At 34.3% G+C, this 60,948-nt stretch overlaps 9 protein-coding genes, 1 long non-coding RNA gene and 1 pseudogene across 17 annotated transcripts; 2 read left to right on the top strand and 9 right to left on the bottom strand.

Annotated features, from left to right (window-relative positions):
• The first annotated feature begins 3,716 nt into the window (after positions 1 to 3,716).
• Positions 3,717 to 6,927, top strand: LOC104779750 (ABC transporter G family member 21-like). The gene is made up of 5 exons (XM_010504137.3): positions 3,717 to 4,004; positions 4,094 to 4,895; positions 5,369 to 5,569; positions 5,663 to 5,832; positions 6,200 to 6,927. The coding sequence occupies exons 1-5, from the start codon at positions 3,801 to 3,803 to the stop codon at positions 6,839 to 6,841; spliced, it is 2,019 nt and encodes a 672-aa protein (XP_010502439.1). The 5' UTR covers positions 3,717 to 3,800; the 3' UTR covers positions 6,842 to 6,927.
• A 3,727-nt stretch (positions 6,928 to 10,654) lies between these two features.
• Positions 10,655 to 15,574, top strand: LOC104779748 (phospholipid-transporting ATPase 10-like). Its single transcript, XM_010504135.3, has 10 exons — positions 10,655 to 11,378; positions 11,526 to 11,975; positions 12,054 to 12,949; positions 13,031 to 13,141; positions 13,227 to 13,503; positions 13,585 to 13,673; positions 13,765 to 14,083; positions 14,167 to 14,391; positions 14,470 to 14,661; positions 14,739 to 15,574. The coding sequence occupies exons 1-10, from the start codon at positions 10,962 to 10,964 to the stop codon at positions 15,387 to 15,389; spliced, it is 3,627 nt and encodes a 1,208-aa protein (XP_010502437.1). The 5' UTR covers positions 10,655 to 10,961; the 3' UTR covers positions 15,390 to 15,574.
• Positions 15,575 to 17,218: 1,644 nt separating this feature from the next.
• On the bottom strand, positions 17,219 to 18,533 carry LOC147945310 (putative calcium-binding protein CML16 pseudogene; annotated as a pseudogene). The gene has a single exon (XR_015596504.1). The product of XR_015596504.1 is annotated as a putative calcium-binding protein CML16 pseudogene (transcript).
• Positions 18,534 to 18,659: 126 nt separating this feature from the next.
• LOC104779747 (uncharacterized) lies at positions 18,660 to 19,180 on the bottom strand. Its single transcript, XM_010504133.3, has one exon. It carries the CDS (start codon positions 19,178 to 19,180, stop codon positions 18,677 to 18,679), a length of 504 nt encoding a protein of 167 aa, XP_010502435.1. The 3' UTR covers positions 18,660 to 18,676.
• Positions 19,181 to 21,151: 1,971 nt separating this feature from the next.
• Positions 21,152 to 21,763, bottom strand: LOC147945309 (uncharacterized). The gene has a single exon (XM_087509192.1). The coding sequence runs from the start codon at positions 21,761 to 21,763 to the stop codon at positions 21,152 to 21,154; it is 612 nt and encodes a 203-aa protein (XP_087365318.1).
• A 606-nt stretch (positions 21,764 to 22,369) lies between these two features.
• On the bottom strand, positions 22,370 to 24,197 carry LOC104779746 (uncharacterized). Its single transcript, XM_010504132.3, has one exon. The coding sequence runs from the start codon at positions 23,821 to 23,823 to the stop codon at positions 22,549 to 22,551; it is 1,275 nt and encodes a 424-aa protein (XP_010502434.1). The 5' UTR covers positions 23,824 to 24,197; the 3' UTR covers positions 22,370 to 22,548.
• Positions 24,198 to 28,084: 3,887 nt separating this feature from the next.
• Positions 28,085 to 30,700, bottom strand: LOC104779744 (agamous-like MADS-box protein AGL97). 3 transcript variants are annotated; one of them, XR_015596502.1, is made up of 3 exons: positions 28,873 to 29,013; positions 28,606 to 28,777; positions 28,085 to 28,534 (listed from the first exon to the last, which is right to left on the bottom strand). XR_015596502.1 is itself a non-coding variant. In XM_087509847.1 (3 exons), exons 1-2 carry the CDS (start codon positions 30,526 to 30,528, stop codon positions 29,525 to 29,527), a joined length of 552 nt encoding a protein of 183 aa, XP_087365973.1. In that variant the 5' UTR covers positions 30,529 to 30,700; the 3' UTR covers positions 28,085 to 28,777; positions 28,873 to 29,524. The 3 variants fall into 3 exon arrangements, 2 of the variants coding, with proteins under 2 accessions (XP_087365973.1, XP_087365974.1); XM_087509847.1 differs by adding an exon at positions 30,024 to 30,700 and having other exon boundaries at positions 28,085 to 28,777; positions 28,873 to 29,571; XM_087509848.1 differs by lacking the exons at positions 28,085 to 28,534; positions 28,606 to 28,777; positions 28,873 to 29,013 and adding exons at positions 29,113 to 29,311; positions 29,413 to 29,571; positions 30,024 to 30,700.
• On the bottom strand, positions 30,694 to 32,738 carry LOC104779743 (large ribosomal subunit protein uL2my, C-terminal part-like). The gene is made up of 3 exons (XM_019244507.2): positions 32,644 to 32,738; positions 32,333 to 32,485; positions 30,694 to 31,381 (listed from the first exon to the last, which is right to left on the bottom strand). Exons 2-3 carry the CDS (start codon positions 32,421 to 32,423, stop codon positions 30,834 to 30,836), a joined length of 639 nt encoding a protein of 212 aa, XP_019100052.1. The 5' UTR covers positions 32,424 to 32,485; positions 32,644 to 32,738; the 3' UTR covers positions 30,694 to 30,833.
• A 3,252-nt stretch (positions 32,739 to 35,990) lies between these two features.
• LOC147945308 (uncharacterized) lies at positions 35,991 to 36,884 on the bottom strand. The gene is made up of 3 exons (XR_015596503.1): positions 36,713 to 36,884; positions 36,374 to 36,499; positions 35,991 to 36,243 (listed from the first exon to the last, which is right to left on the bottom strand). It is a non-coding gene; the product is annotated as an uncharacterized LOC147945308 (long non-coding RNA).
• A 1,931-nt stretch (positions 36,885 to 38,815) lies between these two features.
• LOC104779740 (choline/ethanolaminephosphotransferase 2-like) lies at positions 38,816 to 42,255 on the bottom strand. Its single transcript, XM_087509853.1, has 17 exons — positions 42,038 to 42,255; positions 41,517 to 41,713; positions 41,396 to 41,405; positions 41,265 to 41,315; positions 41,101 to 41,178; positions 40,796 to 40,995; positions 40,616 to 40,710; positions 40,469 to 40,537; positions 40,298 to 40,367; positions 40,127 to 40,190; positions 39,976 to 40,016; positions 39,813 to 39,897; positions 39,672 to 39,734; positions 39,525 to 39,583; positions 39,307 to 39,432; positions 39,148 to 39,215; positions 38,816 to 39,037 (listed from the first exon to the last, which is right to left on the bottom strand). The coding sequence occupies exons 2-16, from the start codon at positions 41,651 to 41,653 to the stop codon at positions 39,194 to 39,196; spliced, it is 1,170 nt and encodes a 389-aa protein (XP_087365979.1). The 5' UTR covers positions 41,654 to 41,713; positions 42,038 to 42,255; the 3' UTR covers positions 38,816 to 39,037; positions 39,148 to 39,193.
• A 2,321-nt stretch (positions 42,256 to 44,576) lies between these two features.
• On the bottom strand, positions 44,577 to 48,124 carry LOC104779742 (thioredoxin domain-containing protein 9 homolog). 5 transcript variants are annotated; one of them, XM_087509852.1, is made up of 7 exons: positions 47,972 to 48,124; positions 47,449 to 47,649; positions 47,196 to 47,246; positions 47,031 to 47,108; positions 45,933 to 46,930; positions 45,082 to 45,240; positions 44,577 to 45,000 (listed from the first exon to the last, which is right to left on the bottom strand). In XM_087509852.1, exons 6-7 carry the CDS (start codon positions 45,235 to 45,237, stop codon positions 44,824 to 44,826), a joined length of 333 nt encoding a protein of 110 aa, XP_087365978.1. In that variant the 5' UTR covers positions 45,238 to 45,240; positions 45,933 to 46,930; positions 47,031 to 47,108; positions 47,196 to 47,246; positions 47,449 to 47,649; positions 47,972 to 48,124; the 3' UTR covers positions 44,577 to 44,823. The 5 variants fall into 5 exon arrangements, with proteins under 5 accessions (XP_087365978.1, XP_087365975.1, XP_087365977.1 ...); XM_087509849.1 differs by having other exon boundaries at positions 46,442 to 46,930; XM_087509851.1 differs by having other exon boundaries at positions 46,447 to 46,930.
• Between the last annotated feature and the right edge of the window lie 12,824 nt (positions 48,125 to 60,948).

Below are 60,948 nucleotides of genomic sequence, written 5' to 3'. Positions count from 1 at the left end.
ATACGAACTTTAATTATGATTTATGACAATTGACCGTGTTTATATATCGTGTAATATTATTCTATATAGACTATAGTTTTGCATATGATCCCTTTTACTCCATTTTGGATGAATAATATTACCTCATGCAGTGAGTCGTAAGTTTTTTCTCCATAAAAACAATAATACTTCATTGAATCAGATTCTTTTAAAGCTTTTGGGGTAACATCTCTCTCCCATCCAAAATAAGGACTAGGTAACTTTTTTTTGTTTTTTTTCGTTTTTCCTCATTTTTTTTGTGTGTGGAAAAGAATAGGATAAAAGGATAACACTTTCATTTTCCTTTCTTTTTCTCATTGACAAGAATAATTTCAATCTATATTGTTTTGGAAAAGCATACGATTCAACCTATATATGGTCAAATGATTTTCATTGTTTTGAGTAAATTCATACTAAACCCCTATTAGTCTGCTTCATACAAAAAGAGTATTACAATTTTGCTCATAGAAGTGTAAATTTTCAATAGCTTATATATTCATGAGTTTTTGCACAAATATATATATATATATATATTCATGAGTTTTGTTCCTTGAATGCAATTTTCAATAGCTTTTAAATATTTCTTATGTGTTCGTGTCGTAGTAGTCTTTTTCCACATGATATCTATTTTTTTTTTATCAAACATGATTTATTACTCAAAAGAGATAAGGTTCCTACAAACATTATTTTAGCTACAAGATAAAAAGGTATTCCCCAATGCCAAAACAGCAATAAGATAAAGCAGAGATAAAATTAATCGACAAGAGATTTTTGAGAGCTTTGAACCAAATTTTTGAAAGAACTTGGTACATGTGAGGTCAAGATTGCCGACATGCTCTTCCATGAACAAATCAGTGGATGAGGAAATAGCCACAGTCATAAGACAATTTGGCGTTTTAGAGGGTGTCAAAGCTTGGCTTCTTACCGGTTGGAGTACACGGGGAAGGAACTTGACGATAGGTCGAGAGTGGTTGGGAGTTCTCTGGAGCTTGCTGGTAGATGCAAAAATCGCCACAGGATGAAGACTGGCCTTGGACGAAACAAAGCCGTAACCAAAGAGGCCACTAATTAGGATCCATATGTCAGCCAGCATCCAGCAAGAGGGTTCAACAAACAAAGCCAAACGAGATACAAATGCCATGATTCTTAGAGAATTAAATCGAAGCCAAAGCAACAATGATGAATAAGTCCCCAAACGGATTCCATAGAGAGTGTAATCTTTATCACACAATTGGCTAAAATATGGCTTCAACACATGGGACAAAGGATTATAAATGGACTTACATGGATTTAGATATTGAGCAGCAATTGAGTGGAGGGTATTCCCGAGATTAATAGATTGGGCATGACAAGGCTCGGTGATCGCAGGGCATGGAGAAAGGGAATTGTTGAAGTGTCGGTAACCACCGTTTTCTTTGGTGTGGCTAGAGACTAGAACCGGAGGTCCCGAAAGGTTTGAGCTTTGATGAACAGAATTCTTCGAGGACTTAATCCGGACCAGGATTTGCAGTTGATAATAGTTGACCCAAGACAGGGGTATCGATAGAAGATGTAATTTATGTTGAACATTCTTACATCCATCAAATCTAACGAAACTTGAAATCGGGTTTAGTTGAAGTTCAGAGTTTTTGCACATGGGTTTATAGGTTGAGGGCTTTGCGTTTGAATAGCTTAACGGGCCAATAGATGAGATCACAAACAGAGACCAGTGAGAGAGATGAGTGTGGTGGCTGACCGTACACGGCAGAGAGCTTTGCGGGGCAGAGAGCTCCTCCGTTGAGTGACATATCGAAAGGAATAGCCGGTGGTCATGGTTTGATTCAAGGGTGGAATCTAGGTCCACTGGGGAGAACCCTAGATTTATAACCGCTTGCCAAAATGAGGACTGAAAGAGATGTCTGCCCGAGCCTGTCAGAGAGATTTGCGATGCAAGAATCTTCTCATGTGCTTGAGGGATCAGCGGAACTAGATAGTGGCCATGAATTGAATCAATTTGGAAAACTAGATCCACTAGGAAAAACCCTAGTTTCTCAATCAAACGCCAAAGTGAGGAAGGGTTGAAGTGGAGTTTCTCCGGTGAAAGACAGATCAGCGGAAGCGTACACTGGTTGAGTTTTGGGTAGGAGGCAGAGGCAAAAAGAATCAAAAAAAGGTTAAGCAAAAATAAAAATTGAGGAAAAAATTTGTAAAAGAGAAAGCTAGGATAAATAGATCCAAGACGATAAAGAGATGAGCCGGTGAAATCCCGACACCGGCGAACAGCAACTCCACCGGCGTCGGAAAGCTTAGTTAAATGGAGCTTCTTATAAATCATATTTGGGAGAGTTTTTATTGTTTTCCACAAGATTTCAGACTTTGAAACTTTTGAAGTCTCTAAAACTCTTTTTTGTTTATTCGTATTTAAACTAAAGACATTAAAAAATAATAAGATAAAGAATGTAAGCAAATATACGTGTTATAAAATAATTATAACGTGTAAGAAAATAGCGTTTAGGGGTATTCAGTAAATTGTAACTAAAGGTGGGAAAGAAAATTGTGGTATATATATACAGCTGTATTGGTTAGGCTGATCTTTGAATAGAATCTCTAGAAGAAATGTGTCGCAATGAAGCATAACTTTGTTCTGTAATATTCTTAGCTTTCTGTTTTGGTGTCAAATCCAACTACTTTATTTCACAATAATGCTCATTTCTTCTTCTTTTTTCGAGCTACGTTTCCTCATTTAATTCAGCGAATCGCACGAATAAATATCTGATGTTAATTAAAAAAAATAAAGTAGAAATGCTACTAACTCCTATAGGTGCATTTGAGTCATATGATCAAGTAGGATTATCATGTATGGTTTATATAGATTATGGACCAGAAACAAAGTAAAAATGCTTTGCTTTTGTCACTCTCAAAAAAGACTTTTATGTTTTCTCCATACTATGACGTCACAAACATGCTACGTGTTCAAGAAAAATTAAGCTTTTTGTTCATTAATTGTAGTTTTTCTTGCTCGGGCTTCATGCCTTAAAATGCAAATTAATTTTTTGTCCAAAAAAAAATGCAAATTAATTTTCGAATATGCCAGAATTTCATAATTTCATGCCGACTAACATTATTTTAATACAATATCTAATACTACTACTACCTCTTTTCGTTGTAAAATCTTTTTATTTTATTATAAAATATCGTTTTATACTTTCAGACGTTATATATGCGTACATACTTAGAGACTAAATCACTACGTATAAAACTATATTAATGAATACTTTTTACTTATATGTGAAAATAAAATAGTAAAAGAACATCTGTAACGAAACGAATGCAAGAATAAGAGACCATAATATGTAACCTACTAGTTTGTTCGTTCTAGTGAGCTATTACTACACAAAGTTAGATTAACACGAGAAAATGAAACGAGAATAATATAGATTGATATACAAGACAAATATAGTTGGCTACACAACCTTTCCATTGAAAATAGTTATAATCATATATCATTTTTTTTTCTTTTTCTTAATTCTTAGATAGGACATAGAACTATAGAAGTTTAGTGATGTATGTATTGTATTGAAGAATACTTATCAGTTTACAGATAATTAAGTTGACATTATATGTATTTTAAAAGTAGAAAATGAATTAATTGCGCTATGAATAAAGTATATACTCTCTCCTACTTAATTTTCCCTCCATAGTAAGAGAGAGTCCCCACTTCTTTCCTTTATATACACATCACATTACATGTGAACTTCTCAACTCAACACAACCAAATCTTTCTCTTCTTCATCCCTCTCTAGATGATGCCTCCTAATGAGAAAGAATCTAGGTTTTCGAAAACACCGGGTGCAAACCGACATGAAACTAGTCCGGTTCAAGAAAACCGGTTTAGCTCTCCAAGTCATGTTATCCCATGCCTTGACGACGAAGACCACGACGGTCCGAGTAACCAATCAAGACAATCTTCAGTTCTGCGTCAATCTTTACGTCCTATAACCCTCAAGGTCGTTAAGTTAATAATTCATACATAGATCTTAAGTCATGTATTGTCTTTTTCTCAGTTTTGTTTTTCATTTGTGTTTATATAATGCAGTTTGAAGAGTTGACGTACAGTATTAAATCACAAACCGAGAAAGGAAGCTATTGGTTCGGTTCACAAGAACCAAAACCGAACCGATTAATCCTTAACGGTGTAAGCGGTATAGTCAAACCAGGGGAGTTACTAGCAATGCTTGGTCCATCAGGGAGTGGCAAAACTACGCTTGTAACGGCGTTAGCCGGACGTTTACAAGGGAAGCTATCCGGAACCGTTAGCTATAACGGAACCCCGTTTACAAGCTACGTTAAACGGAAGACAGGGTTCGTTACACAAGACGACGTTCTCTACCCACACTTAACGGTCATGGAGACGCTAACGTACACGGCTTTGCTTCGTTTACCAAAAGAACTGACCCGGAAAGAGAAACTAGAGCAGGCCGAGAAGGTGGTTTCGGATCTTGGGTTGACCCGGTGTTGTCACAGCGTAGTAGGAGGCGGGTTAATCCGAGGAATTTCGGGTGGGGAAAGAAAACGGGTAAGTATCGGCCAAGAAATGCTTGTGAACCCGAGTTTGTTGCTTCTTGATGAGCCAACGTCGGGTCTTGATTCGACCACGGCAGCACGTATAGTGGCCACCTTGAGATCGCTGGCACGTGGCGGCCGGACTGTGGTAACGACGATTCATCAGCCTTCGAGTCGGCTTTATCGAATGTTCGATAAAGTGTTGGTTTTATCGGAAGGATGTCCGATTTATAGTGGAGATTCGGGTCGGGTCATGGAGTATTTTGGTTCTATTGGGTATCAACCCGGTTCGAGTTTCGTTAATCCGGCTGATTTTGTGCTTGATCTTGCTAACGGTAGGTACTAAATTATATTATTGTTTCTAATTATCGTCTATATATACTCATACACGCATGACGATTGACGCATACTACTTGATTTGAATCTGAAGTATATAACACGGCTACACCACTAATATACAAACCGTTACATGTCCCAATCAATTGGTAGGTACAAAATCTATTCGAAATACATTTATGTTTTAAGTTTGAAAAGGGAAAAAAATTTTAAACAGCTAAGTTCGGGTGTAAAGTTAAACACTTTCTTTTTATTTGCTCGTGCATCATGAGATATGTGACAACGACAATTCTATCCTATTCTTTGGATATTTATTACAAAAGGTTTTTGCTTTCTTAATTTAAATCAATCTTGAAAGAGAAAGAAAAGGTTTGTTAATAGTGGGATAAATCATGTGGTTTTGACTATATAGTATATACAGTTCTTGTTATTTAACAATGATTGGAAATATATACATTTTTTTTTTTGGCAGGAATTACTTCGGATACAAGACAATATTGTGATCAAGTCGAAATAAATGGAAGATTAGATCGGCTCGAAGAACAAAACTCAGTGAAACAATCGTTAATTTCGTCTTACAAAAAGAACTTATATCCACCTTTGAAAGAAGAGGTTTCAAGAACATTTCCCCAAGATCAAACGATCACTAGATCGGGGACAAAGTCATTAACAAGTAAGTCTGGTCAAGTCGTTATGTAATAACACTTGATTTTTTTGTTTGTTGATTTCATTTATCATAACGACATTGTTTTTGGATTTTCTGAAGATCGATGGCCAACGAGTTGGTGGATGCAATTCTCAGTTCTACTGAAACGAGGTTTAAAGGAGAGAAGTCATGAATCATTTTCAGGACTTAGAATATTTATGGTCATGTCAGTTTCTTTACTTTCTGGTCTCTTGTGGTGGCATTCCCGCGTTTTCCATATACAAGATCAGGTAAGAAAAAAAAGTAAACCATGGCATTAGAATTTCGATTTCTTTAACATAAATATTTTAAAGTTGGCATTAAATAAGAACATACTTTTATTTTTTTGGCAGCAAATACAATATATTTTACTAAATTTCTTTTAAAATTGAAAGTATACATGTAGAAACATGATCACACAATATTGATTGTTGGGTTATAGATAGAGAATAGTATAAAATAATACTATTACATTTCTTTAGAATAAAGTGCATTTAACAAAAAAGAACACACTATTCATTGTGACACGAACATGAGGAAAACTAAAATAAAATAATTTAACGTATAATAAAACGCATATATTACCTCATTAATATTCTTCTTCACTATTAATTACAGGTGGGTTTACTGTTCTTTTTCTCGATCTTCTGGGGATTCTTCCCTCTCTTCAACGCCATTTTCACTTTCCCTCAAGAAAGACCAATGCTTATAAAAGAGCGATCCTCCGGAATCTACAGACTCTCCTCTTACTACATAGCAAGAACAGTTGGCGATTTACCAATGGAACTAATTCTTCCAACGATCTTTGTCACAATCACATATTGGATGGGAGGTCTTAAGCCATCTTTAACCACATTCCTCATGACTCTTATGATCGTTCTCTACAATGTTCTAGTGGCTCAAGGCGTAGGGTTAGCTCTTGGAGCAATCTTGATGGACGCAAAGAAAGCAGCGACATTGTCTTCGGTGTTAATGCTAGTTTTCTTACTAGCCGGAGGATACTATATTCAACATATACCAGGATTCATCGCGTGGTTGAAGTATGTTTCGTTTAGTCATTATTGCTACAAGCTTCTTGTTGGGGTTCAATACACATGGGATGAGGTTTATGAATGTGGATCGGGGTTGCATTGTAGTGTTATGAATTATGAAGGGATTAAGAATTTGATGATTGGGAATATGATGTGGGATGTTTTGGCCCTTGCCATTATGTTGCTTCTTTATAGGGTTCTTGCTTACTTAGCTCTAAGGAACTTGTGACACCTTTTAATCTATGTGTTTATTTAACTATGTATAACGCAAGTGTAAGATATATATACAAGCTACGTTATTGTCAATTTTCATCATTCATTTGTCTTATTTTATATTGAAGAAAGTATAGTTGGTAATTGGTATAATATCTTGTGTCCACTCCACTATAGTTGCAATTTCTAAAAATCAAAAACACAAACCCTACTACGAAAAATCAAAATGGAAGTAAGTTATCATTAATTTAACCCATGACATCTTAAAGATGATTACGGTAACCAACTTTATGCGCTTAGTGATGATTTAAACCTTAAACGTATCAACACTCACAAAACTAGATAAGACCTTAGTTCATTCATATGTGACACACTCCTCGGTTTCCATCGTTATAAAACGAGTAAGCGTTACTTCACAAGTTTTTGATTGTTTCAAAATATAATGTTTGTATTTGAATCTTGTGCCTGTTATATTATTAGGTTGGATGACTAGACCAGTTAATGTACAACCTAATGAATCGTGTTCTTAAAATTCTAATGATTTTGGATTTTTCATTGGGCTTCCGTCTGTCAATCAGTGAAGCGGCAATCCCATTTTACTCTTATTGGTGTTGATCTTGTAGGTTTAGCCGATTTAGAACAAATGTTAAAAGCTTAAACCCCTTTTTTTTGGATAAGGCTATACAACTTACATCCATCACATATATATACTACTCATTTAACCTATGGTTTATAAGACACAAAATATCTACTAATGTTGATGGGATTATTAAGCACAGAGGCCCAATATCATTTTTCCACCACTACGACAACGACTTCCTTCTTCTTCCTTTATCGTCTTTTCTTCTTTCTTTCCGTTCCGGATTTCTTCTTCACCTCTCTTACTAATTTAGCTATTAATCGATGATTTGATTCCAACAATTGGGTCTAACGTGTATATTCACCTTTGTTGTATATGATCCGAAAGGGCTTTTCCAATAGAATAGGCAAGTTTTTATTTAAAGCTTTTGCTACAATGATAAAAGGGAATCTCAATGTTTTGCCAAGGTAAACGTTATGGACATATAAAATCAATTATATTACAGTATCAAGTATCAACTAAAGTTTAAAATTATTTCAACTATCCTTAGGTATTCCCTGTTTTGTCTCTGACATCATTTTGTTACATCTATATCCAAACCACAACAACATAAATATCCTTATACTATCGGTAGAAATATAAAATGTATGTCACCGTTGATTTTTATTTTTTTGTTCATTAATGGCTGTCACAGGTCATATGAACTTTCTTCATTTATGATATCTAGAAGCTTTTTTTATTCCAATCTTTTTTTTTAAATCCCAAAACGTAAATCCATGACGTCATGGATGATTACAAAGTCACGTGTTAAGGAAGTCAAGAATACTTCGAAAGTCAACTATTCACCCTATTGTATTGCAAAAGATTATTATTTCTAGAATTTAATGACGACGGAACATTATCTTTTTTAAATTCATACTATATAAAAAACTTAAGTAGTGACATGGTCGACATCGTCTGATTATATTGAATTAGTTTGGTTCTAGATATTGAAGAAAGGTACGTCAAGATTAACAACCACGTTGGTGTGTACTACTCTGTAAGAGTATTTCTAAGTTAATTTGAAACGCTTATATCACCATTGTCTAAACAAGTGGTTACTTCCGAAATCGGTTAATTTCACTAACCTCTTAATGGGTTAGTGAAATTTACATTATCCAAGAAACCTAATTTCAACAAAGCTAATAGTATTAAATGATTAAATTTCAAAAAAGTTCTAACCACTATTTTAAAATTATAATGCGGCACATTTTATAGTCAAAGCAATAATGTGTTGATATATTAGTATATTATAGTACTCATTTATAGAGATAGACAATGATGTTAGAAGTTGGAATGGTCGCGAAGCCAGAGATGATGATAATAATACAAGTAGATGAATGGTATGCATGTGTGATTGATAAAATATCACATGAACAACGTTTAATGAACTGGTTTCATACTTAATGATATTGGATTAACATTCTAATATTGACTCACGGGTCTAAACATTGGTCCAACGAAATATAATATTTTATATTTATTTCGTCTTTTAAAAATTAAATTTAGTAGTAAATTTTGAGTAGTTTTTTAATTTATCCTTTTCATAAAAGTGATGTATTATTCTGTCTCTAAAATCTATCAATAATTTTTTTATAGAGTTTTATTTTATTTTTCTAATAAACAAAGATTTAACTTATTGGAGAAAAAGGAAAATACAAAAAAACGAATAGTTTTCTAATAAACAAATAACTATATCTACTGATTACAAAACTTTTTATCATAGAGAAATGGTTAGTTGAATTTTTTTTATTGATAGTAAACTTCTTATAGATGACTTAAATGGTACAATAGTTAGATTCTCATAAACCTCGATGAGTAGGATTGATTTTCAGTTATTTCCGGGATATGAAAAGTAATAGAATAATTCCAAGAAGCTTCCATGTCATGACTCATGAGAAATGGAAGAGAAATCGAATAGAGAAAAATAAATAAATAGATCAGCAATCAACCGATTGCTACGCCTCTTCCAGCTCTTAATAATTGTCATTTCTCTATTTTTTATTGTTGTCTCAAAATACTAGAACAAACAAAAACTAATGAGTACTGTATTTTATTCTAGAGACCTGACATAATGATTTTATAAAGGGATGTTATTGGATTCTAATTTATAAAGACTTTAACAAAATCATAAAATGTGAATAAGTGAAAGATTTTTAAGGATTATTAGAGAGTGTTCTATAATTTTGTTGATTAGTTTTCTAAAATCTTGTAAAATATTTTAAACAATCTCAGTATTTTTGTGATATTTTCCATGACTTTATTTTGTGAAAAGTGTATAAAATCATGAACTAATAACACAATAATTGAATTCATTAATAATCCTAGATTCTTTTGTTTTAATTGAATAACACAAAAATTTAAATGACTTTATAAAAATATGAATCCAATAACCCACAAATTTTAAATAACTTTTTACAAATCACAAACTAATAACTCTAAATTTTAATAAAGTTTAACAAAATTTCGATCTAATAATAACAGAATCTACATAACATTTAAAGTCTTCAAAACTCTATTCAAATCTCAAACCAATAACCCCACTACGATCGGTGCAGTGAATGCTCTGATGATTCGATGAACTGGATTGCAACTTACTTCCGTTGCGCATTAAAACACTTGCGGTTTGATTGATAATTTTTGTATCGCTACAAATATGTGATACATATCGTTTAATTATTAGTAATTATCAAAATATTACTATTAAAAATGATACTATTAAATTGTATTTGTAAGTTCCTTTTTTTCCTTTATTCCCTAATCCCTATGGTTAGTTTAAATTAAAATTAATTATTTGTGTACTTATTTACCATATTTTCTGTCTATTAACAGTTTGTCATTTTGTGTTAGCAATTAGACCTCTAATATTCGAACAAAACTATAAGCTAAAACATAAATGTTACGATCAGTTTAACCTTAATAGTACTCAATCAAGCTAGTTGGTTTTACTATCAAGAGAGTCTAATTACACCATTGTATTTTGTACGGACTGACGACATATTGTAGACTTGTAGTCGTTATATTTATCCAATTTAACCATGCATTTAGGAAATGATCAAACAAGAGTAATAAGGTAAAAAATATACAACTGAATTACGCTATTCTAGAACTAGAAGCAAAAAATACCCGCGTACATATTTTTGATACTTTTCGAAACAAACAATACTCATGACAATTATATCTTTTCTATTTAAAAAAAAAAAAAGAAATAAGAGAAACCTCCGTCAAAAAAGTCAAGAAAACGAGCCAAAAGTGTTACTACGATTCAAAGTCGTCGTTCAAAGTTTGGTTCTCTTTTATAAAAAAAAAATCTTCTTAGCTTCACACATTTTTTAAAAGACTCCATCTTCCCAATTTTTTTCATATCTTAACGATTTCAACATTTCTTCTAACATTCTTTAATTCGTTAACCCAAGTGTGTTCTCCAAGTATTTTCTAAATTAAAACTCCAAAACCACTTCTGTGTTTTTTCTCAAAATTTTCAGACAAGAAGAGAGATTTGTAACTATAAGCAGCTATGGCTGGTGGTACTCCTAGTCCTGGTCCTGGTCGGAGAAGAAGAAGATTACATCTAAGCAAGATCTATTCCTACACTTGTGGCAAATCAAGTTTCAAAGAGGATCACTCCAACATAGGAGGACCCGGTTTCTCTCGTGTTGTCTATTGTAACGAACCGGGTTCTCCGGCAGCTGAACGCCGGAACTACGCCGGAAATTACGTCCGGTCAACGAAATACACCGTCGCTTCTTTCTTCCCTAAATCTCTCTTCGAGCAGTTCCGCCGCGTAGCTAACTTCTACTTTCTAGTCACCGGAGTCTTGTCGTTGACTGATCTCTCTCCTTATGGAGCCGTTAGTGCTCTCTTGCCTCTTGCTCTCGTCATCTCCGCCACAATGGTTAAAGAAGGTATCGAAGATTGGCGCCGTAAACAACAGGTCCGCCCGATCTTAAAAACTCAATCTTTACTCTAGAAAAGTCAAACTTTGCTATTCAAGTTTTAGGTACAAAAATAAAGTTTCGATTTTTATTAAAACTTCCATAAAGTATGGATCTTTATGAATCAAAATTTAATTTTTTTTTAGGATATTGAGGTGAATAACAGAAAGGTCAAAGTACACGACGGGAATGGAATATTCCGGCAAGAAGAGTGGAGCAATCTAAGAGTAGGTGACATAGTGAGAGTTGAAAAAGACGAGTTTTTTCCGGCGGATCTTTTGTTACTGTCGTCGAGCTACGAGGACTCGATCTGTTATGTAGAGACGATGAATCTCGACGGAGAGACGAATCTGAAAGTGAAACAAGGACTTGAAGCGACTTCTTCGTTGTTGAATCAAGATTCAGATTTCAAAGATTTCAAAGCACTTGTTAGATGTGAAGATCCAAATGTGAATCTTTATGTGTTTGTTGGGACTTTGGCTCTTGAAGAAGAGAGGTTTCCATTGTCGATTCAACAGATTCTTCTACGTGATTCCAAGCTTAGAAACACAGAGTATGTCTACGGAGCTGTTGTTTTCACCGGACATGACACAAAGGTACGACCTTTTTTAAAATCTGCTCTGTTCTCTCACTCTGTTTTGGACTCTTGAGTTAAACCCAAATTTGAATAACAGGTGATTCAGAATTCAACTGATCCACCGTCAAAGAGAAGTAGGATTGAGAGGAAGATGGACAAGATTATATACCTAATGTTTGGTTTGGTGTTTCTAATGTCATTCGTTGGATCAATCATCTTTGGAGTTGAGACTAGAGAGGATAAAGTCAAGAACGGAAGAACAGAGAGATGGTATTTGAAACCAGATGATGCAGATATCTTCTTTGATCCGGAGAGAGCTCCAATGGCTGCAATTTACCACTTCTTCACAGCCGTGATGCTTTACAGTTACTTCATTCCCATTTCGCTTTACGTTTCCATTGAGATTGTTAAAGTGCTTCAGAGCATTTTCATCAATAGGGACATTCATATGTATTATGAAGAAACTGATAAACCAGCGCAGGCACGGACTTCGAATTTGAATGAAGAGCTTGGTATGGTTGATACAATTCTATCTGACAAAACCGGGACTTTGACTTGCAACTCAATGGAGTTTATCAAGTGTTCTATCGCTGGTACTGCTTATGGACGTGGTATAACTGAGGTTGAGAGAGCTATGGCTGTGAGAAGCGGTGGTTCGCCTTTGGTTAATGAAGATTTGGATGTTGTTGTTGACAGTTCTGCTCCTAAGATTAAAGGGTTTAACTTTGTGGATGAAAGGGTTATGAATGGGAATTGGGTTAGGCAGCCTCAAGCTTCCGTGTTGCAGAAGTTTTTTAGATTGCTTGCTGTGTGTCACACGGCTATACCTGAGACTGATGAAGAGACTGGGAATGTCTCTTATGAAGCTGAGTCTCCTGATGAAGCTGCCTTTGTAGTTGCAGCTCGAGAGTTTGGTTTTGAGTTCTTTAACCGGACACAAAATGGAATCTCGTTTCGTGAATTGGATCTTGCATCAGGGGAAAAAATAGAAAGGTTCGTTTTTTCAGACTCACTTGTTTTTGATGTAAGGTTGCGATTTCTCTTAACTCATGTTTTCCTCTGTTCGTGCTGCAGGGTTTATAGGTTACTAAACGTTCTTGAGTTCAATAGTACGAGGAAGAGGATGTCTGTTATTGTAAGAGACGATGACGGGAAGCTTTTGCTGTTGTCTAAAGGAGCTGACAAGTAAGACTGAAACATAGTTTGAAACCTTGTTCGAAAGACTTTAACTAACGCTGATTTTGTTGTGTGTTGTGTGTTCTGTTTCTAGTGTAATGTTCGAAAGACTTGCAAAGCACGGTCGTCAATTCGAGGCGAAAACACAAGAACATGTAAACCAATATGCAGATGCAGGTCTAAGGACTCTGATACTTGCGTACCGTGAGGTTGATGAGAATGAGTACATAGAGTTCAACAAGAATTTCAATGAAGCTAAAGCTTCGGTGAGTGAAGATCGTGAGACTTTGATCGACGAAATCACGGATAGGATGGAGCGCGACCTTATTCTCCTTGGTGCTACTGCTGTTGAGGACAAACTTCAGAATGGGGTATGACTTTAATGAAATACTATATAAAGCTACGAGGTTAAGGTTTTTGGAATTAATGGTTTTCATTGATGTGTGTTTCAGGTCCCGGAATGTATTGACAAACTTGCTCAAGCTGGAATCAAGATTTGGGTTCTAACTGGAGACAAGATGGAAACAGCTATCAATATTGGGTATTGAATCTTGAATCTGTCTGAAAACATTAATGTTCTTATTCTTGTGTGTGTGTTTTTTGGTTACTGACTTCAAAATCTTCTATTGCAGATTTGCTTCTAGTTTACTAAGACAAGAGATGAAACAGATCATCATAAATCTTGAGACACCTCAAATCAAATCTCTAGAGAAATCTGGAGGCAAAGACGAAATCGAATTGGCATCAAGAGAAAGCGTTGTGATGCAACTACAAGCAGGAAAGGCTTTACTCGCTGAATCAGGAGCGAGCTCTGAAGCATTTGCTTTGATCATTGATGGCAAATCTCTAACCTATGCACTCGAGGATGAAATCAAGAAAACGTTTCTTGATCTTGCCACTGGTTGTGCCTCTGTGATTTGCTGTAGATCATCACCTAAACAAAAAGCATTGGTACAATCTCTAAATCTTGATGACATTTCTCATGTTTTTTATCCTCCAGTTTCAATTCTAACAATTATATTCGGGTATTCTAGGTTACACGGTTGGTTAAATCCGGAACTGGAAAGACAACCTTAGCAATTGGCGATGGAGCAAACGATGTAGGAATGCTTCAAGAAGCAGACATTGGTGTTGGTATTAGCGGTGTTGAAGGAATGCAAGCAGTGATGTCTAGTGATATCGCCATTGCGCAATTCCGATATCTAGAACGTTTATTGTTAGTCCATGGTCATTGGTGTTACAGCAGAATCGCATCCATGGTAAAATAGACTGAAACTTCTCTCTGATTACCCCATTCGTCTCCATCATTCTCTTACCCTGCGTTTTCGCCTTTGCAGATTTGTTACTTCTTTTACAAGAACATCACATTCGGAGTCACAGTGTTCTTATATGAAGCTTACACTTCCTTCTCGGGACAACCTGCATACAACGACTGGTTCCTTTCTCTTTTCAACGTCTTTTTCTCTTCCCTCCCTGTCATTGCCCTTGGAGTCTTTGATCAGGACGTCTCAGCTCGCTTCTGTTACAAGGTAGGCTTAAAGAATAAGAATTACCCTTTTTTAACCCCTGCTACAGTCACTTACCCTTTTTTCTTTGTTAATGGCAGTTTCCATTGCTATACCAAGAAGGTGTGCAGAACATTCTCTTCAGCTGGAAAAGGATTATAGGATGGATGTTAAATGGATTCGTAAGCGCTCTGGCCATTTTCTTCCTCTGCAAGGAATCTCTAAAACACCAACTATTTGACTCCAATGGCAAGACCGCAGGCCGAGAAATTCTCGGTGGAACAATGTACACTTGCGTCGTATGGGTCGTCAATCTCCAGATGGCTTTAGCAATAAGTTACTTCACTTGGGTCCAACACATTGTGATTTGGGGATCGATAGCCTTCTGGTACATCTTCCTCATGATCTATGGAGCTATGACCCCAAGTTTCTCATCCGATGCATACAAGGTCTTCCTCGAAGCCCTAGCTCCTGCTCCTTCCTACTGGCTCACCACTTTATTCGTCATGATCTTCGCTTTGATCCCATACTTCGTCTACAAGTCAGTGCAAATGAGGTTTTTCCCTAAATACCATCAAATGATTCAGTGGATACGGTACGAGGGTCACTCTAATGATCCAGAGTTCGTTGAGATGGTGAGGCAGAGGTCGATTAGACCCACCACCGTCGGATACACCGCGAGAAGAGCCGCAAGTGTACGGCGCTCCGCTAGGTTTCACGATCAGATCTATAAGGATCTTGTTGGTATCTGAAGAGTATAGATTTGTTTCTCTGTAAATATATGCTATAGCGTATATCTCTAACTTGGAGACTAGGGTTTTCTTTTCTTGAGATTCCTTGCCAGAAAAGGCTTCTGTAATTTTATTTCACACACACACGCAAATGTTTTGTACATACAGTAATTTTTTTAGATTAAATTCATGTATTTTTTATTTTATTGTTGTCTTTAGAATTTGATCGATTATTAGAAATATAAATTTCCTATGATGATTAGTTTTTAGTTTTTAATTTTTAATTTTTAATTTGCCAAGTACTACAATAGTAAATCTAGAATTAATTGTTTATTCTGATTATATCTTAATTAATCTGACCCTTTTTGAGAATAATAAAAGAAAAATCCCATACGTACACTGTCAGTCCAATGTATTTAGACCACACCAAAAAGTCAAGACAACAAATTTTGGAAATTCAAAGTTCAGACAAAGACATAAAGAAAAAGATCCTATTGTGTTTTGTTCTGGGTACGAGAATTGAATACACTCGATCAAGAACATGTATGAGAGACTAGACAACCTTTACCTACGGAAATTGTGTGAATCTGAGGAACAAAACAAAGCATGTAAGCGGAGCCGCAACAACTTTCAAAGATGTTGGCCAATCGAACTTAATCAGAACCATCTCACATATTGTAGCAATCAAAGATCCAATAAAATTGAGATTTTAAAAAAAAATTAATTTTTAGATCTCAAAAACTAACCGCAATACTCTGACCACTTCGTCAAATATAACATTAAGATAATTAATTATAAGATAAAAGCAAAATTAAGTAAAATATACACAAAACATAATAAAAATAACAAAAAATAAATTCTGGTTGGAATTTAAGAATTTTTAGGAGTTAGGGCAGTGGTGACAACCGACAACAATGTTGTTCCATAACTAAAAAGGTATATGTTTCCACATAATTTGTACATCTTTGTTCCATTTACTGCCAGATCAATGTCTTCATTTGAGATATGTTGTATTTCTTACATTTTTCCTATTTGGTGAGATTTTTCTTTGATATTTTTTACAGAAAAAAAAAAATTAACCTGTCAACTGATTACAAATTGGTTACCAATCAGAGCTAAAAACTTTTATCATAAATAAATGGATAGTTGTTTTGTCCAAAAAAATGGATAGTTGATTTTTTTTATTGATAGTAAAATTATTAATTAATCTGACCCTTTTAAAAAAAAATAAAAGAAAAATCCCATACGTCCACTCACCACTGTCCTGTCCAGTCCAATGTATTTAGACCACACCAAAAAGCTAAGACAACAAATTTTGGAAATTCAAAGTTCAGACAAAGACATAGAGAGAAGGATCCTGTGAGGTTCGATAAATTCCTACTTAATTTTTGTTTCGTCAACGATTTCAATTATTTAACTGTTTTGACCATTACAATGCTACACCATTGCAAGTTTGCAACAACTGGCTATGTTAATCCAAATGCACCCATTAGCCATTACTCATATGCTTTTATCTTTTAAACCCAAATGCACTCAACAGTATATACCATTCGAAGTCCAAAAAACTCTAAATTTAATTTAAATGCAACTAAATTACTATAACTTTGCCAAATCACTTGTAATATTTTTATAACTTTGTCTCCCATCTTAAATTTTTGAAAAATCATTGATTATACTACACAATAGTATAGATTAAGTAGACTCATTAACAAAAGAAAAGATATTGGAATTTGCTTATACTTTCAATTTTTTTTTGTCAAAAAGTCAATCTTGACATGACATTTTTAATTAGTACTACCATTCTACCAAATTAAACCTTTACGTCACTCCACCAACGGATCACAAATTAATTAACAGAAGATTAACGCATTGTTAATTGCACAAGTTGCATGAAGACAAAAATAGTAAAAAAAAACAAACAGAAAATAACTAATTAGGAAGAAGCAGTTAATCCAAGAAAATCAGAAGCAGATTTAGCCATAATATGAGAAAACTCATTGAAACTAATAACACCGTCACCGTTAGAATCAGCTTCCCTCATCATCTCCGTCAACTCACGGTAAGTCAACGGATGTCCCATTTTAGCCATTGACCCGGCAAGTTCCGCCGCCGTAATCAAACCGTTACCGTCGCGATCAAACGACCGGAAAACCTCCATCAGCTGCTCCTGGTTGATCAGAACCTCTTCATTGAGATCAGGCAATATCGCCACGACAAGCTCGTCGAACTCGACGGATCCGTTGCCGTTGCGGTCGATTTGGTTTAAGAGGAGAGAGATCTGATCGCCGCGTGGTTTGATCCCTAGAGAACGGAGAAGCGCCGCGAGCTCAAGCTGTGTTAAGCTGCCGTCGTTGTTCATGTCGAAACGTGCGAAGATGTCTTTGAGTTGTTTGATTTGATCGGTTGGTTTCGTCGACGCCATTGATGAAAGGATTTGGAGTTTTTTTTCTTCTAGGGTTTCATTTTGAAAATGTTGGGGATGAATAGTTACTTAAAGTAGAAGAAACCGCGTTTTTGGAGACGAAGTTGAAAGTAACAATAACTATTATTGATATATGTAGAGTTGAATAGTAAATTAGAAATTTAATTGCATTATCTAAAAGTTTTAGATTGGTGCTATTTTCAATTATTGGATAAGATATTAATATGTGGAGACAAATTAAAGGAGGGATTGACGGTGAAATCATTAAATTGGAAATTGGGTAGGAAGCACATCACACAGCTATATTTTTGTCTTATAATTATAATTATTTTTATTTTGTGATAAATATATTCAAATGGACCGTTACCGATTCTTTAATTTTATAGTTTTGATATTTTTATCATTTCATTTACCATATAAGATTTTTTTAGAGTGTATTTTTTTAAAAAGAAATCAACAATAATTAAAGGTATTTTTTCCAAATTTCTACTTAACGTTTTGTTAGAATATTTCTAACACCTATAAAAAAAATAGGTGAAGTAGGTTTATGTTTTTATCATTTTAGTTACCATACAAGAATTCAATTACCACTTTATTCTTCACCATCCGTGTATTATTAAACATACTAACTAAATTTATGTTTAGGTATAATAAATTTTGATTTGTTGTGCTTTAAAGTTTTGGAAATTTAATCTTTCAAGACCATGTGATATTTATTTATTTGGAAGGTCAAAATTGAATTTTGTATGAGGTGGATATTAATAGAGTAAGAACTTGTCAATTATATGAATTTTTCTTAAAGCAATATCATTTGTTAAAATTTTGAGTGGTATAGTAGTATGAATTACTTAAATTTGCAACAAGCACACTAAAAGAAAATTCCAACCTAGTGGATATCTTTATTTCGATATAATTTAGGTGAAGTTGTGAATATATAATCCAAGGAGTAGAAATTTTCTTCGACGATCTCATAACGACTTACAAATCTTAGGTCAAAGTTGTCATTACCACAATTTGACATTGACGAAGAATTTTGAACCCTCTCTTGTCCCCAGAAGCTTCCAAACAAAAACTCACCATTCTTTGAAAACTCCTCTAACGCTTGTTCAACTTCTTCTATACACCTAAGACCTTCCATCTCCATACTCATGGTCATAGACTCTTTCATCCATCCCGAATCAACCTCCGTATTTTCTCGACGACATTCGCAACAAAGCCCCATTCTTTTTATCTTTCGATTTATCCCCCATTTTGTGTAACACTTTCTCGTGTTCTTGACCAGCTTTTGAGGAAGTCCAAGGAAGATGAAGATCGCGATCTGGAGAACAAGACAGTTGCAACAACACGATACAACGACGCAATCAGCTGCAAATGTGTTGAGATCTTCCATGGAATCTTGAATGAGAGAGTCGAATAAGAAATAGAAAGGCAATATAAGAAGTTAAAGAACAAACTAAATCCTAACATATTTTGGGATATTTGGTTTGAAGGAAGTCCTCTTTGTTCTTTGCTTCTATAAGGAAGGCATTGGGGAAAATTGCTAAGCAAGGATGCCAAGGAAGCATAAATAATAAATGAAGTTATATTTTAGATAATATAATGTGTGAACAGAATTTATGAGATTACGATAATCGTGGCTAATTTTTCCTTGAATAACACTCTACATTAAATAAGCCATTCGATCAAGATATCCTTTTTTGGTAGGGTATGGCTATGGCCGAAGAAAATGGTTTTTGATCAAATTATTAAAATCATTTCTTTATTTTTTTATTTTTATTTTTGATAACTCAGGACTGATCCTAAAAGCTTTCTAGGCCCAAAGACTAATCTCCTGGGACCGGAGGAAACCATGTTAAATTTCGAACCCCCGTGGCCAATGCTACTCCTGTTAAATGAAAAAATCATTTATTTATCTTAACAAAAGCATAAAGTTTGTTTCATGAATATCATATTAGAAACGTAAATTCCATTCGTCCTCGAAGCTGAAAATGAGCAAGTGATTACAAATCTTTCTGGAAATTAGCAATCGAAGTAATTAATAAAGTATTAAAAAGTTCATATAAATTGATAGAATAAGTGTGAATCCCTTGAAAGACATGACGTAATTCAAAACTCTTTGTGGAAAGCTGTCCATTGTGTACACGTTAAGTATATTTTCTTATTAACATCAAAAGCATAGGCTATGTGAATCGGTACATGAAGATACGATGACACATTGATACGTTTGGCAACAATATGCATTGACCTTTTTAAAAAGACCATGCCTAACTGTCTAAGTATGGCGAAGATTAAAAAACAATAACAACAACAACAACAACAAAAATTGATATCAATATGGAAATAGAAACATATAATTGGTAAGTAATTTGAAAAAAAAAAAAAAAAGAAGAGGACGTTTCAAAACAAACGCTTGCCTTGCCTCATGAAGTTTTGGAAATGCTTAAAAGAGTTGTGTAACTCGTTGACGCTGCCAATGTGTTTTCTTGACTATGAAGAAATTTCGATTATGATTTTTGACTCATTTGATCCTTGGGATCTCTCGGGCCAAAGTTATTGAAAATTTTCTCAAGTTTGGGAATACAATAAGCTTCTGCTTTTCTTTGGGCTTACGTGATTGGACATCTGCAGATTTGCTTATACAAATTGGGCTTAATAAATTTGATGCATGAATATTGGTGGAAAGCAAAGTTTACAGAAGTCCTTCATTTTTGCAAATCGTTTGTGTAATATGGTAGCTCATAATTTGGCTAAATTTGATTTTAGTCAAGAATTATTCTGATTTTGTAAACCCGTCGTCTTGGCTCAAACAACTTATGTGTACATTTGTCAAATTAAAAAAAAAATATATATATAATCGAAAGTTAGAATACGATCACGTTAAGGGAAAAAATAGAAGGCTTGCGAAAAAACGCCATCAACAAAACAAATGTACTCCGAGCAAGCTCTTCAAAGCGGTTTGCATTATATCACAAGTTAAAAACATCAAACAGGATCGAGTGCAAGTGCTTATAGTACCAAAAATCTTTAGTCCTCTTTTTTTTTTGAATTTAATGTTAAATTATATTCAAAAAAAAAATAAACGTTTTACAAAGTTTATGTGTGGAAACACTTTAAAAACAGTTTAAAACATAAAAAACTCATTTAGTAGAATCTTGCTGCAAACCAAATTTGGATGATTTTGTCTTGGCGTCCTGGTAGGGTGCTGAGTCTGTTTCGAACATTCTTGTCTATTAGCTTGATCAAGTGCTCTGGCGTTAGGGAACTTTCTCCATATCGTCGTCCGTTTCTTTCTTTCCAGAGCGAGTGAATGGCTGCTTGGAAAGCATAACCGAGTATGAACTTTTGTGATTTGTCCAAAGCATTACCAGTAAGTAGGGTGATGACCTCTCTCCAATGGCTTGTGTATTTTATCAGCAAGTAGCTTTTGTATTAAACCTTCCCACACCAGCTTTGAGTATGAACATTGGAAAAAGAGGTGCTCTGTTGTCTCTTGCGGATGATTGCAGAGGATACAGCTTGCGGGTGCCTGAGGGTTCCATTGCTGCAGTTTGTCACCTGTTGCAACTCTGTTTTTGACTACCAACCAGGTAAGGAAGGCGTACTTTGGAGTAGCATGTGTGAACCAGATTGCTTTGTAATCAGGTAGTTGCGGGTGTGTTGCATGTATGTGGTGCCATGTATCTTTGGTGGAGAAACTTTTGCGGTAGCAGTCGTTTTTCCCTTTCCATAATGGTATGTCATACACATCATTAGAGTGACTGAGTTGCTGCTTCTGTATTGCCTCCTCTATAGCAACGAACAAAGGGAATCGATGTCGACGTCTCCTCTGCATATTCATAACATCCGCCATAGTACTCAGTTTTGTAACACCAAAGTCTATAAAACCCCGATCACCAAGTGTATCGTGTAAATAGCCTAGTGGACTCCAGTTATCGAACCAGAATGATGTTGATGTACCATTATGCACTTCCATCTTTAAGAACTGCTTTGCAAATCTTTAGCCCTCTTAAAGGCATGAACTAAAGATTTCATGATTTCCGCAAGTGCTTATAGTACCAAAAATGTTGGAAGCACAAGAACTTAACACGTTTGAATGAGAAGAAATTTTAGATGTGAAGCTTGATCGTTCGAGCATAGCTTACGTTTGGGTTTGGACCGATTTTAAAAGCACGTTAATGTTTTTCAATGGAAGTATGATTAGAGTCATGCATTAATTGTCCTATATACATATGCTGAAGACCACCCACGTTTTATCATATTATCTTTTGAGATAAGTAATTTCATAGAAGTTCTATTAATCCACTAGTAAAATTATCTTGATACTATGATTATAAAAAGAGACTTATGAACAAAATCAAAACTGAAGATGATACATAGCTCCAAGCAAACCAAAAGACATCCGAAACAAAACTACAAAAAAAAATTATATTCGACTAAAACTTGAATTCGATCCGAAACCGAGAAATCATACCATACCATTCTCCATTGTATACTATGCTTATATTAGTTTGACTATAAAAATCATTTTTGTAACCATAAATCAAGCTTAGAAACTCTTCCCAAGCTAACCAAACCGAAATAGCAAAACTTGGAGTTGGATATATATTAGTGAAAAAAAAAAAAGACAAAACATAAATAGATGAAAAGAAAAAGATTCTCTTAAATTAAAGCTGTTTTTTTTTTGACTAAGATTGACATCGGATCACACAAAACCAGCTCCATGTTTCATTATTAGATCCCATAAAAATTGTCTCTTCATTATGAATCTGTGTGATGATGAAGTTGATGTTGTTGATGATGATGATGATGATGTCCAAATATCCATTTCCATCCTTTGAAACTCTTTCGACTCTTTCTCATCTCTCCTCCATCTTTCCGACACGATCCTCCTCCTCCGTGTACCAATACGCCGTCGTTTACATCTCCTCCACCAGAAGAATCAAACTTAAGATCAATGAACCCTGGCTCTTCTCCTCCGGTGAAGTAACTACTCTCTTTCATTGACATTACCCTCCTCGTAAAATTCATCGCCGTCGAATCACTTTTCCGATTCACCTCCGTCGTCTTCGTCGCCGCTTCGTAATTGCTCCTCCGTGGTGGAAGATTCTCCCTCCGATTATACTCTGTTTCACTAAAATTACTCCTCCGAGTTGGATACTCTGTTTCACTGAAATTACTCTTCCTCGCCTCGAAACCGCTCCTTCGCGGCGGCTCCGACTCACTGAAATTACTTTTCCGATTCTCCGTCGTCGTCTCACTGAAATTACTCTTCCTCCCTCCTTCGAAGTTACTCCTCCGATGCTCCGTCGTCTCGCTGAAGTTACTCTTCCTACCTTCGAAATTGCTCTTCCGAGGATACTCTGTTTCGCAAAAACCTAATCCGCCATTAACACTCGAGCTTCTCGCGGCGGAGAACGCACCGGAATACGAAGACCCGTCTTCCTCCGATCCGATACAGTACAAATCTTTACCACGGAAACTACAGAGCGATCTCGATCTCGAAACTCCTAGTTTCTTCACATCATTGTTATAATCCAAACCCCATGAATCATTATTACTGTTCTTCTCAAAATCTCTTTCCTTTTTCAGATTAATCTTTCTGAAAAACCTTCCGATCTTCGAGAATCTATGATTCTTCGTCCTCTTATTAATCTCAACGCAACTGCTACTACTCCTTTTGAACACCACCACTTCCTCTGTTTTTCTCTGTTTCGTCTCTTTCCTCTGTTTCGCCCTCTCTTCATCGATGAGGGAAGAGATCCGGACAACGTTTTCTTCGGGGACAGAGTCTACGGCGGCGTTAGAGGTTCGAGTGGGAGAGATATCGGAACAAGAGCAAGAAGAGAGCCGCTGCTCGCCGCATTCTGAGCAGACGAGATTGACTAATCTGTCGTTGAGACAGTACGGACAAATTCCGACGCCGGAGGAAACTGATGGATGTTTCCGGCAAGTGAACTCCGACGGAGTGCTGTAATATAACGAAACGTCTTCGTTTCTTCGTTCCATTGCTGTTCTCTTTCCTCTCTCTTTCATTGCCAAAAGCCAAAATCAAGAAACTGAACAGTTTCCCAAAAAAGAAATCAAGAAACAGAGCAACACAGAGAAAAAGTTTCCAAATTTGGGATTTGTTTTTGGGTGATTGAAGATCCAGAGAAGTGGAGATGATCGGATCTTAAATTAGAGTTTGTTTTTAAAAAACTTTTTCTTTATCTCTGATTTTGATAGATGAGGGAGAGGATTTTTGAAAGAGTGAGAAAGTGTAGTGACGCCTTAGCTATAGGCTTCGAGAGTGTTTGCTTTAGCTTTACGTTTTCATTTTTTATTTTATTTTTATTATTTTTCTTCCCCTTTTCAATTGCCCCACAAATTTTGTTCAAAATTTATTTCATTTAAAAATGACTGGTTTTATTACTTTTATTAGTATTGTTTATTATCTCAATTATTTCCATGATTATTGACATCATATCCTCAAATTTGGCCAAAGTTTACGGTTAAAAATATTTTTTTTAATGGAAAATGATAATGATATGGAGAATCAGAATTTGATTGTGAGAATCGAGAGCGGTAATTAGCATTGGGATTATGAAATAATTTAGGAAAATCATATGAGAAGATTCGTTAGAAAACGTATAGTTAATTTGTTAAAAAAAAAAAGTTAGGGAAAGAAAAGGAAAAAGAAAAAGTGTATGATCAAGAAAGCACCTTAGGCTTGTTTTTTCTTTTTGTGTGTTTTTGAATTTGGTAAAGCCGAGGACAAAATTTTAGGTATCAAACTCAAATTTATATAAGTTTTGGTAAATTATGATTACAGTCGAAGTTATTAGTCTCTTCTGTAAGAAGAATCAATAACTATGTTGCCATATTTACAAAGCAACTAGTTTGAACTGTGTGTGTGCAGTGTGTGTTTTTTTGTTGTTGTTGTGGTATCTTTTTATCACATTCATTGTGTTGGATTTAATTTACGGTATCAATCAATATATAAGACAAAAACAAAAGTCACAAAATTATTAAAGAGGCTACAAAGAATATATTTTTTAGGTTTTAATTTTAAGATAAAAATAGAGATGTTTGATTTAGACAAGATGGCATTTTCTAGAAATAAGTCGGTTCTAGTCATTTTGTATGGCTGATTCTATGCGAACATGCACGTCAATATTTTAAATTGTCCAAACATCCTACTATATTAATTGAGAAGTACAAATATGAAACTAACCTTAAAATGTGTAAGAAATTACATTTAAATGCCATTAGAAAAAAATTAATTAAATTAACTAATTTAAATAAATATAATTAATTAAAAATAAAAAACACTCACAGATCAACTATTAAAAAATCTAAAATAATCTTAAAATTTTTTTTCTCTCTCTAATAAGTTATGGACGAAATTACTAATTATTTTTTTAAAAAATATATAAACTAATCATAATTTTAAAAACTAAGATTTTATATCCAACTATACAATACAATTATTTTTAATAACTAAATTCGAAGATTTTGTTAAGATTTCAAATTATGATTTTTCTATCATCTTTAATTTATTTTATTTACAAATTGTTTGGAATTTTCATATAATACTTATAATTAATAAAATGCATAATTTTCTACATATGTTGTGATTTGAATTTTTTAAAACGAAGATATATTACTCAATGTATGAAAATTTGTGTTTTACTTTCCACATTGACGGTTTGGTAAAACTAAATTTATATAGATGATAAATTAATAATTTTTTTTGCTCACAATTATAATATTAAAATTACTATTTTATTTCACAAAATAATGATGCAAATACAACAAATAAACAATATAAAAATGTAATAATACATAACAATTAAAAATAAATATTATCTCAAACAAAATATTAAAAAAAAACAATAATTTTTATTATTATAATTTTTTTAAAAATGTTGACCCGTGCTTTAAGCACGGGATATATCCTAGTATCTATATGAATCCAAAAACATTATTGCACAAGTAGACAAAAACGTCTCAAAAAGAAGAAGAATAAAATGCAAGAGAATGAAATAACAAAAATGAATACAAGAAGACATATATATGTGGAGACGAATGAACGAACTGATCATGCGTTTGCCATTTGTTCTTTTAGAAGTCAGTATTAATCCTCTTGTCAATTTCTTTAATTAAGTCACTTCCTTGTACCCCATCAACAAATATACATCCAACCATAATGATGTGATTATATATCCTAATTTCATATCGTTTTTGTAAAACTAAAAATGGTATACTGTGTGCTGCAACGGTAACACAAATAATAGAGATTAGTTTTGTAGGATTTTTTGTTGTTGTCATGTAACAAAAATAAGTTGTATAAAGAGTTTTGAGAAATAGACAAGATATGACTAGTTTCGAAGGATCTATTTGATTTTTCTTCGCCTTCTTATTATTATAGACTCTTCTAATGATTAAAAATTTAAAATTGTGCATGCTGTGTCCTTTTTAAGTTTTACAATTTAGTGTCTTCATTATTTAACATCATTTTATTGCTAACATTATCTTAACTTTTTATGAAATGATACAACGTGAATATAGTAAATTCTGGGTATATATTTTGTGTGATAGTGAAATTTCCGATTTGAGGAAAGATATTCGTAAGTTTTAAAACACTACCGTCAAATCAAACTCATTCCTTTGGGTTTCGTGGGTACAATAAATACTAGAATCATATAAAAACCAAGAAAAAATAAGTTTGACTTTCGTAAAAATAAATTAATTACCAATCATCTCTTGAAAGCATAACATATAACCCGAGGCATGGTATGGCCCAAGATCATCATTTTTTTCTATTTTTTAAGTTGATTTCGGGTACATACTTCATACATGTGTCGTGCGGTGTGTTTATTCTACAAACAAAACACACGAAACGTAGTAAACAAATTAAAAAAAAAAAAAAATACTACTTGAAATAGATACGTGAAATTTTCGAGAATGTTTTTGTCTCTCTAGAGTTATGTATGTCGGACATGGACTCATGCCTTTAATGTTTAGCGTGACGTGGGGGACTTTGCAAATATTTACTCCATTGTTTCTCTCAACTCTTATGTTTTGGTATTTCTTACTAGCTAGCATATTACAAACTCTCTCATACACACAAAAGTCAGTTTATCGGAACATTCGTCACAACTCACAAACTTAAGGTTAAAAACAAAAAAAAACTTCATAAACATAACCATAGCGTCGGCAAAGAAAGAACATTCTTTTTCAAATTTGGCAAAATTTTGATGAAATTATTTACACATTTTGATAAAAAAAAATTTTAAAATAGAAGAGCTCAGAAATATGGGTGGGTAAAAAAGTGAGATAATGCAAAAGTCAGCACGCCCCTAGGCAGCATGCTTGAGCAATAGACATCATTTGAGACATGTCAATGTTCTAAGGTATGTTTTGTCTCTTTTTTTTATAAAAAATATTCCTTCATATTTTTTTCTTACAAAATAAATAAACTTAATTTAATAAGTATTTTTTGTTCTACGTATGTATCTCTGTGTTAAAAAATAATCATTGTGTTGTATTGTTCCGTTGCTCACTAATTATATTGTTTGTGTTTCCATGATTGGATTATTCATTTCTAAAGAGACAAGTTCTTGCTTTTCTCGTTAACTTAATTTTAATTAATCTTTTTTCCCACACAGTTTACATTTTGGCATTCCAGTGTCGGTCCGGTTTAAGGTGTTTTTAAACATGCTCCAAAACTAGCCGCATCGGCTCTTGTAATGGACCTGAACCCTTCCATGTTTTACAGTATACATTATACAGCAATAGATCACAGCAAATGGTGTGAACCACCTTCCTAACATGTTCACATGTCAAAGTTCCAATAGAAGAAGGGCTAAGGAATATTTTCCAAGCAACATTATAGAAAAACGGTTCTACATGAATAACATTAAAGAGTATACATCCAAAAGCATATCGATCAATTATTTTAGTTGCGAAGTAACGAAACATTCAGAAACATTCAGATTTGTGTTGGGATTTGCATTTATACTTCAAAGTTCAAACCATATTTATTCTTAATTGATCCAAAGCCTAAAAGATTCAATAACAACATCACAAAACCCTGAGAGAGGTTTGAAAGAAAGAAAGCGATGTGGAGAAGCATAACTACGGCTTTCACAAATTTAATGGCACGATTTTGCTTTAGGGTTTCGTCAGCTTTGGTTCGGTGATTCCTTATTCTCATCACTGATTAACCGAAATCGATCTGCCGGAGAATTGTAATTCAAATCAAACGCTGCTATAGAATTCACGAAGGATATGAAAGATGAAGAAGGAGAGATTTCACATCATCATTCACGCGTCCATGGGCGAATTCACATGGATTTGTTTAATTAGGACACAAAAACGTTTAAGAGTCACTTCACACTTACAAAACATATTTTTTTACCACTTCTAATATTTTCCAATGGATCGTCAATTTAATGGTTTGGATATGATTGATTACAAAGCTCATCATCGTACGTTACGTTAGTACTACAAGTTACTTACACGGTTGAGATCTTCTTTACTTAACATTCTCTTGTAGTCTTGTCTGCTAAACTGCTTGACAAACGAATAAGATGTCTTCACTTCACATCCTTGGCCGAGTAGGGGTGTAAGTAAGTAACGGAGCCAACATCACTAACTATCTGAGATCATTATCCCCCAATCCAGATATAAGTTCAGTAAGCTGGCTTCTGACACCTCATAAAAGCTCCATAACAGCATTGTTGTGAACACAGTCAATTGTCTACAAAAGTGAAGCAAACCCGTAAGAAACAACCCATATCTTCATAAATGAAAGAGCATATCAGAAACAACCAGCTTCTCCTTGATAATATTTCCAAGCTTTGAATCAGCAACAGCTAAGGTTTCACCATCACAGTTTGCTTTCAAAAACTTGCGTAGACCCTTGCTTGGAGTTCCCTCAAGCAATTTAGCCACAGCTTCAAGAGCTTCAGATGTGTTGTCAAAAGCTTTTAAGCTTAACCATCTGTAACAACACCAAAAATGGTATGAAAAACCTAAACCAACAATATAAGCCAGTCTCTAAATATAAGAACTATGTATAGAAACAGAAGAAATCACCTTTCGGGCTGACTCTGCAGTCATGAACTCATTACCCAAATCCTATAAAACAACCAAAATTTACAAACTTAAAATAAAGACAATCAATACATACATAGACCAGGTTAAGATAAATGAATTGAACACAGCACAAGGATGAAGATAATAAGATCAACTCAACCTCAACGTCTCAAAGTCACCATACTTACAAACTTCTTCTTTTAGGAGCTACAGAAACTAAGCTAGTAGTAAGAAACCATATTCAATAAAAAGCCTTCTTCAAGTTTACAAATCATGATCTATGGGAAAAAAAAAACAGAGTACATTACTCTGTTCAAATTCTTCAATATCCGACGGAGGACAAAACTTCACTAAGCTTTTGGGGCTATACAATATCCCCAATGGAATTTTGTTTTTCTTATTTTTTGGTTGAGTGTACAGAAAGATGACAAGTTACTCACTGTCAAAGGAAAAATCAAGAGACAAGAAGATTAAAAACAAGAAAGACTCAAAGAAACTCGCAGACAAATCATGTGGTACAGACTTAAAACAAACGAGTACCAAGTTTCTTCAAGTGCCTCTATCTCTTAATCATCCATTGCTAGAATCAATGAGTCTTATTTCAGGGTAACTGTTCTCAAACCCTGAAATAGAGGGAGCTAGGTCCACAACATTAAAGGCTTATGAGAGCTCCTCTTTGTTGAACGTGTTCCAAGCTTACTGTACGATTTAAATCAGTTATGATAAATCTGTGCAAGAGACAAGAGACTTAACCGTATTTCTTCAAAATTTATTAACACAGATACACGTCCAACCTAATAAATCTTTTTAAAACATTGTTTTTATAAAACTCTACTGATCAGAGGGAACTAAAGCATCAAGATTCTTCTGTCAACATTCATCTACATTAGATTCTAGAAAGAGAGCTGCTCATTATAGATATCCACAAATAAAATAGTCTCACAAATCCTCTGAAAAGCAGAATTAACAAGAATACAGTCGTTGGTATTTTAAGGGTTAAATGTTTTTGTTAAATTTTGGAGATTTTAAGTACATAAAAAAGAAAGATTCAATATTACAAAACAGGGGGATACGATACGATACGAGAAAAGAATTTAAGAGAGAGAGAATAAGAAGATCCTATGTAGAAGGGCTAGAGTTTAGATCAAAACCTCGATCACAATCCTCGTCAGTGATAGGGTTTTGTTCGTTGTTAGCAACAAGAGGTTGCGACTTTTCTTTCTTCTCAAGGCAAGCCAACACATGCTTCTTCACTCTCTCTATACGATCCTCGAGGATGTTTAACTCAGAGAGATCATCACAAGAATTGTATAGATCAGGGTCTTCCCACCAAAACCCTAGCTTCGTCGATTGGGCTTTAACATCAATCTTAGGAGGTGGCTTGCGATTTAGGTAACAATCAGCGATCTCTTGGGCAGGAGAGTAGCCGGAGAAGGAGTAAAAAACGTCGGAGATCTCTGAGGGAGAGGTTACGAAGACGGCGATGTTGGCTCCGGAGAGATGACAGAGATCGGCCGCTTTGGAAAACACAGTTTGACGGCGTTTAGAGCAAGCCACGGCTCGTTGCTGTTTGGTTTCTCGTTTCTTGATTTCGATTTTTCGTTTTGTTCCTTTCTTCATTGTGGACTCAGACGCGTTTGTGCTTGACGACGGCATAATGTTTCCTACCGAGACAAAGAGATAGAGAGCAAATAGAAAACTAGAGAAATCGAGAGAGTAGAAACCGTTTATATATAGATATTGTAATGATCGGGTCAAACTTTAGGTTTTTTTTTTTCTTCTTTGTCGGCCAAAATATTCATTGAAAAGGCCCTATGGGCATTTATACTTCAAACCCTATTTATTATAAATTGATCAAAGCCTAAAAGATTCAATAACGACGTTTACAAAACCCTGAGAGAGAGAGAGGTTTGAAAGAAAGAACTCAGAAGCATCTAAAGAAGAGAGAGAGATTACCCATATCACATTTTGGCAGCTGCAGCAGCCAAACGCTTCTTCTTCTTCTTGACACTAGCGGATTTGTAACCGCCTTTGCACGGTTTACCCCACGGAGTAACCGATGTCCTACCTCGGCTTCCACTACTTTTGCTTTTTCCTTCACCTCCACCATGTGGATGATCACACGGATTCTTGGCTAGTCCTCTAACTGTGGGCCTTATCCCCAACCACCTACTCTGTCCTGCTTTCCTCAGCTTCTTGGTTCCGTTAGACGGGTTCGACAATGTGCCAATCGTAGCACGGCAACTGGCGTTGATCCACTTGGTGTTCCCTGATGGAAGCTTCAGCAAGCATTTCCCTGAAGCATGCTCCTTTAGGATCTTGGCGTTGGTTCCTGCAGCTCTGACCATCTTGGCGCCTTGCCCTGGGTTCATCTCGATGTTGTAGATGATTGTTCCGATACGCATCATACCTAGTGGCATGGAACTTCCTACCATTGAGTTGATGTCCATGTGGAGCATCTCTTCTTTCATTTGCGCCACCAATGATTTGTTCTGCGCCTCAGCAAAACCTGTATAACAAAGACAGATAGATATAAAGGCGTTCAAGTTTGTCAGTCATAACCAAATAAAGCACACCCAAATCAAAGACACAAAGCTAGATTGAAACTATGGATCTCCATATATCCTGTCATTAAGTAACTTTCAAGATGTAGATACTCAACAGAGCTCAATCTTAATTAATCACAGAAAACCATATACAATATAGACTAGAGAAACCCCAGTCACATAAAGTTACTGAATTCACCATTTTAAATGCACTCATCAGCAAGCAATTCAGAGGCAGCCAAGACCCGAGTTAGGAAAATAAAATGATACATCTAGCAAGAGAATTAGGAGAAGAATCTGATGCGAATGATCAAAGCTTTTGCCTTGGTTATCTAATGACGGTGAATTCTTCCAACACAAGAGTATCTATCTTAACATGGAGTAGCATAGTTTCAGGGTACTAAAATGTTCAAGAATAACTAGGAAGAAGAGCTTCTTTATTTGATACGAGCTCTCATTCTTTCATCATCTAATTAGTTCTAACAGAGACAAGCAGCTGCGGTTTCACACACACTTGTTCATAATCTGAGTCGAGAAGTAAGTTGTACCATCCAGTTCCTAATCCATTTAGAAGAGCTTTGCACCTTGACAGAAACCAAAACATCTTGATTCCAAAAAAAACACACACTTAAAATACAAGTGGCTAACAAAATACTCTGTTGCTCAATACTGCCTAGGCAAATGAATGATACACACTCTATCTTACAACCTATATTCCAGAATTCATTGAAGAACACCTAATCCAACTTCTAGCGATAATTTAGAGTGTGTAAAAGTTAAAAAGCACCTGCATCATACATATAAGTAAAGAAGAGAAGAAACTCTTAATGAAAAGACCCATTTCTTGATGATACACACAGACAATGAGAAAAATTAGAAACAAGAATGAACCTAAGAAGAGTATACCAACCAACCTGTGGAGAAAGAGCGAAATGCTGGACGAATCATGGTGTTGAATAAAGAAGAAGAAGCTCGAGCTCTGCATAACGCCATAAGAGCCGACATTGAATGAGACTGCTTCTGGCTCTAAACAGTTAAAAAAATAGTTGGTTTTTTTTGTTTGTTTCCTACACAAGACACCGAAATTGAGATTAAACTCCCTATTACGAATTCAATTCTCAAAGGGAATACGATTTACAAACATGGGCATCTAACAAAAGAAGCAACATACAGTAGTCGCAAATTCCACACAAATAAATCCAAATTCTAAAGAAAAAGAACAAACCTTGGGGGTTCGAGGGTTTGCAAAAGACGAAGAAGCTATTTGGTTTCAGTGACTGAAACAAAACACTCTTTCTCTAGCGTCGATCGAGGGTTTGCAAGTTGAACCGGGTTTTCTACACATTTTTCATTTGGCCTTCCGTCCGGTTTAGCAGGCCGCACCTGCTCTAATGGGCCTGAGGAACTTTATATCTATATTTTTCTTCTAGGACTGGTTTTGTTTTGTCAAACGTTGCTACAAATATTATTTCTAACTAGATTTATAACCTGCACGTTGTGCGGGACTATAATTCTTTTAATTATTAATACAAACTATTGAATATAATTATAATTTTTCAATATGAAAATATAAATCTATACAGATGTCAACTTTATTTTATTAAGTGATATATAACTTATCTATTTATTTTAACATGTTTTCATAATTAATTCTTTCCTTATTTTTCGGTATACATTCGTCATCTATTGCATCTACTCTTTTTCACATTCTAGAAATATTGATTATGAAAACATATCATAACTATTTTTCTATCTTCCAATACTTTTTTTATCGGTTGAGTGATTATTATTTACTAACATAGACGTAATTTTTTAAAGATAATATACCCACTCTTTCTCGCAAAGTTTCTTGAGTGTTATATACTACTACATGTAAGCTTTGCTTCGTAGTAATAAAACTCATAATTGAACTCATTTTTATCCGTAAACATCATATTATAACATCAAATATTACATTTTACCTTAACTGTTTGACAAAATAAAAAATTATGTTCACATATATAAATTTTTTACTTTAAAGTATGTATAGTCTACGATGGTTTATACAATATTCTTTTATTTTGATTCTCCTAATCTACAAAATCATAAGATTACTCTAACTTTTAAATATGTGTATTTATCCGAATATAGAAATTTTTTTTTAATTTTTAATTAAAATTTTACAATCTACCACTACCATCTTAACTGTTTTTTTTTACAAATAACTTTTTTCAAATTTTTTCTTAGTATTTTGCACTATTTTTTCTGTGTGTGTGATGTTTAGAATAAGTTATATCTAATATGTTTTATTTCAAATAACCTTTTACATTTCTCTTAAATATATACATTATTTTAATTTTTGAGCACTTGATTAATATTTTCTCTTTTTTATATATCTTTGTTTAATCATTATTCATTATTCATATTTTACTTTGATATTTTTTGTTGTATTTTTTTAATTTTGTTTTTGGTTTATATTTAAGTTTTGAATTATTTAAAATGATTGTTTTTAATAATAATAAAAATATTACACAATATGTAATCATTATTCATATTTTACTTTGATATTTTTTTTTGTTGTATTTTTTCAATTTGTTTTTGTTTTATATTTTAGTTTTGAATTACTTAAAATGATTATTTTAAATAATAATAAAAATATTACACAAATAAGTGAATTAGTTGATGCATTAACTTTAGATTTAATGTTCTTTGATGATTTGAATTAATTTATTAAAAATAAAGTGATGAAGTGGAAGAAGGAGAAGAGAGAAAAGCCAACTTTATATATATAGATTACACCAAATTTTATAAGAAAATCTGAAAATGATAGAAATTTAGGGTATATTCAATCAATCATTTTCAGATTTTAAGTAAAGAAAGGCTCCAAACTTTTAATAACAAGTTAAGAAAAATTGTCCAAATATAAAAAGGAAAAACAGTTTGTTCTAACTTAAGGCTCTAATTTCTCTGTATGCACACAAAAAAAAAAGGTTATAGAGAGAGAACCACACTGGCTTAATGAGCAACACGCTCCAAATCTTGTGTTGTTGATTGAGTTCAATTTATCTTGCAAGTCTTCTCCAATGTAAATTAAAAATAAAACAGCACGGGAAGCCCTAACCAGTATTTTCCTTTTAATCAGGAAATTATATAGTTTGGAAAAAATGCTTATTCTGAATTTGAGATTGATAGATAACCTTTTTTTTTTAATCATACATCAAATACACCAACAAAGTGTTTTTTTTTTTTTAATTAACTCGTGAATCAATAAGAAAAACCAGAGAGTGATACAAACCAAAGCAATTGAAACCAACAGGCCAAAGAAATCTCAGTCCCTTCTGCAACCAATTCTTTTTTATTTTATTTTTATAAGCAAACTCAAAACTCCATTTGCTTAAATCGAACATGTTAACCAACTTTTATTGTAAACCAACCACTGAAACTTGGTTAGTCTTTTACACGGCCGGCGGCGAAGAAGTCGATAACTCCGGAACAGTCCTGGTGCCATTGTACTGCTGAATGACCACGATCGATGCCGTCGTGGAAGATTTCAACAAATTACCGATATGTCCAAGTTCTGAGTCTGGGCATTCACAGGTTTCTTCCCTAATCGCCGACGCTAACTCGCCACCTGGCATTCGATTCGACTGCTCAAAAACAGACTAAACCGGACCGAACCTTTCTTATTTAGTCTTTACACGACCGGCTAAGAAGTTAATAACTCTGAATCGGTGAATCACCACGATCGGTCCCAGAGCTTGGACCTATCGGTATTTTGTTGGTTTCTTCAGTGAGAGAGAGAGAGACTAGAAAGAGACAATTGATGTAACTTTTATAGCGTACATAGTCGAAAATAATTTATTGTTATATTTCTCCAAGAAAATGCTTTCTACGTGCGCTAGCTGCCCATTAACATTTTCTTTTTCTTTTAATGTCAATGATCACGCTCTTTTATATGTTTGCCCAACAAAAAAAAAAAAAAAAAAAAAAAACATGTACTAACAACTGAGTTTAGGAAAAGAAAATGATACATCTAGCAAGAGGATTAGGAGAAGAATCTGAATGGTTTCAGGGTACTACTAAATGGTTCAAGAATAACTAGGAAGAAGATACAAGCTCCAACAGAGAGAAGCAACTGTGCTTGCTTTCACACTTGTTCATAATCTAAGGCCACAAGTAAGTTGTAAACGCTAATATTCCTAGTTAAAACGTTAATACTGTTAAGAGTATATAAACGTTAGCAACCCATAGTGGATAAAGAATACATAAACGCTAATAACACAAGTCACATTTACACTCTGTTAAGACTGTTTTGTCCAATGGTGATTGCTAATTTTTCAAAACTAAAACGTTTGTTGCCTCGAAATTTATAATTATTATCGTATTTAATTATTTATTTCTTTTTGTTCAAACAAAGTTAGGTTTATATCTCTTATAACCAACCCAACCACAAAAATATGAAATCTTGAAAAAATGTGATTACAATTACCATATTCATCAATAAATAATCTAGAAAAATCCGATTTTTTGTTTCCTTGAAACGTTTACACAAAAAATAAAGATTCTACATGAATTACCCTATTTCGACCAATCAAGAAAAAAAAAACAAATAAATAAAAACATTAGTGAGTATACATCCAAAAGCATTTCATCCGAAAACATCTTGATTCCAAAAAAACACACACTTCAAATAGAAGTGGCTAACAAAAATACTCTGTTGCTCAATACTGCCTAGGCAAATGAAGGATACACACTCTATCTTACAACCCATATTCCAAAATTCAATTGAAGAACACCTAATCCAACTTGTAGCAATAACTGAGAGTGTGTAAAAGTTAAAAAGCACCTGCATCATATACATACAATGGTAACCCAAAAAAGTGGATAAAGAAGAGAAGAAACTTAATGAAAAGACCATTTCTTGATGATACACACAGACAAATGAGAAACATTATAAACTAAGAAATCAACCAGACCTGTGGAGAAAGAGCGAAATGCTGGACGAAGAATGGTGTTGAATAAAGAAGAAGAAGCAGATCGAGCTCTGCATAACGCCACAAGAGCCGATATTGGAATGAGACTGCTTGCTTGCTCCAACAAAACTATCACATATAATAAGCATAAATATTAACAGTTTACAAGGTGTGTGTAGATCCTAATTACAACCCATTTTAAACTCAAATTTACACAAAAGCAATAAGCCTAAACGCAAAACATTGATATTGAGATTTAAAAAAATTCTCTCCCCTATTACGAATTCAAATTCTCAAGATTTCTAAATCCAAACTCTTAAAACAAGAAAAAAAAAAACCAACCCTGGCTTGGGAAAAAAGAAGAGTGGTTTCCGAGCTCCTTGGGCAGTGACTGAAAGTTTCAGTCTGAAACAAACGCACTCTTTCGTCGTCCGATCGAACTGAACTGAAGAAATGAAATCGAGGGTTTTGCAATTTGAACCGGGGTTTCTTACTCATTTTTCATTTGGTCTTCGGTCCGGTTTAGCTAGTGGGCTTGAGGAACTTTTCTTCTCCGTTTTGTTTTGTCAAACGTTGCCGAGTTTTCAAAATTAAACGTTGCCTCAATTTTTATTTTTTTTTATATTTTGTATCGTTTTTTTATTTAATTTTTCAAAACCCTCATATTTTTCCAAAACTATGTTTTAGTAACGACTGACTCAAATCTTTTCTAAAACCACCATTATTGTATACTAAAAAGAAAGGCTCAAATTTTTAACAAGAATTCTTAGAAAAATTGCCTAAATACTTTTAATACATTAAAAAATAAATATAGGAAATACAGTTCGACCAATTCTTTAGTGTTCATAGGAACTCTAACCATATATCGAGAAAGGGGAAGGACTCTGCGTCTACGCTCTACATTTACAAACAAGCTTTTCAACAACTAAGCAGAGTGAATGTCAACGACAGGCATCGATCTTGGTGATTCGGCACCAATCGACGATGCTTCACATTTGACATTGACTCTCTACTTAGTTGCTGAAATGCTTGTTTGTAAATGTAGAGCATAGACGCAGAGTCCTTCCCCTTTCTCGATATAGTTAGAGTTCCTAATGAACACTAAAGAATTGGTCGAACTCATAATCTTCAAGACTTCAACATTGGAAAAGATCGAAAGGTAGAAAAAATAGTTTCAACATACAAATATCTTTAACATTTTGGAGTTACATAACTATTTTCTCTCTCTCTCTTCATGTTTCCGCAGGTCCATAATGATCAAACATTTGCCATAATGGTTCTAATGACTCTATTCACGACTGGTGTGGTGATTAATTAAAGTTGTGAAGAAGCCATTAGAAACATTATTGCAAATGTTTGATCATTATGAACCTGTGGAAACCAGAAGTGAGAGAGAGATCAGTGAGAGACAGTTGATGACAAGATGTGATTTGAGCGAGAATATATTCATGTAGGTAAAAATATTCTTTAACAATCTCCTAGCTGAAGATCTTGATCTAGGATAGTCATGGGATTGATACTCAAATATTTAATCTATATATTTTACCTACATGCAGATTTACATAAAATATTTTATTGTCATATTTCTCCAAGAAAATGCTTTCTACGTGCGCTGCCATTAACATATTATTTTTCTTTTAATGTCAATGATCACGCTCTTTTATATATGAATAGAATTTAAAATTAGTAAAACGTATGGAATATTATTATGCATGTATATTTATATTTGATGAAACGTTACTCTTTGATCGTTTTTTTTGGGTACTTTTAAGACAAAGGTACAAACGTTTAAAATTAAGTAACTTTCAAGATGTATATATACTCAACAGAGCTCAATCTTAATTACAGAAAACCATATAATATTAGACTAAAGAAACCCAAGCCCCATAGAGTAAGAATACATGTACTGATGAGTTCAACATTTTTAATGCACTCAATCAGCAAGCAACCAACAACTGAGTTAGGAAAAGAAAATGATACATCTAGCAAGAGGATTAGGAGAAGAATCTGAATGGTCTAGCTAGAGAATTCTTCCAACACAAGAGTATTATAACATGGTTTCAGGGTACTAAATGGTCCATGAATAACTAGGAAGAAGAGCTGATCTGATACAAGCTCCAACAGAGAGAAGCAACTGTGCTTGCTTTCACACTTGTTCATAATATTCCTAGTCAAAAACGTTAAATACTGTTAAGAGTATATGCTAGCAACCCAAAGTGGATAAATAATATATAAACGCTAATAAGACAAGTCACATTTTTTTACTTTCTGATTGCCAATTTTTCAAAACTAAAACGATTCCTTCTAATTCTATAGTTTTTATCGTTTTTAATTATTTATTCCAACAAAGTTAGGTCCATATCTCTTATAACCAACCAACCCGACCACAAAAATACATATGAAATCTTGAAAAAATGTGATTACAATTACCAAATTCATCAATAATAATCTAGAAAAACCCGATATTTTTTTTTCTTAAAACGTGTACATAAAAATAAAGGTTCTACATGAATTACCCTATTTCGACCAATCAAGAAAAAAAAAACAAAAAAAAGTAAATAAAAACATTAATGAGTATACATCCAAAAGCATATCGATCTCAATCGTCTTAGTTTGCCTGCAGTAACAATAAATTCAGATTTGTGTTGGGATTTGCATTTGTCCTCCCTGCCCGAAGAAAAAAAAAAACTAAAATGTTCAACAAAAATCAAACAAACGCACACAACGATTTCTTGAGACGTAAAGAAAGCTAAAAGAAAACTAAAGAAAGCACATACCTTGCGATTGTTTTTGGTTTTTCTTTTAATCACATTTGTTGTTTCTTCAAGCTTCTTTACGAGTAATCCTGATGAAAAATAAACAAGATCAAGCTTGTCAAATTTTTGAAAAACTAAAACAATCAAACAATACAAAACAAGAGAATGTATTATTCCAACCTGAAGCAGTAGATTCCAAGTGCAGTTGTGATCTCATGAATGACTGAAGTTGCAAAATGCGCATATAGCGACAATGTGAATATACAATAACCAAGAAGAACCCAAAACTCATCCACAAGAGGAACCCTGAGAAGAGATCATTTATTGAATCTTATTATATAAGTCTGATGACAACCACAACGCGTAAACCGGAAAATGAAAAAAGAACAAAATATTACCCGTCATTGAGTCTAGCGGTTAGAGCATTTGCTAGTGCAAAGGGAAGGTAAAGCAGTGACTGTGCAAGTGAGAGAGAGAGAAGGTTAATGAGGACTACAAACAAGAAAGAATTGTACCGACTGAGAAGAAAGTAATCTGATTCTTACCATACACATGTTTGTTTTTAATCCTTTTGGTTCATCACACAAGTGAGCTAGAATCATTCTTCCCTGAAATCATAACCCGTGACTAAATGATTCAACTTTTGGATTCAATGAATAAAGATTTTGAAACCAGAATTTGCTTACCACAAGGAATCCAAATGCAAGACCAGTTCCCAATACAACTAAGTGAGGGTAGTTTCTTATGAGATCAATTGGAGACAAGTAATCCCTGATTAAGACAAGAGAACTGATAAGTCTCAATGTGTAAATGTGGGAAACTCAAATAACAAAATAGAAAAAGACGTACCAAATCAAAACTCCTGCAATTAACGTGACCAAGGGATATAGCTGAATAAAGAACAAATATTGGCGTTACATATGTTAGTTAAGAACTTAAGATATTAAAAAAAACCAAATTAAGTAACGGAATCAAAATTTGGTTTCAGGAGACTATATACCATAGCTAATGCTAGGAGCATGCTTCCATTTCTTGACTGTACAACTTTGTGAACATTAGAAGCGCTGTAGAATGAAGCAGTGTGCATATCAGCAGAGCAATGCATACAAAAAAGTTAGCAATTTTCTCAGCTTGAAAAGAACGTAAGACAGATGAATTGTGGAAAACTCACTTGATTGTAAGGGTTGGTATAACAGCAAAGAAAATCATCGTGAATAGTATTATTCTGGACATTTGCATCTCTGCAAAGAACAGAGAAAAGTTCCAATGGCGTTAAATAAACTTCTCAGGAGAAAAATTAGTGGAAACCAACAAAGAAAACAAAAGGTTTGTGGAATATTACCGTTCAAAAACGGAACCCAACTAAACAAAGGAATCGACTTCCCAAGCGGCTGAGCCCACCACTCGGCACCTTGAGAGTAAAAAAAAGTTTGAGAGATTGAAAAAGAATTGTTAGTGATAGAGATTTTCTTAGATTGTTGAAGCTTACCAACAATGGCTGTGAAGAAATGGCCACAGTATATAAGTGCAAGACCTTCTGTAGGACCATTGACTACCGGAAGAGTAAGCGTGTTTGTAAAATAGCTAAAACACAAAAGAGCAAGAAAGCAAAGTATTAGAGATTTCTCAACGATTAATCAGAGTGAAACTTGAAATAAAAACCACTTACTGTTCCCATGTTGCTCCAAAAAATGGAACAGCTGAAATAACCCAAAACCAGAAAGTATCTCTTCCACACATAGCAGTGCTCCCATATGCCATTGTTTCTAACGCACAACCAAGAGCATCACAACCATGGTCGAAAAGCTCTCCTAGTGGGCTAGAAGAATTTGTTCTTCGTGCTTGCTTCCCATCAACCGCATCAAATGTCTAACATTCAATCGTAAGAGCTCAAGATATGTCAGGAAAACAGTCTACATGACCCTTAACTTAAGAAGCAGATGAAATTGGGATGTTAAAGAGAAAGAAGCAGACCTGATACAAAAACAGAAGTAGGCCATGTGCGAAGTGAACCCATCGAGGAGGAGGAGAATCCAACTTAGGCGAGTATATCTAAAGAAAGTTTGAAGAAATCCATATGAGCAAAGTAACTAGAAGCTTCAAGTAAATAAAGAATAAGAAAATCAAACCAAACTCACATAGCCTAACAAAGCAGATGTGAGAAGAAACATGAACCCCATAAGTGTTATCTACAAAACCAAACACACAAACCGTAAGTGGTTGTTACTAGATTCCAAGTTTAAATGCAAAATATAGGATTCACTTATACCATGTTGGGTCTGGATATGGATTCCAAGTGAACACATGAAAAGACAAACAAAAACGTTAGCTTCAGATCTCTAAAAAACTAAATTAAAGATCACATCAATGCAAAAGGAGAGGATACTTACGGCATCCATAGAGGGAAGATCTTGACAAAACGGTTCCAAAAAGGTTGGAGAACGTATTTGGCAAGATAAGAATGATCAACACCACTGTATTTATGTTTCTTAAGAGCAGCTACACCATGAGCTCCTATGTAACCCATTTTTTTTTTTCAAAATTACAATTCTGAATCCAAATTGGGTCTCTTTCTCAAATCAACAACCTGTCAAAAGATAAAAAAAAACAACAAACGAACAAAAAATGTCATTAAAGGTTGGATCTTTTTATGTAAAGACGAAGACTTTTCAAATACCCTAAAGCAATAGCCACGAATTCTACATGACCCATCTGAAAAAAAGACAAGAGTTTTTTGGAAATTGCTTCAAATTCACGAACTTGGAGAAGCAATTAGAGAGGCGTTTAACGAAACTAGTGTTGTTGTATAGGACATTTTAAAGAGATCGTAGATTCAAGTGAATGAGGAGCAGATTCGATCTAAGATTCTGAAGACGAAATAGGTAAAGAGAAGAAGAAGAAGAGAACTTACGACGCTTCAGCGATGGCGTAATGCTACAAAGCCGAAGATGAAGACGAGAAGAGGTCAGAGAAGAATCACAGAGAGAGAGCTATGGGGTATTGTTTGCTTATGTGAGTCTCTCTCTGTCTTTGTTGTATCGACTTCTCTCTCTTCGTTGCGCCCTAAAAGAGGCGAAGCGGGACGAGAGTGGAAAGGAGGGCTTTGCGTATCTGTAACGATCTTTAATTTCATTATTTTCCATTTTAAGTCCCTTTATTATTTTTTTCTTTCTGTATTTTGTTTTTTTTATAGATAATTGTTATATAAGAGAATCACCAAAACTCAAAAAAAGTTAATTTAGTAAAACCATCTATAATTTGGTTTCGTTTGATGTGATTTCGATTTGAATTTAGTTAAATTCTTAGTTAGAAAATAAATAATTTTAAAATATAAAATATGATTATTTGTTTGATTACACTAAAATAAAATCCGCTTTTAATAATTTTAGATTTTAAACATATCGGTTTATATATAAATCTTAATTTAATCTTGATTTCAGTATTTTTTTATTAAGCTTTTTAGAATATGTTTTGTATTATTTTTTAGGTGACAAACTAAATTCTTTTTCTTTACGATAAAATCATATGAATTTTAATCTAAAGAACTTTTTGGTAAACCACATGGATGACTTTTATCTTTTTAATCAAGCTTTGAAGCCACATTGGAGTCAGGAAATGGGGAAGGAATAGCAAGGAAGTGAAAAATATGAACTAGTATATTTTCATTAACGTGTTAGAAATTAATTAAAATTTTGAAACAATATAAAAAATATATAACATACTATATAATATCAAATTTAGAATCAAACTCGTACAATTATGTTGTTATAAATTTTCAACCCATATAAATAAAAATATTAAAAAAGTCAAATAAAAATTTAAAATATTATGAAAGAAGATGAAAAAGTGATTACTTTTTAGATGATAATCTAAAATACATAATGAAGATCAAATTTTTAACTTGATTATCTTTTTTTTTTGAGATGGTTCATACTATCGATATTTTTGAATCGCCATCAATCGATCTGAAGAAACTTGTATCCATCAAAATTTTAAGTTTTACATATAAGAGGTTGAACAAAAAATATGAAAAATTTAGAATGAGTATAATAATTTAATAAGTATTAAAAATAAAATAAGAATTATATTTAGACTTTTCAATGATATTTTAATTGATTTTCTGCCCATACGAAAAACTAACCATCAAATATTTGAGATATAATAGAGAGGTTGAGATATTTTTTTCCACTAATATTATATTATTTAGACCAGAAAAATGATTTTTTTTTTTGCATGAATTCGTTAAATATTTAAGATAGTAAACAAAAACAATAGATCCGAATTACAAAGAAACAATCCTTCTACGTAGGTTTTCTCTCTTTGTTGGTCCATCCATATATTTTTAAGCGTGGTATTTACAAACATAGTAGTGATCATACGGATGATTTAAGTTGTAGTATGATTGGAAAGTCAGTGATTTGTTAACATTTATTTTTCATCTTCATTTCAAATTTGTATAATTTGATCATTCATGAATATATATATCTATATATTTATAAGAATAAGAACTTGTTTTACAAAATTGTAATTCTATTTCATTTTTGTTTGAAGCTTTCGGTTATATTTTATGATTGAAGTCAATTTTTTGAGAATACTCATTTAGTGTAATTAATTTTGATATTTTGGTTCGTTCGAATACGTGTCATATGTGATGGAGATTGGAAGGAACCACAAAACACAAGAATGGGTGCAAAATTAAACAAAAATACATTTAGAAAAAAAAAAGACATAACATACAAATTTTGATGTAATTCAGATGTTGGTAAACAAAACTAATATTGCCTATTCAATTTTTTTTATTACAACAAAGTGAGACAGGCTGTTCTATAGTTTATTTTTCTTCTATATTTGAAAAGTAAAAAGAATCATATTCGTCTTTTTTTTTTCTATTAAAATTTTGTTTTGGCATCATCTTTTTCCCCGTCAAGGAATATGGCATCTACATTTTATATTTGTAGACAAAATCAAAGTTGCTATCTTATACGATGTCCACAAATTTTACTTTTTTAAGTGTTATATACATGATCATGACCCCATCCATGACATATATTTAAAGATCTTACATAAAATTTTAATAATAGTATGTGGAATTCGTATGTACTTGTGACATTATTGTAGTTTGATCGAAATCGGGATATTTTTTGTACATTTTTTTAAAAAAATATCGATGAAACCAAGAAGTTTCGCCATCATTAATTTGGATTCTTGTTTCAAAATATTGATAAATTTGTGGTTGGGAGTATTAGTTTAATATTAATAGTTTAAGCAAGTTGAGTAAAATGATCACGTGTCCTATATAATTATTCAAGTCTAAAGAGATCTAACCATTAGTTAACTTACTCATATAGTCTTATTATTCAATGAGTTTAGTGGACATGATTCGTCCTTAACATTTTTTATGCATAGACACAAATAAACTAACCTTTTGTGTGTGTTATGTTTACATATTATTAAAAGATAAGAAACCTTCTCTCTTCATTCCAAGACTCAGTAGTCAGTACTCACTAGGTACAAACATCTCGTTCATGATCCACGTAAAACATCAATTTAGTAATGTAATTTAGATATCGCGTGCTCCTTAATCTAACAACCAACATCCATTTTAGATCATCAATGGATAACTACTTAGTATTACAAATGTCCACATACATAAACATAATACAACGAACAAACCTTTGTTAAAAAAAAACTTGGGATTTATTCGGAGTCGGAATCTGAACGAGCACTCTGTCTCACGTTCCTTCTTACTTGTGTTGTAGACTTTGGTTTAAGAGATGACTCACCCTCGTAATGGATAACTTGCGCTCTGGCTATTCTCTCTTCCAGATCCTCTGTACTGAAATCATCTTTCCCTCCCAGCTCATTGAACCCAACCTATCAACGACAAGAACATTGTATCATCGACACAAATCATATCCTACAAGATGTTTTAGTTTATAGCGTGATTATTATTACCATATAATCATCCACTTTAGTGTTCTTAATGAGGGCAAGGGTGGGAAGAACAACAATCTTGAGCCTCTCAGCCAAGAATGGACTTTTCTCGGCTTGAATCTTTACAAAGCGTGTCTCAATGTGTTGCTTTGCCAATATACTCATGTGTTTATCCATCACCTGCACAAATATTTTCCGTTTATAAATCAATCATCCCAAAAAAAACAATGCAGCGATCATCTTCATAGATACGACACACGAGTAATACACAAGAGCACTGTTGGTTATTAATAAATCATTTCCAAGGTCTAATAAACTCAGTGATCACAGGAAAGATGAGGCAATGCAAACAAATTCACAAGGTATGCAGAAAAATTTCTGTTAACCTTAAGCTAAAACAGGTCGCAGAAACAACCAAACCAACAAGTAATGCCTTTTTGAAGAAAGGCTAAACCCAGCAGAAAAGAAATATTGAAACTCGAATGAAACATGACAGCGTTACTATTCATATAGACATATACACAAGAGCAATGTTCCGATATTACTTTCAAAGGTCTAAGAAACTCAGAAATCACAGGGAAGAATCAGATAATAGCAGAAAAATCCATAAGGTAAAAACTTGAACCTTATGCTAAAACAGGTCTAGTGGGTGGCTATGCAGAGGAAGCACCATTTTTAGTTCTCTGCCTAATATCTCTAATCAAAATCATAAGCATTGTTATTATTACATTACTTATCAAGAGCATAGCTATCACTTCTCAAGAGCATTGTTAGTTATTATTTACACCACATCCAAGCTCTAAAGAAACTCAGAATTCACACGAAAGAATCAGGCAATGCAGACAATCCACAAGGCATATATATAAACTTACATCTTGCGCTAAAACAAGTCTAGTAGCTATGGAGAAGAAGCACCGTTTTTGGCTCTGTGCCTAACCTCTCTTTTCGCAAAACCAAAAAAAGACAAAACTTTTCAAATCCCAGCAGGAAAAATCTCCATCATCATTAGTTATATTAATCACTACCAAGTTCTAAAGATTCTCAGAGATCACAGGGAAGAATCAGGAAATGTAGACAAATCCAAAAGGCACAAAAAAAATTTGATACTAAAAATGATCTAGTGGCTATGAACAAGATCTTTGAAGAAACAAACTTCTATCCCCCCTAACATCTCTTTTCTAAAACCAGAAACAATCATACCAACAAGTATCAAACTTTTCGAAAACCCAGTAGCAAAAACCAACAACATTGTTAGTTGTTACTTACTAATCCCTCACAAGCTCAGAAGAATCAAGAAAACAATACACACAAATCCACATAAAAAATCAAAACAATTTGAAAAAATAAATGTTGAAAGGCAAGAAGAATTGTGAAATTTTACTTTACAGGGCCAATTCTCACGGTAGAAGTGACAAACGACGCGTTCACTAGCTTTAACGACGGTGAAGAAGTCTTTCTCAGAATGAATCTCAGAGTATTCTCCATGTCCAAGACTCATCCACCGTTTCTTCTTCTCCGCCATTTTCTTCATCTGCTTCAACCTTCTCTCTCTCAATACTTCCAGATCGTCTTCGTCTAGCTTCTCTAGCGACGCTATCTCCTCGTCTAGTTTGTCTTCCATTGCTTTCGCTACCGTCAGAACTTGTTAAACTTGAAATAAAAACACTTACTGTTCCCATGTTGCTCCAAAAAATGGAACAGCTGAAATAACCCAAAACCAGAAAGTATCTCTTCCACACATAGCAGTGCTCCCATATGCCATTGTTTCTAACGCACAACCAAGAGCATCACAACCATGGTCGAAAAGCTCTCCTAGTGGGCTAGAAGAATTTGTTCTTCGCGCTTGCTTCCCATCAACCGCATCAAATGTCTAACATTCAATCGTAAGAGCTCAAGATATGTCAGAAAAACAGTCTACATGACCCTTAAGAAGCATATGAAATTGGGATATTAAGGAGAAAGAATCAGACCTGATACAAAAACAGAAGTAGGCCATGTGCAAAGTGAACCCATCGAGGAGGAGCAGAATCCAACTTAGGCGAGTATATCTAAACACAGTTTGAAGAAATCCATATGAGCAAAGTAACCAGAAGCTTCAAGAGAATAAAGAATTATGAAAATCAAACCAAACTCACATAGCCTAACAGAGCAGACGTGAGAAGAAACATGAACCCCATAAGTGTTATCTACAAAACAAAACACACACAAACCGTAAGTGGTTGTTACTAGATTCCAAGTTTAAATGCAAAATATAGGATTCACTTATACCATGTTGGGTCTGGATATGGATTCCAAAGTGAACACATGAAAAGACAAACAAAAACGTTAGCTTCAGATCTCTAAACAACTAAATTTTAAAGAGAACATTAATGCAAAAGGAGAGGATACTTACGGCATCCATAGAGGGAAGATTTTGACAAAACGGTTCCAAAAAGGTTGGAGAACGTATTTGGCAAGATAAGAAATCAACACCACTGTATTTGTGTTTCTTAAGAGCAGCTACACCATGAGCTCCTATGTAACCCATTTTTTTCTTTTTCAAAATTACAATTGTGAATCCAAATTGGGTCTCTTTCTCAAATCAACAACCTGTCAAAAGATCAAAAAAACAACAAACGAACAAAAAATGTCACTAAAGGTTGGATCTTTTTATGTAAAGAAGAAGACTTTTCAAATACCCTAAAGCAATAGACACGAATTCTACATGACCCATCTGAAAAAAAGACAAGATTTTTTGCAAATTGCTTCAAATTGACGAACTTGGAGAAGCAATTAGAGAGGTGTTTAACGAAACTAGTGTTGTTGTATAGGACCTTTTAAAGAAATCGTAGATTCTAGTGAATGAGGAGCAGATTCGATCTAAGATTCTGAAGACGAAATAGGTAAAGAGAAGAAGAAGAAGAGAACTTACGACGCTTCGGCGATGGCGTGATGCTACAAAGCCAAAGATGAAGACGAGAAGAGGTCAGAGGAGAATGAGAGAGAGAGAGCTATGTGGTATTGTTTGAGTCTCTCCCTCTCTTTGTTGAACAATACTTGGGTTCACCCCTCTCCATTCAACCCCTTATAAAATAAGAAAATAAAATCTGTATACATTATTATAAAATTAAAAAATTTAAACCGCTTTTTAATAAACCCAAACCGACATATATAAAATCTAAATCCTAACTATATTATTTGTGAACCCAAACCGATGTATAATTTTGTTCTACTTGTAAAATTTAAACCCTAACCATCTCATTTGTGAACCCAAACCGATATATTTTGTTTTAATTGTGAAATCTAAACCCTAACATCTCATTTGTGAACCCAAACCGACACATAATTTTAATCTACTTGTAAAATGTAAACCCTAACCATCTCATTTGTGAACCCAAACCGACATATAATTTCGTTCTAATTGTAAAATCTAAACCCTAACCACCTCATTTGTAAACCCAAACCGACATATAATTTCGTTTTAATTGTAAATTCTAAATCCTAACCACTTCATTTGTAAACCAAACCGACATATAATTTTATTCTAATTTTAAAAATCTAAACAGTATACAGAATTTGTTTCCTTAATTTGGTTTACTTTTTAATTTAATTTTGATTTTAAAAATAAAATATTAAATGGAAAATTCTGATTGGCTGAGAGAAGAAAGGGTGAATAGAGAGGTTCACCCCCAGGGGTGAACCTAAGTATTTTTCAAGAAAGATACAACAAAGACGTAAAGTACTTAGGTTCACCCCTATGTATTCACCCCCTCCCCTCTCAACCAATCAGAATGTTTCATTTAATATATCATTTAAAAAATAAAATAAAATTAAACTAAAAACAAAACAAATTAAGGAAACAAATTATGTATACTTTTATTTAAAGAAAGTTAAATATTGGCTTGGTTTAGATTTTATATATCGGTTTGGGTAGTTTAGATTATACAATTAAAACGAAATTATATGTCGGTTTGGGTTTACAAAAAAGTGGTTAGGGTTTAGATTTTACAATTAGAACGAAATTATATGTCGGTTTTGGTTTACAAATGAGATGATTAGAGTTTAGATTTTACAATTAGAACGAAATTATATGTCAGTTTGGATTTACAACTGAGATGGTTAGGGTTTATATTTTACAATTAGAACGAAATTATATGTCGGTTTGGGTTTACAAATGAGATGGTTAGGGTTTAGATTTTATAATTAGAACGAAATTATATGTCGGTTTGGGTTTACAAATGAGATGGTTAGGGTTTAGATTTTACAATTAGAATGAAATTATATGTCGGTTTGGGTTTACAAATGAGATAGTTAGGGTTTAGATTTTACAATTAAAACGAAATTATATGTTGGTTTGAGTTTACAAATGAGATGGTTAGGGTTTAGATTTTACAATTAGAATGAAATTATATGTCGGTTTGGGTTTACAAATGAGATGGTTAGGTTTAGATTTTACAATTAGAATGAAATTATATATCGGTTTGGGTTTATAAAAGAGCGGTTTAAATTTTTAATTTTATAATAATATATAAAGATTTTATTTCCTTATTTTATAAGGAGGTGAATGATAAGGTTCACCCTTAAGTATTGTTCTATAATTTAATTTATTGCAGGGCAGGCATAGCAGACAGGCTTAATCTGCTTGAAAACTATATTAAGATCATCCAGTTCATGAATTTCTAGCTGATCACTAATCCATATCACAATCGATCTGGGTTTGCTATCATATCGATCCAAAATTTATGGTGATAACAATATTATGAAAGCAACCCAATATAAGTTTTTGTTCTAAATGTCATATCAAATAAATATATCTACCAATAAAACGTCGTCCATATATGCATTTCCGAATCTCATACATATTTTCTTATTTGTTGGCCTAGAATAAAAGATCTCAAAATTTTAAATTATTATTAAAAACTTAGTTATGCGATAGAATATAAGATCTCAAATAGTTAAATTATTATTAAAACCTTAGTTATGTGATGAAAAATCTTAACATATAAGGGACGAGACGCATTTTCGGTCCCAAAATAAACATATTGTTTTTCTTACTACTTTTTTCTATGTATTGTCTTTATTGATAACAAAAACAAATCTGATCATTCTTTTTGTCTAAACCAAATGTAGAGTTTAGATCTTGAATATATTAATAATATTTCTAAAAAATTGTTTACAAATATGTTAGTAAATTTAGTTTTTGAAATCAACCCCGCACGTATGTGCGGGTCCGAATCTAGTTGTGATATAAGTAAAGACAGTTGTGAAAAAAAAAAAAAGAATAATTGTTGTAAAGTTAGAGAATCACCAAATGAATTAATACTCAATCTATTTCCTAAAAAGTATCATTCCATATTCTCCAATGTATTTTTTATGCTAAATTTTTTAATTTACCTCTAAAGCCAAAGCTCATTTCATTAAATTTAAATCATTAACCATTTATTAAATTATTTAAATTTTAAATATAAGCAAACATGTATAATTCAAAATTTTCTTAATTTGTGTGAAATATGTCAAAATAACACTCTTTGTTAAATTAGATGATAGAGATGGATATGTTAAATTAATTGATTCATTTTATTGTCATGGGATGGTTATGATTGATAGTTTTTATTCTCCAATAAGAAACCTGAAAATTTTATTACAGTCATCAAATCTTTCATTTTACGTATGTGAATTTATTTTAAATGAAATTAAATAAAAATTAGTATAGTTTAGTAATTACATGTTAGAAATAAAACAAAATTTGAGAAATATATACAAGATATATATCATACTCTACAATATCAAATTTTGAATCAAACTCATACAATAATGTTGAATTTATTTTTCAACCCACATATATATAACAACATAAAAAAAAAAATTTGAGATATAGTGGAAGACTGGGAAATGATGAAAAAAATAATTATTTTAAAGATGATAATCCAAAGAGAGATGAAATTTTCAACTTGATTATCTTGTTTGGCGATGGTTGGTACTAAAGTATTGATATTTTTGAATCGCCATCAATCAATCTGAAAAAAATTGTTATAGCCATCAAAAAATTATTTTTACATATAAGAGGTGAACTAAAATATGAAAATTATAGAATGAATAATTTAGTAACACATCTAAAATAAAACTCTAATTATATTTAAACTTTTCCAATGATAGTTTAATTGATTATGAGTCTATAAGGAAAAAATAACAATTACGGATTTGAGATATAGTGGGAAAGGTTAATAAATTTTTTTTTCCAATAACATTATATTACTAATATGATGAAAAAATGATTTTTTCGTCCATGAATTCATAGAATAATTAAAGTAAGTAAAAACAATGGATCATAATTAAATTGAAACAAGTATTTTGTGCACCCTATCTCATTGATGACTTAGCATTTTTCATAGAAGCTAAGTCTTCCACCCACATATATTTTAAGGGTGGTATTTACAATCTTCTAAATTAGCATACTCAAAATTGTAGTTTTTTCTTAATTTCAAGATGATTCGGTTGTAGTATGATTGGAAAGCCAATGATTTGTTAAACATTTATTTCTCATCTTTGTTTCAAACTTGTATAATTTGATCATTCATGCATATATATATATATATATTATATATGTATACAGTAAAACCTCTATAAATTAATCTATAAATTAATAATTATTAATTTACACTATTAAATAATAATTATTAATTTATAGATATATTTTTAATTGTTTAAATTTTTTAAAATTATGAATTGAGACAATTTTAGCAAAATAAGATTAGATTTTCGAATGTTGTAAATTTTATGGTTTAGGAAGTGAACTTGTAATATTTAGAAAATATTATTGACAATTAATTACAAATACTATAGACAAATTGACTTATACACATGACATACATAAATTCAAATTTATGAATAGTATCAATTTTCCTATTTTAATAGTCTGTCAAATTATCAAATTGTAAATGATGCATATATAAAAATTGAAAACTTTAAAAAATTAACTATTTTTATGACATGTTATAGAATATTTTAGAGATATAGTTATAGTTTGAAAATATAACATTACAATTGTTCTATAGAAATGAGTTTTAGGAGAAACATACATTATTATATCACTATATATGTATATATGTACATTTACATGATTATTAGTTTATGATATTATCGGGACCATATTTTACATGGGGATTTCAAAAAAATTATTATCTTATTATCTTATCGAATTTTGCTAATTTTTACACTGGCCCGACTTGCGACCAACAAAATTTATTAATTTATAGTGTTTATTAATTTATAGAGTATTAATTTATAGAGGTTTTACTATACATATTATATATATATATGTATGTATATGTGTATATTTTTGAAGTACATTTTGGATTCTACCCTTTTAGTTTTGCTTATTTAATTAATGCCTAAAGGATTTCCAAAAATAATATTACTTCACATTTTGTTTCCTAAACTAGATTTTAACCCGCGGGATTATGTATTTTTATATATTTTATATAACTTACTAAAGGACATTATGTTGGATCAAATATATGTTTGAAATTTTTTTACAATAATATTGAGATACTTGTAATTTTATTTTCTTTATCTATTTAAAAATTATTATTTTCATTTGAAATTTAATTAATCAAAATTCTTTTATTTAGGAATTCAATCAATCAAAGTTAGTTGTTGTGAAAGTAACATCTGTTAATATGTATAATACTTTGTAGTTCGTATAAAATTATTTAGATTTTATCCACCAATTTGGAATTAATTAGTTTTGTCCAGAACCTCTTAGTTATTAAAAAAAAAATAGTTAGTTTTGTATATGAGTATGATGGAGCGGATTAGTGTTGGATTTTAACTTCTTTCATATAAAATTAAGTTTTAAAATATTTTGTTTGTGTTTTTAGACCAACCCGCAAAAATATATAAGTGTACTAATTTTTTTTTTCTTTCAGCAAAAATAAATTATATTAATGAATCAGAAAAGTCATTACACAATTGTTTTGATAACCAAGAGGGTGGTGAGAAACATCCTGAATAGAATGGAGTTACAACCAAATTTAGCTAAGTAATGAGCAATATAATTGCAGGTTCTTGGAGAATAAAGTACATAGCATGATCTAAAGCATGAAACCCAGTAATCAATATCTTGAACTATGCCCATGATAGAAACATCAGAATTTTTTTTTGAATGATCTTATTAGGAGTTTTATTATCTCCTTCAAAGATGACAGTGGTTAAGCCTCTAATCCATGTTTGTTGAAGTGCTGCCAGTAACGCTTTCGCTTCCGCTTCTAGTGGAGATGCTATGAAACATCCGTGTTCCGGGAATAGAGTTTGGGATGTGTTGCGTAAACCGAAGGAGTGCGTTTTAATTGATTTTTGGTTTAATTAAATCCTGGTTTAATCAAATTAAACCAAAAACCCTTATTTCTCGTTCTAATTGTCGATGCCTCCTCTCTCCTTTTGGTGCTTTTCTCGACATTTTCATCAGAGAGAGGGAGAGAAAGAGACATAACTCTTGGTTATTGGGTGTAAAGGAGAAAGAGAAGGAGATCAACTTTTTTTCTTAGAGTTAAGAGAGAAACATAACTGTCACGGTTTGGAAGAAGGAAGATCCGAATAGTCGAATCGTTTCGAAAGGTACTGATTTTTGGTAGGGTTGTAGCTAAAATAGTTTCGTACACTCTGCTTTTCACAGAAGTGAATTTGAGTTAATATTCTAGGAGATATTATAAGTTTCGTGGGGCTTTTCTTTTCATTCGCGGATTGAGATCAGCGGGTCTTACGGGGACGATTTCGGTTTCATCTGAGATCCGATCGTGCTGAAATTTTGTGGGCAACTTTTGGACGTATATACCTTGCTTTTCACCGGAGGGATTAGAAAGTTAACGGTTCGTTTTGATTTCATGGTTTCACTTGTGAGGTTGTTCTTTTCTGATTTTTCTATCAGTTTGTTTCAATGTCTGTTTGTTGTTGTGATTGGTTGTAGGAGCGAGTTGGGTTGTTCTTGGATATTGGAGGGCTTCTTTTCTAGTTGTATTTATTTTATTGAATCACTTGTTAAGGTGAATGCGTGACCATGAGCTTATCTAAGCGATTGGGTTGTATGACTTGTTTTGTGTGATGATATGTAGGTGTGGTGAAAGTGTTATTGGTTGTTCAGTTTAATGGTTGGTTTGTTATATTTTATTTGTAGTTGTATTCTTGATTTGCTTGTGTGTATAGCTCGTAGATGGGAGGATCGTCTCACTGGATATTTCTGTTAATACTCACGCATCTCATTGTGTTTATGGTGTAGGTAGAGGCAAACTGTGACCGTGGGATCATGGAAATCAAGAGGAGGATGTTCTAGGGACTCGATTGGATGTTGTCTGGCTTGCTAGATTGCTAAATTTAAGTCATTAGAATGTGGTTTAGGTTGCTAGTTTTATGATTCATGTTGTTTGGAATATTAGTTTATGGTTTTGGAATTAATACTGTTATATCATATTGGTTATTGGTTATTTATTAATATTCTTATTTCCGCTGTTGGTTGTGTTTGTGGTTAGGGCTAGTGGGTATGGGACCACTAGTTTAGATTATTATTATTATTATATTTATTATTTATTAAAAAAAATGGGTCGGGTCGTTTCAGTTTGGTATCAGAGCCCTTACGGTTCCAGGTTTGGGTTCACTAGGTTTTGTGCTGTAGATGTTTGGGATTTGCATGCTTTGATTGATTATGTGAGTTAGTCAATAGTATGTGGCATGGAGTCCTAGAACATTCTCTTCGAGCCTTCAATGAGATTCCACGGTATGTTATGTTTCTTTGTGTGGTTTTGATTTGTTTCTATACTTGTTAGCCTCTGTTCTTGGAAGAGCAGTGGTTAAAGGTGTTGAGTTGTTGGTCGTGGACGGGGACGTGGTCGTGGTCGTGGTCGTGGTCATGGTCGGGCGGGTCACGAGGCTAGCGAGTGTGTGGTCCAGAGTTCCACGAGGAGGTACGTCAGAGGGTCGCAAGCATATCACGAGGGACCGGAGGGGGTTAGCCGGTAAGCGTGCCGGGGGTGCTGGGAACCCAGAGGTGGGGTTGCAGCAGGTGTAGCCCAAGGCCAAGATGATCACTTGGCAGATCTGTTGGCGTGCTGTTGGAGCGGTTACCGAGAGGGGCACCAGTGCATGCTCCAGTTGTACCGCATGTGGCGGGGTGCAGCCGAGGGCTGCGGATGTTGAGGAGTTTCCATCTTATGTTAGGAGGATGGGGTAGTTGTAGATGACCGGTATGAGATTATTCTCAAGAAATATCGTGCCTAGAGAGGCGGATAGGCGGACATATACAGTTGGAGCAGATATTTCTCTGTTTGGTGGTTAATCCAGTTGGATATTAGGAGTTGAGTGGGCAGTGTTATACTCGGACCACAGGACATACTTTTGGTCGAAAGATGTTTATTTTCTTTAAGGATTGTTGCTCCTGAGGGGATGGTGGTTTCCTAGAATACCGATAGCTCGAGGGGCTAAGGGCTCCGAGAGTGGCAGAGGGGATGATGTTTTCCTGAGGGGATGAGTAGTTCTCCTGATACTAAGATCTTGAGGATTGTGTTCCAAGAGTGAGACGGTATAACTCGAAGACACTGGTTATCGGTATGGCCCCCAGGTTGCGACCTAAGGTTGGAGGAGTTTGGAGCAAGCAATGCCTAGGACGGGAGTATAAACTTAACGACAAAATGTAGACCTCGAGAATTGATGGTGGTTTAATCTTGGATTCTAGTAGTGTGGCCGATGTGCTTACTGGTGTTGTTGGAGGTCCAACGGATGCTGTGAGTGTGGTGACAGTTTTGCTCAGACCGAGATGAACGTATTGCAGATTTTTCTGACAATGTTGTTGGAGAAGATTGAATAAGATGATTAGTTCTTATGAAATCTTGATGTGGAATGAGTTATGGGATTATGTGATTCTAGAAATGGAAAGTTTCCATAAATAGAAAGTTTCTAAATATGGAAAGTGTTGAGGGAGTTACAGTTTTGCTATTTATGGAAAGTGTTGTTGCAAAGGAAGAATAGAAAGTTCCAGAAAGGAAAATTTCTATAAATAGAAAGTTTTATGAATAGTTAGGACTTGTCTATTTTTGGAAAGGGGATGTGAAATGCCGGAGAGGCGAAATGTTTAATGGATGACCTGAAGAGTGGTCACAGATGAGATGATCAGTTCTCAAGGATCTTTTATTGATGACTTTCAGGTGGCGGCGAGTTGATGTTGGCATATTTGATTATTAATTTAGTAGAGGTGAGTAAGTAACCAGAGGGTTTGTTGAGCATGAGATTCTTTCGTTCTATAACTTCACCGTGGGGAGCACCGGTGTTGTAAGAGTAGAAGAAGGATGATGTATGGGTTTTATGAGTTTCTTAGTTTGGAAGGTTACTAAAGGAGATTTGTGTAGGGCTTTGCAAGTAGGGCACACCCTATGACTAAGTTGATAGGGAAGAATGTTCCTTTTCGTTGGTCACAGGAGTGTAAGGAGGGCTTTGCAAGCCTTAAGGAGATGTTGACTACTACGCCAGTGTTGGCTTTGCCTGAGCAGGGAGAACCCTATGTGGTTTATACTGATGCATCTAGAGTTGGTTTGGGGTGTGTGTTGATGCAGCATGGGAAGGTGATTGCCTATGCTTCGCGGCAGTTGCAGAAGCATGAGGGCAACTATCCTACTCATAATTTGGAGATGGTTGCTGTAGTTTTTGCCCTGAAGTTTGGAGAACTTATCTTTATGGTGCAAAGGTAGAGATGTTTACAGATCATAAGAGCCTGAAGTATATATTCACTCAGCCTGAGCTGAATTTGAGAGAGAGGCGATGGATGGAGCTTGTGGCAGATTATGATTTGGAGATAGCCTATCACCCTGGTAAGGCTAACACAGTTTCTGATGCTCTGAGTCGGAAGAGGGTAGCTTCGGCTCAGGAGCAGGAGATGGAGTCTCTGGTAGGAGAGATCAGTGCTTTGAGCTTGTGTACTATTTCACAGGAACCATTGGGTTTGGAAGCAGTAGATAGAGCAGATCTTCCGAGTAGGGTGCGTTTGGCTCAGGAGAAGGATTTGGGGCTGGTGAATGCCTCAAAGGATGTTGATTCAGAGTGTCAGGTCTCATACATTGGAACTATCTTGGTGCACGGTCGGGTTTGTGTGCCCAAGGATGAGGAGTTGAGACAGGAGATCTTGAGAGAGGCTCATGCGAGCAGGTTTTCCAATTCATCCAGGAGCGACTAAGATGTACCGAGATCTCAAGAGGTACTATCATTGGGTCGGGATGAAGAAGGATGTAGCTAGTTGGGTTTCGAGGTGCGATGTGTCTCAGCTATTGAAGGCTGAGCATCAGGTTCCTGGCGGTTTACTGAAGAGTTTACCCATTCATGAGTGGAAGTGGGTTATGATCACCATGGATTTTGTGGTAGGATTGCCAGTGTCACGGACCTTTGATACTATTTGGGTCATATGGACCGATTGACTAAGTCAGGACATTTTCTGGCCATTAAGAAGACTGATGGAGCAGCGGTCTTGGCTAAGAAGTATGTGAGAAAGATAGTCAGATTGCATGGGGTGCCAGTGAGCATTGTGTCTGACAAGGATTCTAAGTTCACTTTGGTGTTCTGGAAGACATTTCAGGCAGAGATGGGCACTAAGGTGCATATGAGTACAGCTTTTCATCCCCAGACCGATGGACAGTCAGAGAGGACGATCCAGACGCTGGAGGATTTGCTGAGGATGTGTGTGTTGGATTGGGGTGGCTATTGGGAAGATCACCTGAACCTGGTAGAGTTTGCTTACAACAACAGTTATCAGGCGAGTATTGGGATGGCTCCTTATGAGGCTTTGTATAGGAGGCCATGTCGTACACCATTATGCTGGACTCAGGTGGGGGGAGAGGAGCATGTACGGGGCAGATTTTGTTCAGGAGACCTCAGAGAAGATTCGGGTTCTCAAGCTGAACATGAAGGAGGCTCAGGATAGGCAAAGGAGTTATGCTGATAGGAGGAGGAGAGATCTTGAGTTTCAGGTAAGAGACAGAGTGTACCTCAAGATGGCCATGTTGCGGGGTCCGAACATGTCATTGACTGAGACTAAGTTGAGTCCAAGGTATATGGGTCCGTTCAGAGTGATTGAGCGAGTTGGACCAGTGGCATATAGACTGGAGTTACCTGAGGTTATGCATGCATTCCACAAGGTTTTCCATGTGTCTATGTTGCAGAAGTTTCTTCGTGAGGATGATCAGTTGTTGGCTAAGATTCCTGAAGATCTTCAGCCTAACATGACTTTGGAGGCGAGACCAGTGAGGGTTCTCGAGAGGAGGATCAAGGAACTTCGGAAGAAGAAGATTCATTTGATGAGAGTCCTTTGGGACTATGATGGTGTTCAGAATCGTTTGCTCGCGACTCTTGTAGGACTTAGGTTCTCCTAGTACTGCCATATTCAGAGACTTTGTGGTTTGGGAGTATGGTTGGTATATCGACTTCGGATGACGATCCGGGGGCGCGCTGTAGGGTGGCAACCCGAGAGACGAGTTGGATTTTTTCTTATATATTATGGCATGCGGGTTTAGACCCGATGAGGAGCCAATATTATGGCATGCAGACTTAGGTCTGATGAGGAGCCAATAAAAACTTAATGTTTAGGCCTATGAGTAAAGGAAAATCCAAAAGTCGAGAGCAAATGACGCCTGGAGCGTGAGTCTATCGCCTAGAGGTGACCTTCTGTAGATCGGTCGGAGGAGTGCGGGCTGTGGAGACGGTTGCACGGGAGTCCTTGGCTGATGGTTGTTCGAGATTCGAGGATGAATCTAGGTTGGTGGGGGAGAATTTTAACATCCGTGTTCCGAGAATAGAGTTTGGGATGTGTTGAGTAAACCAAAGGAGTGCGTTTTAATTGATTTTGGTTTAATTAAATCCTGGTTTAATCAAATTAAACCAAAAACCCTTATTTCTCGTTCTAATTGTCGACGCCTCCTCTCTCCTTTTGGTGCTTTTGTCGACATTTTCATAAGAGAGAGGGAGAGAAAGAGACATAACTCTTGGTTATTGGGTGTAAAGGAGAAAGAGAAGGAGATCAAGCTTTTTCCTTAGAGTTAAGAGAGAAACAGAACTGTCACGGTTTGGGAGAAGGAGGATCCAAATAGTCGAATCGTTTCGAAAGGTACTGATTTTTGGTAGGGTTGTAGCTAAAAGAGTTTCGTACACTCTGCTTTTTACAGAAGTGAATTTGAGTTAATATTCTAGGAGATATTATAAGTTTCGTGGGGCCTTTCTTTTCATTCGTGGATTGAGATCAGCGGGTCTTACGGGGACGATTGCGGTTTCATCTGAGATCCGATCGTGCTGAAATATTTTGGGCAGCTTTTGGACGTATATACCTTGCTTTTCACCGGAGGGATTAGAAAGTTAACGGTTCGTTTTAATTTCGTGGTTTCACTTGTGAGGTTGTTCTTTTCTGATTTTTCTATCAGTTTGTTTCAATGTCTGTTTGTTGTTGTGATTGGTTGTAGGAGCGAGTTGGGTTGTTCTTGGATATTGGAGGGCTTCTTTTCTAGTTGTATTTATTTTATTGAATCACTTGTTAAGGTGAGTGCGTGACCATGAGCTTATCTAAGCGATTGGGTTGTATGACTTGTTTTGTGTGATGATATGTAGGTGTGGTGAAAGTGTTATTGGTTGTTCAGTTTAATGGTTGGTTTGTTATATTTTATTTGTAGTTGTACTCTTGATTTGCTTGTGTGTATAGCTCGTAGATGGGAGGATCGCCTCACTGGGTATTTCTGTTAATACTCACGCATCTTATTGTGTTTGTGGTGTAGGTAGAGGCAAACTGTGACCGTGGGATCATGGCAATCAAGAGGAGGATGTTCTAGGGACTCGATTAGATGTTGTCTGACTTGCTAGGTTGCTAGAGTTAAGTCATTAGAATGTGGTTTAGGTTGCTAGTTTTAGGATTCATGTTGTTTGGAATATTAGTTTATGGTTTTGGAATTAATATTGTTATATCATATTAGTTATTGGTTATTTATTAATATTCTTATTTCCGCTGTTGGTTGTGTTTGTGGTTAGGGCTAGTGGGTATGAGACCACTAGCTTAGATTATTATTATTATTATATTTATTATTTATTAAAAAAAACGGGTCCGGTCGTTTCATGCTACATGTCCCAAAACTGATGCTCCCCCTCCTAGGGAAACTCCATCCTTATCTCGAAGAATCCAACCTCATTTAGCTTGATTTCTGATCGGGTCATATGCTGCATCATAATTGCATTTAGTGTATGGATGCATAGGACGTCTCCATGTTTTTCGATGATTGATATGTGTGGAAATAATCAGCCTGCTGTTGTTATGAAGTACACGATTCTAGTCCCGAACATCTGCCTTTACACGGAGAATGATGTTATTTAGAGCTTCTTGAACACCTTCAAAAATAAAACGATTTCTACTCTTCCAGATATGCCAAAGTAACCAAAAGGGAAGATGTACAGTATCCTTCTGAGTTGTGTGATCATTAGAATATTGTAATAGAGCCTCAATGAAATCTTCCGATGTTGGATGTGTACTATAACAAAGGGAACTAGGTAAATTAGAGAGAAGCCATATTGATTGAGCGAAAGGACATAAAAATAAAATGTGTTCAATCGTTTCATCCGCCTGAAAGCATCGAGGGCAGATTGGATCAAGGTTCATGCCCCGAGTATTTAGTCTGGTAAAAGTTGGCAAAGATTTGGAGAGAATTCGCCAAAGGAAGTGTTTTAGTTTTGGGATTATGTTAAGTTTCCATATTTGTTGTTTTAGAATAACTGAGCCATGAGATATAGGAGGTAATGCAGGAGGTTGATGTGGATTATGCCTTGATAACCAATAACCTGAGCGAACTGTATAATCCCCTGATTTGTTATAGTGCCAAACAATTTTGTCAGGAAGTATGTTGC

The sequence above is a fragment of the Camelina sativa genome, chromosome 4, assembly GCF_030686135.1.
Source record: "Camelina sativa cultivar CO46 ecotype springtype chromosome 4, ASM3068613v1".
Classification (NCBI taxonomy): Eukaryota; Viridiplantae; Streptophyta; class Magnoliopsida; order Brassicales; family Brassicaceae; genus Camelina; species Camelina sativa.
Note: the sequence above shows the minus strand (reverse complement) of the source record. Positions and strands in the feature narration are given on the sequence as shown.

Bases quoted from the DNA above. Each gene is read 5' to 3' on its own strand.
- LOC104779750 (XM_010504137.3), top strand. From the start codon at position 3,801: ATGATGCCTCCTAATGAGAAAGAATCTAGGTTTTCGAAAACACCGGGT. The intron at 4,896-5,368 runs GTAGGTACTAAA...TTTTTTTGGCAG, and splicing joins TGTGCTTGATCTTGCTAACG to GAATTACTTCGGATACAAGA. The intron at 5,833-6,199 runs GTAAGAAAAAAA...TATTAATTACAG, and splicing joins TTTTCCATATACAAGATCAG to GTGGGTTTACTGTTCTTTTT.
- LOC104779748 (XM_010504135.3), top strand. From the start codon at position 10,962: ATGGCTGGTGGTACTCCTAGTCCTGGTCCTGGTCGGAGAAGAAGAAGA. The intron at 13,142-13,226 runs GTAAGACTGAAA...TTCTGTTTCTAG, and splicing joins TTGTCTAAAGGAGCTGACAA to TGTAATGTTCGAAAGACTTG. The intron at 14,084-14,166 runs GTACAATCTCTA...CGGGTATTCTAG, and splicing joins CACCTAAACAAAAAGCATTG to GTTACACGGTTGGTTAAATC.
- LOC104779747 (XM_010504133.3), bottom strand. From the start codon at position 19,180: ATGGAAGATCTCAACACATTTGCAGCTGATTGCGTCGTTGTATCGTGT.
- LOC147945309 (XM_087509192.1), bottom strand. From the start codon at position 21,763: ATGGAAGTGCATAATGGTACATCAACATCATTCTGGTTCGATAACTGG.
- LOC104779746 (XM_010504132.3), bottom strand. From the start codon at position 23,823: ATGAAAGAGAGAGGAAAGAGAACAGCAATGGAACGAAGAAACGAAGAC.
- LOC104779744 (XM_087509847.1), bottom strand. From the start codon at position 30,528: ATGCCGTCGTCAAGCACAAACGCGTCTGAGTCCACAATGAAGAAAGGA. The intron at 29,572-30,023 runs GTTTTGATCTAA...TAAATCGTACAG, and splicing joins TGACGAGGATTGTGATCGAG to TAAGCTTGGAACACGTTCAA.
- LOC104779743 (XM_019244507.2), bottom strand. From the start codon at position 32,423: ATGTCGGCTCTTATGGCGTTATGCAGAGCTCGAGCTTCTTCTTCTTTA. The intron at 31,382-32,332 runs GTTGGTTGGTAT...TTTGTTATACAG, and splicing joins ATTTCGCTCTTTCTCCACAG to GTTTTGCTGAGGCGCAGAAC.
- LOC104779740 (XM_087509853.1), bottom strand. From the start codon at position 41,653: ATGGGTTACATAGGAGCTCATGGTGTAGCTGCTCTTAAGAAACATAAA. The intron at 41,179-41,264 runs GTGAGTTTGGTT...AACTTTCTTTAG, and splicing joins CATCTGCTTTGTTAGGCTAT to ATATACTCGCCTAAGTTGGA. The intron at 39,735-39,812 runs GTAAGCAAATTC...TTATGATTTCAG, and splicing joins TTGCATTTGGATTCCTTGTG to GGAAGAATGATTCTAGCTCA.
- LOC104779742 (XM_087509849.1), bottom strand. From the start codon at position 46,681: ATGGAAGACAAACTAGACGAGGAGATAGCGTCGCTAGAGAAGCTAGAC. The intron at 45,241-46,441 runs GTAAAATTTCAC...ATATTTGTGCAG, and splicing joins GTGAGAATTGGCCCTGTAAA to GTGATGGATAAACACATGAG. The intron at 45,001-45,081 runs GTAATAATAATC...TGTCGTTGATAG, and splicing joins CTAAAGTGGATGATTATATG to GTTGGGTTCAATGAGCTGGG.